Below are 72,089 nucleotides of genomic sequence, written 5' to 3'. Positions count from 1 at the left end.
TGAATTTATTTCAAATCTGAAAAGAGGATCGATTTGATAGTATTATTTTTCTCTCCAATTATTTCCAATAACAAAAACAAATGAGAGAAGATAATATGACTTCTTCAACAGAAGAGAAATATTGGAGAAGAAATTTTAAAATCAAATTACTTGTATTTATTAGCTATTTTATTTGAATTAGAGAACGTGCGTTTTTGAAAATTGCATTTTAGTCGAGAAAAATGTTCATCTTGTCCTAAATATTAAGTTTGGACAATGAAAATTCTTTCTGGAATTTCTAGAATTTTTTTATATTTATTTAGGATTTTTCTCTATGGCAAAAATTATTTTAAAAAAAAGTTTCCCGGACCAAACTGGGCCGAAGCCCAGTCGGCCCGTCCCAGAGCCGCCGCCTTCCCGCTCGAGGAGTCCGACCCCGAGCCGCCTCGCGCCGCCTCCAGAGACCCCTTGGACTCCGGGTCGCCTTGCCCCTCCTCCAAGGCTGCCGCACCCCCTAACCTTAAATACCACCCTGCCACCGCCCTCTCATTCTCACCCAAGCCGCCGCCGCTGCCCGCAGCACCCACGGCCGCCGCACCGCCGCCCTGCGCTGCTGCCGCTGCCGCCGCCGCCCCCGACTACGCTGCCTAGCGCCGCCGCCTGCCGCACGCGCCGCTGGCGCCTCACCTCGCCGCCGGATCCCGCCGCTCGCCGTTAACCGGTAAGAACCGGTCGGTTCTTACTGTTTTTTCGAATTTGTCGTTTAGTTTTTAGATCGTTTTTTCGGTTTAGGTTAGATATGTTTATTTTTATTAGGTTATTTATTTAACGAACGTTCGTTCGTTTAGATCTGTTTGTGAATGTTTTCGTTCGTTAGTTTCTATTAACGAACATTCGCGCGGTAGATTTTTCTTTTTTGTTTTATTTTCGGCAAGGGGCCTATCCGCGAATAGTTTTATCACGATTTTACCCCTGATCTTAAAACGAGCGTAACTTTTTGCTCGTTAGTCCAAATTAGATGAAACCAGCGCCTAAATCTTCGTAACAATCTCTTCCTTCCAGTTAACAAACTTGAACATGTTTTTGACACTTTAAAATTTGACTTTAGTTCAGATTAGTAAACGATCTTGTTTCGTTCGTACCTCGAGTTTCGTTTCTCCATTTGAGTTGCTTCTTTTTGCAAATCGTAGCTAATCACCTATGCCTACTGCTAAGATCTAATCCACATGATAACAATGCTGTTAGGTTTTGTTTTCTTTTTAGTTTAGTCATTTGCTTGTTTCGTGTTTGATTTGGATCTTTTCTCGATTTTTCTCGTTGTTTCGTTTGAGTGATTGCTTATGTATGCTATTGTTTGTCTACGCTAGATTATCCGGAGTGTGAAGCTTGTTACTACGAATCTCTAGAGTTTTCCGCTCTTCAGCAAGGCAAGTTACACTTTGATCATACTCTTCTATACCCAGTTTTTACTATGCATTAGTTATGCCCTCAAATATTTGCATGAGTAGGATTGGGAACATGTGGTTTGGTTGTAGTACTTGAGGTTGGAATCTAATACCTTTTGATCACCCCGGGAATATATGTTATGCTTTATTATTTCTTAGCCATGCTCGTAGACGGGGATTGGATCGTGATTCACATGGAAGTTATGAGAGTTGTTAATCTTGGATAACATTAAGGTGGCAACTTTAATACACATCTCGGTGGATTGGTTTGGGCACCTGGGATCCCAGTGTTGTCCATTAAGGGAAATCCCAGGGTATCCGTGTGATTTTCCTTGGTTTGCCACCCAGGCTCAAAGGGATCATATGATATTTCATGCCTAGAAACTTCCGTGTGCAGCCACAAGCCATTATGGACTCTGCCATAGTTGAGTAAGTTGTATGAGCTCTCGAAGAGGTGGACTAGTAGATGTAGATGGAAAGTACGTGTACTGGTCTGCCCGGAGTAGAGAGTTAATGCTTCAGAAGAACTATGTCTCGATCATTCGATCATGGATGCGGTCGAGTCTTGTGGGGAAAAGTGCGCAACCTCTGTAGAGTGTATAAACTAATCATGGTTAGCCGTGTCCCCGGTTATGGACATCCTGAGTATCTAGAATTGGATATTATTGTTGATCTCATCACTCTTAAATTAAATTGAATTGGGTTAATGATGATACTTGTTTAATTGGGATTTTGAGTTGGGGGAACCTTCTCAAATATTGGAACAACCTGGGAGTAGTTTAAATTAATTTATTCCTTTGTTGTAGGGAATAACTAGCTTTATGCAAAATCATAAACTTAGAGCCTCCACCAGCCAAGTATTGCATGTAGATATAGTTCTTGCATTGATTGCTTTACAGTGTAATTCTGCCGGCATATTCAATGTGCTGACCTACACGGCTGCTACGTCTCATGTTGCAAACTACTTAGACAATGAATAAGGTGTGATAGGTCGTTATCTTGCACTCAGCTATGCCGTTGGAGTTGATGGACTCATTTACCTTCAAAGCTTCCGCAGTTATTTATATTAGATGGCCTTCAGCCATATATTTTTGTGTAATCATACTCTTTATGAGGACTCAATGTAATAAGTGTGCGATTGAACTCTGTCATAATTCCTCAAGTACTAAGTGTGTCAGCATTACCGATCCAGGGATGACACTTCAGCACAGAGACTTCGGTCCATTTGGATTGTGGTCCCTACGCGATGGTATCAGAGCACACGCTGACTGTAGGACTCGATGTAATAAGTGTGTGATTGAACTCTGTTATAATTCCTCAAGTACTGTGTGTGTAAGCATTACCGATCCAGGGATGACACTTAAGCACAGAGACTTCGGTCCATTTGGATCATGGTTGCTACAAGATGGTATCACAGCACACGCTGACTATAGGACGTGACCACTAGAATAAGCCACATGAATTCTATGCTTTGCTCATTTCTAATTCTCCTCTATTTCTACTCTATAGATGGCGGACCCCAGGAACAAGTTCACTCAGCCGGATGACGACACCCCTTTCGGACGACACTTGAAGGAAGTCACTATGTACCTGAACATCGGACTACCAAGCTTCGCGGGGACTTTCTCTGCAACTGTACCAGAAGAGGAGCGCTGGAAGATCAAAGTCTGTGTAACCGGGTTGACGTTCGCGCTAACAACGGAGCCTATTGATTTCTACCTGGATGCACCAAGCTGGAGTATAGGAAAGAGCATGGCATCCCATATCACCTTTGGACACATATGTGAGGCGTATCACAAGGAGCTAGAAAACACTATTTACCATATATGTTGCCGCCAAGATGAAGAATGGGAGATCATTCATACCAGGAAGGATGGATCAATTGCTGCTTACATTCAGGAGATGGGTGATCACATTCGCCGACAAGAGAATCAAGTGTGCTTCAACATGAAGAAGATCAAGAAGCTGATGAAGAAGAACAATGAGCTAGAAGAGGAACTCAAGTTTACACGTGATGGATATGAGGAAGAAATTGTCGTACTACTGGAGAAGCATGGAGATCTGAAGTGGAAGCTAGGGCTACCAGTGGAGAGTCATAAGCGAGAACCAGCGAAGGAGATTCGTTTGGAGGACTACGTCATCTTGGAAGACACCACACGGACAGTGATGCAAATGATGACAGTGATGATGACTATGTTGACGAAGCTCGAGCAAATATCATGGAGTCTTCCTCTGATCAAAATTTCTAAACGACCACCATGTTACTAGTAGTATTCTTCCAAGTAGTTAGCACCGATTGAGTTGTAATTGTAGTTTAGATTGTTGTGTGAACCTTGTGTGTTATTGAATGAAGTGAATTGATTGTGTTTGTCTCATGAGCATATGGGTAGTGAATCTCTCTTAGACCTTATTCTATTCTGTTTTTTCACCCCTTCTAACCCATCAGATGCCTCCGAGACGTGATAATTGATTTGTGTTCCCACTGGAGCTCACTTAGTTGATCCAGTAGCAGAATGCCTTGATGAAGATGCTATTTCAGAACCAAAACCAAGGCAACAACAACAACTACAACAACCCACCGCCACAACCCCCTGTTGACAACCTAGCCCGTTTTCTGAGGTTGAATCCGCCGATGTTCTCTAGCAGCACCAATTCGATTGTTGTAGATAATTGGCTCCACAAGATTGGAAGAGAGCTGGCCACTGTACTATGCACCGATGCGGAGAGGGTGCGCTTTGCCGCACATCAACTTGATGGACCCGCAACATCTTTGTGGGAGAATTTCACCGCTACTTACCCCATTGATACAGTTACATGGGATCAGTTTCATCAGGCTTTCCGCATTGCCCATGTTTCAGCAGGAGCTATGAGCATGAAGAAGCGCGAGTTTCACAACTTGCACCAATGAGGTCGTATAGTGGGACAATATGTGGATGAGTTTAGCAAGTTAGCTTGCTATGCCCCGGATGATGTGGCCACAGATGCCGCCAAGCAGGAGAAGTTTCTTGAGGGACTCAATGATGAGTTGAGTATGTAGTTGATTGTGGCAACATTCAACAACTACCAGGGGTTGATAGACAGGGCCCTCGTGATAGAAGGCAAGCAACATCAGATTGACAATCGCAAGAGGAAGTATGGACAGGGGGGGCATACTTCTAGAGCTCAACAGAAACCCCGCTATTCCTCGTACTCAAGAGGACATACTCACAACCATGAAGGCCATAATCATGGAGGTCATGCGCACAATGGAGGAAGTTCGCACAACCACAATGGCCCCCAGAATGGCAATGGGAATGGAGGAAGCAGCAGTCAGAATCGTTCCAACACCTTAACACCAGTCAAGAGGGATCTGTGCCACATTACTTGTTTCATGTGCCAGAAGACCGGACAATATGCCAATGATTGTCCTAAAGCCAATAATGGAAATGGCAATGGGGGTTCTGCCAAGAAGCCCAACTCCTTCAACAAAGGTCATGTGAACCATGTCAGTGTGGAGGAGATTGAGGATCAACCCGACGCAGTTGACGGTAAGTTTTTGATTAATGCATTAACCGCACTTGTTCTTTTCGATACTGGTGCATCGCATTCATTCATATCAAGGGGATTTGTGTATAAGTAAAAATTGCCAATAGTAGCCGTTAAGTCACCTATGTTAGTAAGTTCCCTAGGAGCAGAGTATATGGCTAGTAGGGGATGCTATCAGTTGCTAGTAACCATCAGTAGACATGTTTTCCCCACCGACCTGATTGTTGTGGAGTCATAGGGATTGGATGTGATACTAGGCATGGATTGGCTATCCAAATTTGAGGGAAACAATGATTGCACCAGTAAATCAATTCTTCTCAGCACACCTGAAGGAAAGAGGATCAAGTATGTATCCAGGCATGCACCAAGGAGGACTCAAGTGAATTCCTTATTAGAAGTTATACAGGAGGAAGTACCAGTGGTGAAGGAATATCCCGACGTATTTCCAGAAGAGTTGCCAGGCATGCCACCAGCTCGAGACATTGAGTTTTTGATTGATCTATTGCCAGGCACCGGACCTATATCCAAGAGACCGTATCGGATGCCCGCAAAGGATCTTGAGGAAATTAATAAGCAGATAAAGGAGTTACTGGGGAAAGGTTACATTCAACCAAGTTCATCACCTTGGGGAGCCCCAGTGCTTCTAGTGGAGAAGAAGGATGGATCTTTGAGGATGGTTGTTGATTATCGTGCGCTGAATGAGGTGATGATCAAAAACAAATACCCTCTACCGATGATCAATGATTTGTTTGACCAGTTGCAAGGAGCTAAAGTTTTCTCCAAGATTGATCTTTGACCAGGTTATCACTAGTTGAAGATCCGAGAGCAGGATATACCTAAGACAGCTTTTACCACGAGGTATGGGCTAAATGAGTATACAGTTATGTCATTTGGTTTGACTAATGCCCTGCCTATTTCATAAGTATGATGAACAAGGTGTTCATGGAGTTTTTGGATAAATTTGTCGTGGTGTTCATTGATTACATATTGGTCTACTCGAAGAATGAAGAGGAACATACGGAGCATTTGTGTTTGGTTCTTGAGAAGCTCAGAGAACATCAGTTGTATGCCAAGTTCAGCAAATGTGAGTTTTGGTTAAAGGAAGTTGGATTTCCTGGACATGTTATATCCGGAGAAGGAATAGCAGTAGACCCTACAGAGGTTGTTTCTATCACTAAATTGTTGGCACCCACCTCAGTGCGAGAGGTCAGAAGTTTTTTTGGACTCGCAGGTTATTACCGGAGGTTTATTGAGAATTTCTCCAAGATTGCAAAGCCCATGACAGAGTTATTGAAGAAGCACACCAAGTTTAAATGGACTGAGGATTGTGAGGCCAGTTTTCAAGAGTTGAAGAAATGTTTCGTTACATCCCGAGTGCTGGTTCTCCTAGACCAACGCAAGGATTTCCAAGTGTATTGCGACGTTTCACGTCGAGGACTTGGAGGCGCGCTTATGTGGGAAGGAAGAGTTGTTTCATATGCCGCAGGACATCTTCGACCTCATGAGTTGAATTATGCTACGCATGATTTGGAGTTAGCAGCCGTAGTGCATGCGCTCAAGACAAGGAGGCACTTTCTCGTCGGAAACCATTGTGATGTATACACGGATCATAAGAGTTTGAAATACATCTTCACGCAGAAGGAGTTAAACCTCAGGCAAAGGAGATGGTTGGATCTCATAAAGGATTATGATATGAGATTGCATTATCATCCAGGAAAGGCCAATGTCATAGCAGATGCGTTGAGCCGCAAGAGTTATGTTAACACGCTCATAACCAGAGGATTACCGAAGGAGCTAGCAGACGACCTTCGTGATCTATGCTTGGACATAGTCCCGAGAGGTTATGTTGCAGCATTGGCAATTCGGTCCACTTTGTTGAGTAAAATAAGGGAAGCCTAGAAGATGGACAAGGAGATTGCTGAGGTAAAGGAAAGGATGAGTAAAGGAAAGGCTAAAGTATTTCGTGAGGATGAGCACGACACTTTATGGTTTGAGGATCGTATATATGTGCCTAATGACCCTGAGATCAGGAAGTTGATCCTTTAGGATGCTCATGATTCGCATTACTCGATTCACCCAGGCAACAGCAAGATGCACCTGGATTTGAAGGAAAGTTTCTGGTGGATAGGAATGAAGAAGGATATTGCTGAGTATGTAGTAGTATGCGATATATGTCATAGAGTTAAGGCAGAGCATCAGAAGCCAGCAGTATTGCTACAGCCATTGCCGATACCCGAATGGAAGTGGGATAAACTTGGCATGGATTTTATCACTGGATTACCCAGGACTCGTTCTGGCTATGACTCTATCTGGGTTGTAGTTGATCGCCTGACGAAAGTATCCCATTTCATCCTGGTGAAGACAAGTTATACAAGTGCTAAGTTGGCAAAGATATACATGACCAGGATCGTATGTCTGCATTGAGTTCCGAGGACCATCGTATCAGATAGAGGAACACAGTTTACTTCAAAATTTTGGAATCAGTTGCATGAAACTTTGGGTGCCAGGCTAGAGTTCAATATGGCCTTTCATCCACAGACAGATGGACAGACCAAGAGAGTCAATCAGATTCTAGAGGACATGTTGAGAGGTTGTGTGCTAGAATATGGATCTAGTTGGGATGACAATTTTGCCCTATGCAGAGTTCTCTTATAAAAACAGTTATCAAGCCAGTTTGAAGATGGCCCCTTTCGAAGCTTTGTACGAAAGAAGGTGCAGGACACCGTTATCCTGGGATGAAGTTGGAGATCGACAGTTGTTCGGACCAGACTTAATCAGAGATTCCGAGGACAAGGTTAAGTTGATTCGAGACAGACTCGAGGTAGCCCAGTAAAGGTAGAAGAGTTATGCAGGTACTAAACGCAAGTAGATAGTCTACAAAGTTGGAGACATAACATATCTTTGTGTGTCCCCACTTCGAGGAGTTAAACATTTTGGAGTCAATGGAAAGCTAGCACCATGTTTTGTGGGACCATACAGAGTTTTGGAACGCATGGGAGAAGTTGCGTACAAGTTGCAATTGCCCGAAGGATTGTCAGGAGTTCTTGATGTGTTTCATATTTCCCAGCTGAAGAAGTGCCTCGCCGAGATGGCCGATATTCCTCTGAGAGATACAGTGCCACTGGAAGCAATTCAGTTGGATAGTGATCTGACCTATGAAGAGAAGCCAGTCAAGATTCTCGAGTTTTCTAGCCAAGTTACTCGCAGAAAGGTTATCAAGTTTTGCAAAGTTCAGCGGAGCCACCATGCCGAGGAGGAAGCCACCTGGGAGCGAGAAGAAGATCTTCGCAAGGACCACCCGAACCTTTTTGCTGACCAACCTGAATCTCGAGGGCGAGATTCGTCTTAAGGGGGGTAGGTTTGTAACATCCCAGTTTTCAATTTGGATTTTATACATAGGTCATCAAATGCATATCATATTTCATTTTGCATTTTGGTTGTGATCCTAGAAACCTTAAGCAACTCAAGGAACAAAGGAGAGAGTTGGAGGTTTCACAACATTCATATTTGAATTTATTTCAAATTTGAAAAGAGGATAAATTTGATTTTATTATTTTTCTCTCCAATTATTTCCAATAATAAAAATAAACGAGCGAACATAGTATGACTTCTTCAACAGAAGAGAAATATTGGAGAAGAAACTTTAAAATCAAATTATTTGTATTTTATTTGTTATTTTATTTGAATTAGAAAAACGTGCATTTTTTAAAATTGCATTTTAGTCCAGAAAAATGTTCTTCTTGTCCCAAATATTAGGTTTGGACGACAAAAATTGTTTCTGGAATTTTTAGAAGTTTTTTAATATTTATTTTGGATTTTTCTCAGTGGCAAAAATTTTTAAAAAAAAGTTTCCCGGACCGAACTGGGCCGAAGCCTAGCTGGCCCGTCCGAGCGCCGCCGCCTTCCCGCTCGTGGTCCGACCCCGAGCCGCCTCGCGCCGCCGCCGGAGTCTCCTTGGACTCCGGGTCGCCTTGCCCCTCCTCCAAGGCCGCCGCACCCCCTAACCTTAAATACCGCCCCGCTGCCTTCTCCTCCCCACCCAAGCCGCCGCCGCCACCCACAGCACCCATCGCTGCCACGCTGCCACCGCCTGCTAGCGTCGCCGCTCTGCGCTGCTGCCGCCACCGCCGCCACCCCCGACCGTGCCGCCTAGCACCGCCGCCTGCCGTACGCGCCACCGCTGCCTCACCTCGCCGCCGTAGCCGAGTCGCCGCCGCCAGATCTCGCCGCTCGCCGTTAACCGGTAAGAACCGGCCGGTTCTTACGGTTTTTTTCCGGTTTTGACTTTAGTTTTTAGATCGGTTTTTTTCGGTGTAGCTTGGATCGTTTTTTATTAGGTTAGTTTATTTAACAAGTGTTCGCTCGTTTAGATCTGTTAGTGAACGTTTTTGTTCGTTAGTTTCTGTTAACGAACGTTCACGCGGTAGATTTTTCTTTTTTGTTTCGGCCAGGGACCTATCCGTGAATAGTTTTATCACGATTTAGCCCCTGATCTTAAAACTATCGTAACTTTTTGCTCGTCAGTGCAAATTAGGTGAAACCAGCGCCTAAATATTCGTAACGATCTCTTATTTCCAGTTAACCATCTTGAACATGCTTTTGACACTTTGAAATTTGACTTTAGTTTAGATCAGTAAACGATCTTATTTCGTTCGTATCTGGAGTTTCGTTTCTCCGTTTGAGTTGTTTCTTTTTGCAAATCGTAGCAAATCACCTATGCCTACTGCTAAGATATAATCCACATGATAATAATGCTATTAGGTTTTTTTATGTTTAGTTTAGTCGTTTGCTTGTTTCATGTTTGATTTGGGTCTTTTCTCGATTTTTCTCGTTGTTTCGTTTGAGTTATTGCTTGTGTATGCTACTGTTTGTCTATGCAAGATTACCCAGAGTGCGAAGCTTGTTACTACGAATCTCTAGAGTTTTCCGCTCGTCAGCAAGGCAAGTTACACTTTGATCATACTCTTCTATTACCCAGTTTTTACTATGCATTAGTTATGCGCTCAAATATTTGCATGAGTAGGATTGGGAACATGTGGTGTGGATGTAGTACTTGAGGTAGGAACCTAATACCTTTTGATCACCCCAAGAATATATGTTATGCTTTATTATTGCTTAGCCATGCTCGTAGACGGGGATTGGATCGTGATTCACATGGAAGTTATGAGAGTTGTTAGTCTTGGATAACATTATGGTGGCAACTTTAATACACATCTAGGTGGATTGGTTGGGGCACCTGGGGAACCCAGTGTTGTCCATTAAGGGAAATCTCGGGGTATCCGTGTGATTTTTCCTTGGTTTGCCACCCAGGCTCAAAGGGATCATATGATATTTCAAGCCTAGAAACTTCCGTGTGCAGCCACAAGCCATTATGGGCTCTGGCATAGTTGAGTAAGTTGTATGAGCTCTCGAAGAGGTGGACTAGCAGATGTAGAGGGAAAGTAGGTGTAATGGACTACCCAGAGTAGAGAGTTAATGCTTCAGAAAGATTATGTCTTGATCATCCGATCATGGATGCGGTTGAATCTTGTGGGGAAAAGTGTGCAACCTCTGTAGAGTGTATAAACTAATCATGGTTAGCCGTGTCCCCGGTTATGGACATCTTGAGTATCTGGAATTGGATATTATTGTTGATCTCATCACTCTTTAATTAAATTGAATTGGGTTGATGATGATACTTGTTTAATTGGGATTTTGAGTTGGGGGAACCTTCTCAAATATTTGAACAACCTCGGAGTAGTTTAAATAAATTTATTTGTAGGGAAAAACTAGCTTTATGCAAAATCATAAACTTAGAGCCTCCACCAGCCAAATATTGCATGTAGATATAGTTCTTGCATTGATTGCTTTACAGTGTAACTCTGCCAGCATATTCAATGTGCTGACCTACACGGCTGCAATATCTCATGTTGCAGACTACTCAAACGACGAATAAGGTGCGATAGATCATTGTCTTGCACTCAGCTATGCCGTTGGAGTTGATGGACTCATTTACCTTTGAAGCTTCCGCATTTATTTAGTTTAAATGGCCTTCAGCCATTTATTTTTGTGTAATCATACTCTTTATGAGTTCTCGATGTAATAAGCGTGTGGTTGAACTAATCATGGTTAGCAGTGTCGCCGGTTATGGACATCTTGAGTATCCGGAATTGGATATTATTGTTGATCTAATCACTCTTTAATTCAATTGAATTGGGTTAATGATGATACTTGTTTAATTGGGATTTTGAGTTGAGGGAACCTTCTCAAATATTGGAACAACCTGGGAGTAGTTTAAAAAATCTATTCCTTTGTTTTAGGGAAAAACTAGCTTTATGCAAAATCATAAACTTAGAGCCTCCACCAGCCAAATATTGCATGTAGATATAGTTCTTGCATTTATTGCTTTATAGTGTAACTCGGCCAGCAAATTCAATGTGCTGACCTACACGGCTGCAACGTCTCATGTTGCAGACTACTCAGACGACGAATAAGGTGCGATAGGTCGTTGTCTTGAACTCAGCTATGTCATTGGAGTTGACGGACTCATTTACCTTCGAAGCTACAGTTATTTAGTTTAGATGGCCTTCAGCCATATATTTTTGTGTAATCATACTCTTTATGAGGACTCGATGTAATAAGCGTGTGGTTGAACTCTGTTATAATTCCTCAAGTACTATGTGTGTCAGCATTACCGCTCCAGGGATGACACTTAAGCAAAGAGACTTCGGTCCATTCGGATCATGGTCGCTACATGTTTTCAATCATTCGGATCTGAACATTCATGCCACAATAAAGAAAATTACATGGATAAATATGTTAGGTAGCATTCCACATCAAAAATTCTATTTTTATCATTTACGTACTCGAGGACGAGCAGGAACTAAGCTTGGGGATGCTTGATGCGTCTGCAACATATCTATATTTTTTTATTGTTCCATGCTATTATATTATCTGTTTTGGATGTTTAATAGGCATTTATATGCTATTTTATATTATTTTTGGGACTAACCTATTAACCGAGAGCCAAGTGTCAGTTTCTGTTTTTTTGCCTATTTTAGAGTTCCACTGAAAAGGAATACCAAATGGAGTCCAAATGGAATGAAACTTTCGCGATGATCTTTCTTGGACCAGAAGGAAACCAGAAGACTTGGAGATGAAGTCGGAGATGCAATGAGGCGGCCACGAGGCGGGAGGGCGCGCCGAGGGGGGTAGGGTGCGCTCCCTACCTCGTGGGCCCCTCATGGGTCTCCTGACCTAGCTCCTTCACCTATATATACTCTTATACCCTGAAAACATCCAGGGGAGCCACAAAACCACTTTCCCGCCGCCGCAACCTTCTGTACCCGTGAGATCCCATCTAGGGTCCTTTTTCGGCATCCTGCCGGAGGGGGATTCGATCATGGAGGGCTTCTACATCAACACGATTTCCTCTCCGATAAAGCGTGAGTAGTTTACCACAGACCTGCGGGTCCATAGCTAGTAGCTAGATGATTTCTTATCTCTCTTTGATTCTCAATACCATGTTCTTTTTGACCGTAAACAGTAGGGGAACCCCCTACTGTGAAAGAATTAAATTAATGATGGTGTAAAGTTACATGGATAATTTACATCTCCGTTTTTCCTTTGGGAAAAGGCTAAGAGGCTACTCTAGTGAAGTGATGACAAGAGAAGAGGGATGAGGTTTTTGTGCTTCTCCTTGACCCTATAGGTTAGGAGAGGAAAATTAGACTTGAATCTATTAATCCAAGCTAAACGGGATGGAGCAATTCCCCTAAAGTGTTTATTGTTGCGTTCTTTCCATATACTCCACGCCGCCAAGAGGAAAACTTCCATGAAAAGTGGCCTCCCCCAAGCTTCTTTAGCCATTGAAACCTTGGTTAAGCGTGTCCCCCTTATTGCCATCCAATTCCAAGTGTGGCCCAACACTGTGTGCTGATAGTACATTCAAAGAACAAATGTTCCAAAGTTTCTTCTATGGGTTGTCCATAGAGAATGCAATCATGATTATTCCCGATGTTATAGTGGCGCCGTTTGAGCATATTCCTTGTGTTTAAGCGGTCCGATAGTAGTAGCCAACCAAAGACTTTAATCTTCATGGTTGATTTGGATTTCCAAATCCAATGAAAATCTCGATGCCCTTGGATATCTCGAAAGCAGAAAGCATAGTATTTATGAGTGGTATATTCTTTGTCTCCTCGGGTATATGTCCAGATATCATTGTATGGTGCAGCATTCGTCAATACAACTTCCCTGGTGTCCATTTGAATTTGCCTTACTTCATCATATGCTTGTGGAGATAGAGGAAGATCAAACGCTTCATGCACTAACGTGATGGCCAGGAAATCTCTAACCGAGACATCTTCCTCAGTGGCATACAAAAAAGCACGTGGGTATGAATCTGCTAGAATGTCACCACACTAGTCATCTTTCCAAAAGAGGACCGTGCTACCAGTCACTACTTGGACCTTAGTGATCCCATGAAAGATAGGCATGAGTTTGGTTACGTCCCTCCACCAGAACGAGCCGCAAGAGTTTGATGCATGTGGGATCTGGCCTTCATAATATGTGTCCTTAATAAGCTGAACCCAGGGTACGTCCCAATTGTTGTAAAACTTATGAAGAAATTTGAGAAGAAGTGCATCCCCTTGAATTTGAAGATCAATGACTCCCAAACCTCCACTTGCTTTGGGCTTGCGCATCATATGCCAAGATGCCAAGGAATTACATTTGTCGCCCTGATCCGTTTTTTTGGTCCATAGGAACTTTCGACGGATCTTGTCGAGCAATTCAATGATTTTGGTTGGTAAATGCAGAGTGCATAGGGCAAAGATGACCAGGGAGGTAATCACTGAGTTGAGAAGAGAGAGCTTTCCACCGTAGGAGATCATATTAAGGGTAGCAGATGGCCTTCTTTCAACCATGCAAACTAGGGGCATAAGATGTTGAACGGTGGGTCGTGTTGTTCCCAGTGGAAGCCCCAGGTATGTAAACGGCATTTTTCCAATGACACATCCAAAAATGCGCGCCAACTGATCAGAACATTCCGTAGCACAGTTGATAGGAATGATGGTTGACTTATGGAAGTTGATTTTCAGTCCAATGGAGGTGGCGAAATCAGTTAAGATGTTTTTCAGAATCAAAGCTTGATGCAGGCAGGCTGGGAGCACAAGTATGATGTCGTGCGTATTGTATGACTGGATAATCTTTTTGGTTGCGTGCGGGAAAAGGAAGTTGAATCTCATTGCACGCAAAAGCATCATTAATGGCCGCTTGGAGGAGGTCTGCTGCGAGGACAAAAATAAGAGGGGATAGCGGATCACCTTGTATTACCCTGCATTTACAATGAAATTGTCATCCCGGGGTGCCATTAAGGAGGACAGAAGATTTTCCCGAGGAGAAAATGCATCTTATCCAGTTCAACCATTTGTCATTGAAGCCCATACTTGCCATAATTTCAATCATTGCTTCATGTTCGATGGTATCAAACGCCTTGGCAAAGTCTAACTTTAGAAGAATGATTTCCTTTTTTGAAGATTGACATGGATAAATATATTCGTACACCCAAGCGAGGCAATCTTGAATGGATCTCCCCTTGAGAAAACCGTACTGGTTGCGATGTATTATCTTTAAGATAACCTTTTGCAGGCGGTTTGCCAAGATTTTTGTGACAACTTTCAGATAGCAGTTAAGCAAAGTGATCAGTCAAAAGTCATTAACTGAGGCTGGAGAATTAATCTTAGGGATTAGAGTAATGAATCCATCATTAATACTCTCTTGGTTAAGACCTCCCTCATGGAATTGATTGCAAAGTCGATAAAAGTCCCCTTTGATGATGGGCCAACAACGTTTCAAGAAAACTCCGGTGAAACCATCCGGACCAGGTGCTCGATCCGCTGGCATTTCCATAATGACCCGATCAATCTCATCATGTGTGAATGGTAGGGTAAGTTGATCATGCCCCTAAAATTTCTTAATGATACGGGACAGGTCAAATTTCATATTATGCAGTTTGGTTGTGCCCATTCTTTCTTTGAAGGTTTCAAAAATAACTGATTCTTTCCCTGTATGGTCATCAACAGTGTCCCCATTAGCTGTGGTGAGAGACGTAATATTATTCCTTCTGTATCTCTCAGAGGCTAGGTCTTGAATTTTTTTTGAATTCTCGTCCCCAAATTTGACCCATCTCAGTGTGCAACGTTTCTTCCAGTAGAGCTGCTGGTATTTAAGGAGTCTCAATATGTGAGTTTTTAGTGTTTTTCTAAAGTTGCCTTCTGTAATTGATAAAATTCTTTTGTTTTCCAGTTCATCAAGTTCATTAAGGGCTTTGTTAGAGTTTGCAATGGCCACTGAAAGTTTGGATATCCCTTTACTCCAATGCTTGAGATCACGTCGTAGGTTTTTGAGCTTGCGACAGAAGACAGTAGCATAGTTTGTTGATTTGACCTACTTAGCCCACAATTTTGCTACAGTCTCCATGAACCCAGGATGATGAATCCAGTATGTTTCAAATCTGAAAAGCTTATATCTAGGGACAGTCATTTCAATAGTGACAACACAAGGAGTATGGTCCGAAACAGGTTTCCCCAAGGGTTTTACCATGGTTTTGGGATATGTGGTAGTCCAGTTATTGCTGGTGAAGAACCAATCTAGCTGTTTGAGTAGTGGATCTACCTGCATATTGCTCCAGGTGAAAGAACGTCCGTTAATTGGCAATTCAATGAGACTCTGTGTTGTTATGAAATCATTAAATGTTACCATATCATTAACATTACCCCCAGGTTTCTTACGATTATCAGGTGCATGGATGAAGTTAATATTCTTTTGTGGTGTGTTTGCGGAGATCCGATGAATTGTGGATTTATGATCAAATTACCTATGAATATCATTTGGTTCTTCTTTGAATTCTTATATGCATGATTTGATATCTTTGCAAGTCTCTTTGAATTATCGGTTTAGTTTGGCCTACTAGATTGATCTTTCTTGCAATGGGAGAAGTGCTTAGCTTTGGGTTCAATCTTGCGATGTCCTTTCCTAGTGATAGTAGGGGCAGCAAGGCACGTATTGTATTGTTGCTATCAAGGATAAAAGATGGGGGTTTCATCATATTACTTAAGTTAATTCCTCTACATCATGTCATCTTACTTAATGTGTTACTCTGTTCTTTATGAACTTAATACTCTAGATGCAGGCAGGAGTCGGTCGATCTGTGGAGTAATAGTAGTAGATGCAGAATCGTTTCGGTCTACTTGACACGGACGTGATAACTATGTTCATGATCATTGCCTTAGATATCGTCATAACTTTGCGCTTTTCTATCAATTCCTCGACAGTAAATTGTTCACCCACCATAATATTTGCTATCTTGAGAGAAGCCACTAGTGAAACCTATGGCCCCCGGGTCTCTTTTCCATCATATAAGTTCTCTTTTACATCATTCTAGCTTCTGATCTACTATTTTGCAACCTTTTACTTTCCGATCTATAAACCAAAAATACCAAAAATATTTATTTTACCGTTTATCTATCTCTAGCAGATCTCACTTTTGCAAGTAACCATGAAGGGATTGACAACCCCTTTATCGCGTGGGTGCAAGTTGTTGGTTTTTTGTGCAGGTATTCGGTGACTTGTGCGTTGTCTCCTACTAGATTGATACCTTGGTTCTCAAACCGAGGGAAATACTTACGCTACTTTGCTGCATCACCCTTTCCTATTCAAGGTAAAACCCAACGCAAGATCAAGAGTAGCAGTATGCAATCATGTAAAGATAGAATATAAGAACATGTGAATGCATAAGCATGTCAGAGCAAGCAATGAGTTACATGTATCTTGGCTATATCCATCAGAGCTAATGATGTAGATACGATAAATGTACCTTCATGTTCATGAATCCTTCTTGCAAAATAATATGTACATTAGCAAGGGATCATCATTTACATGTGTGTGATGCATATATTTACCTTGTGGTCTTGAGCTGGCTTTGGAAGAGATGATCTTGGGAAAACATGGTTAGATAACACAAGAGCATTCTAACTAAAGCAATTTCAGGAAACCACAAGAGTACCAAGACTGGGATGACATGTAATGGGTGAGTACTTAGTACTTCATTTGGATATAGTCATGTCCCCAAAGATTAAAGATAAGCAGTGAGTTCCAAAGATTTTCTTCCCTAGATATGGACTCTATCTCCCCCTGAATCTGATATTGGATAATGGGAGAAGGTAGGGTAAGAGAAAATTAGAGCAAGAAAAAATAGAGCATGAAACAAACAACCATATATTAATATGTCTTTCAGCTCTTGAAGACATGTGACTTCTCTCCTCTTTTGTTAACAAGCATTTGGAGAAGCTAAGATGTGCTCTCTCTCTCTCCCATGTGATAAGCTTTGATGTGCTCTCTCTCCCCCTTTGACATCAATTTCCAAGAAGGGAACTTCTAGAGCATGAGTCAAACAGGTTTGGTCCTTGAGACACACTACAAAGCAGCATGTAGTTTAAGATGCAGATAGAGGATAAGAATCATTGAGTGGAGCTAGAGAAGCAATGAAAATATGCAATGGCAAAATGTTTTCTAAGTAGTGAAAGCGGTAACGCCAATTTGTTTTCATCTGTGACACCGAGTGGGCAGTGTCATAGATGATGCATATTGGTCAGACCAGGTTAGTCCGCGTCGGTTGTACCGATGAAGAGTCTTCAAGATATTTTTGATGTTTGGTCTAGCCGATAGGCATGAATCGGTGAGGCGGAGTTCAATGGAGAGGAAATTTTTTGTCAACTCAGCTGACTTAATAAATTTAATCTCACAAGGATTTGCAATGAATTAAATGCTGAAAATACAAATAAAATACACAATGGAAAATAATCTAGATGAAGTTTTTTTGAATGGGGAAATAAGATAGAAAGAAACATATGCAAAAACACAAATTAAGTGAACAAAGAAACACTAGAGAACTTCATCTAGAAGGGGTCGGCGACAAGGTCACCTATGTTAGAGTATATTGACTGAGGAGTCAAGTGATAACACTTGATCGTAGGTCATACTCACCGTTTAAGCTCAAAATGGGATTACTATTTTTCGTTTAAGCATTTTGATGTATCCACATCTCATTGAGTTGCTTTGACTCATGTCTTGGGTCAAAGCTTCTGTAAGATGGAATAACATACCTTGGGTTGTGTTGATCTTGATCATGTAGTCGAACTTGTTATTGGATGCTCAAGGTTGATGTAGTCCATCAAGTATTTGGAGCTCCACTTGTAGTTTGATTTCATCTTCCTACATGGGTTAGTCTTGTAAGGAAGAGCACTTGTGTATCCAAAATTCCAATCATGAAACTTGATACCAAATGAAATTTGACATATAGAAATTGTAAAAAGGATATGTTGAGTGGATTCATGCTTCCTTGTATTCAACAACCATATAGTAGGAACTTGGTGATGTAGAGATTGCTAAAAATGTGAGTGGCTTGCAGTCTCATGGATTTGAATTCATCCAAGTACCTACAAGGGTTAGATAACATGCAAGGGTACACATATAGATCCAAGACATATGATCATCATCATAAGAGAACTATTAAGGATTAGTCATAGAAAGCTCATTCCTTGCATGTATCCAAATGGAGTTTCTACTCCAAGTTTGAGGCATCAATGATGTTCAATTCACCTCTGAAATGGCAAAATACTTTCTCATCAAGCGGTTTGGTGAATATATCCGCCAATTGCTTATCGGTACAAACATGCTTAAGATTGATGTCTCCTTTAGCAACATGATCTCGAATGAAATCATGACGAACTTCAATATGCTTAGTTCGAGAATGTTCCATGGGATTGTGAGCAATATTAATAGCACTTTCATTATCACAAAGCAATGGAACATGTTTCACATATATCCCATAATCCTTAAGGGTTTGGGTCATCCAAAGTAATTGAGCACAACATGATCGGGCGGCAATGTATTCCGCTTCGGCGGTGGATAAGGATACCGAGTTTTGTTTCTTGGAGGACCAAGACACAAGAGATCTACCAAGAAATTGACAAGTACCCGAAGTGGAGTTGCTATCAACTTTGTCACCGGCATAGTCCGAATCTGAGTAGCAAACAAGATCAAAAGAAGACCTCTTAGGATAGCAAATGCCAAAATTTGGTATATGAATTAAGTATCTCACTATCCTTTTCACAGCCTAAAGATGACATTCTTTAGGGTCCGCTTGATATCGTGCACAAATGCACACACTTAGCATAATATCAGGACAGGAGGCACATAGATCTAACAATGAACCAATCATAGAGCGGTAAACCTTTTGGTCAACCGGTTTGGCATCCTTAGTCAAGTCAAGATGTCTACTAGTAGGCATGGGTGCTTTCATACCTTTGCGTTCTTGCATGTTGAACTTCTTGAATAAGTCCTTGGTATAGTTTGTTTGGGAAATAAAGGTACCCTCCTTAGTTTGCTTGATTTGTAAACCAAGAAAGAATTTGAGTTCACTCATCATAGACATCTCAAACTTCTCCGACATTAGCCTTCCAAATTTTTCACTAAAATGAGGGTTATCGAACCAAATATGATATCATCCACATAAATTTGGCACACAAATAATTCACCATTAACCATTTTAGTAAAAAGTGTAGAATCAATCTTCCCAATTTCAAAGCCTTTTTCAATAATAAACTTGGTCAAGCATTTATACCATGCTCTAGGAGCTTGTTTAATACCATAAAGAGCTTTCTGAAGTTTGTAAACATGATCACATATTTCTTAGGATTAACAAATCTGGGAGGTTGTTTAACATAGACTTCCTCCTCAATTTCACCATTTAGAAAAGCACTTTTTATGTCCATTTGGAGCACTTTTTATGTCCATTTGGTACAAAGTGATATCATGATGATTGGCATAAGCAAGTAAGATGCTTATGGACTCAAGTCTAGCAACGGGGACATATGTCTCACCATAGTCCATACGTTCGACTTGAGTGTAGCCTTGGGCGATGAGACGGACCTTGTTGCATACAACTTGTCCATCCTCATCTTTCCTATTCCGAAATACCCATTTGGTTCCAATGAAATTGTGGTTATCGTCCGGATTTTCAACCAATGTCCACACTTGATTCCTCTTAAAGTTGTGTAGCTCTTCATGCATAGCGTTCACCCAATCCGGATCATCAAGAGCTTCTTCAACCTTCATAGGTTCAATACTAGAAATGAATGAGTAATGTTCACAAAAGTTAACCAAACGAGTTTTATAGCGAGTAATTCTCCTAGTTTGAATATCATAAAAGATTTGTTCGACGGGATGATCTCTTGAGACTCTTGCTCGAACTCGTGAGAGCTTTTGTTTGGGTCGGGGTGGAATATCCTCTTAATTGTCTTTTTCTTCTTCTTGTTCTTCTTCTTGTCCTTCTTCATTGTTGTTTGCTTTGTTTTTCTCTTGTGGAGGTGGAGAAGGAGATTGATGGGGTTCATCTTGTTGTACTTCCTCGTTTCCTTCATCTTGACGTGTTCCACTTGTGGATGCCTCCAAGTCAACTTGTGGTTCACCTTGGTGTGAAGTTGAGGCTTCCACTTGAACGGGCGAGTACTCTTGTTCACCTCCACTGGGTGAATCTTGCCAATAGACAAGCCTTGAATTGCTTCCGAGGGATCTTTATCTCCTACATCAATTGGCAATTTCTCTACTTGCGAGCTGTTAGATTCATCAAACTTGACATCTACCGCCTCTTCAACCTTTCGGGTGAAATTGTTGTAGACATGGTAAGTGTGAGAGTTTGAGCCATAACTGAGTAGGAAACCTTCATGATATTTAGGGGCAAATTTCGAACGATGATGCCTATCAACAATGTAACACTTTGAGCCAAATACTCGAAAGTATCCAACTTGGGGTTTGTTACCGGTGAGAAGCTCATATGTCGTCCTGCCAAGAAGCTTGTGAAGATATACTCGATTTGTTGCATGACAAGCTGTCTCAACCGCTTCCGCCCAAAAGTGTCTTGGCATCTTGTATTCGTCAAGCATTGTTCTCACCATCTCAAAAAGTGTACGGTTCTTCCTCTCAACAAATCCATTTTGTTGAGGTGTGTACGTAGACAAGAACTCATGTGAAATCCCTTGTTTGTCAAGAAAGGTATCCACATTGGCGTTCTTGAACTCCATTCCATTGTCGCTCTGAACCTTCTTAATCTTCACTTCAAATTGATATTGGGCCTTCCTCGCGAAGTTCTTGAAGATCTTTTGGACCTGCGATTTACGATCGAGAAAGAACACCCACGTAAATCTTGAAAAATCATCAACGATGACCAAACCGAACGAGTTACCCCCGAGAATCTTGTAAGAATTGGGGCCAAAAAGATCCATGTGAAGTAGCTCGAGTGGTCATCTCATGGTCATGATGTTCTTCACGAGATGACTTCCACCAACTTGTTTTCCTGCTTGACAAGCACTGCAAAGTCTATCCTTGTCAAATATGACATCTAACACCAAGGATACACTAAAAAAATACACTTCCATGATGATACGTGTTTGTCACAGTAGGTCACATTTTCTATCATGCATGTACATCCATAACGATTTTATGACAGAATCAAGATAGTCATACATGTGCTATCATAGAAGTGTTCCATGACATTACCAAAATTATCATCACGGAAGTGTCCACTTCCATGATGATAAATTGCGTGCCACGGAAGTGCTTTCGTCAAGGGTGACCGACACATGGCATCCACCGTAATGGAACACTGTTAAGCTATCGGGTCCGGTTTTGGATCCGATAACCCGTTAACAGCCCCGACCAATGGGGATTTTCCACGTGTAAAATCATCATTGGCTGGAGGAAACACGTGTTGGCTCACCGTTGGGGCAGATGTCATCCACTCATTGGACACAAGGCGCCTATGATACGTCGACCGTGGCACGGCCCAACAGAGGCCCATTCCTATGAAAAGGCCGACCCATTTGACTTGGTCAAAAGGTGGCGGGCCGGCCCATGAAAAGCCTTTTAACGGCCTGTTCGCATATAGCCCATTTACATCCCACTAAGCCAGGACCTGTTACGGCCTATCCGAATTAGGCCCATTAGCGTCATCTGGGCCGTCCAATATGATTCCAGCCCGTTTTAACTTCCGGTCCATGTATGGCCCATGATGTCTTTCGGTCCATATGAGGCCCTTTGTAACTCTTGGCCCATTAACGGCCCATGGTGAAACTGGCCCGTAATGAACAATGTATCACTTTATACCCATTAACGGCCCATTAATCCATTGGGCCGTTTCCAGCCCATGTTATCTTTCGGCCTTCTCAAGGCCCATTTATTCTTGGACTCATTTCCAGCATTTGGTTACTTACGGCCCGTTAGTATCATTTTCTGCTTGTGGGCCAAATTCAGCCTGTGGTTACAATCGGCCCGTTTGTGACCCATTAATATGTTGGGCCATTTTCATGTAAAAAACCCGTTGGGCTGTTTTCATAGAGTTATCAAATACGGCCTATTAACGGCCCGTTATGGTCCATGAATAGTATGACGCATGATTGGCGAAATGATTATACACCCTGTAGAAGGCCCATGGATCGTACTGCCGTAAAAGACCAATGGATCCTATGGCCCATAGAAGGCCCATGGATCCTACGGCCTATAGAAGGCACATTGATCCTACGGCCCGTATAGAAGACCAATGGATCCTACGGCCCGTAGAAGGCCCATGGATCATACGGCCCGCAGGAGGCCCATGGTTACAATAGTCCGTGTGTTGCCATGATTATTGTGGCCTAGTTACCAAAAATCGGTTATTGTGGCCACTAGAAAAACATGGAAAAAGAACTGCAGTGACTATAAGCAAACAACTAAACAAGACAATAAGGAAATAAATAAGCAAGCAACTAACATAGCCTATTACCGCTATTACACATATTATATCCACTGGGCATCAAAGTTCGCCACCAGTGCAAATAAATGTGGCAGCAAAACCAGAGCATAACTGAAACAACTTCAGAATAGCTCAAAAAATGTTATCCTAGGTATCCACCATGCTGGCAATAAGCTTAGCAAGCTTATTAGCTTTGTCCTGTTTGGCGCTAAAATCCTCCAACGCTTGTTGTTGCACCAGAAAGTATGCATTTGAATGCTCCAAGGACTTCTGCAGTCCTTCCACTTCTTATCGCAGCACAGCTGATCGATGTCTTTCAGCTTGTAGTTGAGACTCAAGAAACCAAACTGATTCAGACAGTGAGTTTGAATAGCTTGTGCAAGCGGTAGTGGCCCGTAACTCAAACACTAAACCAAAACAGGACTTTGGGGTTGTCTCACTGTCTTCAAGATAGTCTTCCTTAGCTGTTTTGTCAGCTTTGTTGGAGACCACAAGGATGTCTCACTATCCTGAACCTTATCTGCATTACTTCCTTTACCATTGCTTAATAAGGCACTCTTCCCCAATATTCTGTCAACACTCTAAAAGAAGAAACAAGCAGACACATAACAGGTTTAGCATGTACTAGTATATGAAACTCATTTTGGTGAACCAGTTCATCAGTAAGGTGGACATGATTAAACTACCAAGTGTTCTATTGCCAAGTACTAGTACATAATAAAAGCATCAAACAAACATACATCTATGTCCTATGGTTACTGCATTGTCTTGCCAAATCAAAATAGAGACACGATTCAAATCATATTAGTTCAAGACAAAGCAGCAGTGAAAGAGTACAAAGCGTGGGAAACTACACGGCACAACAAGATTTCAGATGGGTAGCAAGGGTCTACATGTACAACAACACTATTGGCTCTGTTGTGATGCTAGTAATGTGCAGGATATGAGAAGTCAACTGTATACACAGTTGAAATTGAAATCAACAAAGCTATTGATAAGAGCAAACCTGTTAAAGAAACATGCGTGAACATACCTACTATGCCATTGGAGTTTCGATGGGATCCTTCAATTTAAAAATAAGTTTGTATGAGTAAATACAGTGCTACAAGAGCAAAGTAGTATGCACGATAGAAATCATAGTTAAAAAAAGGCGCGCCTAAGCGAGCGCTTAAGCGCGCCTAGGCTCTAGGCATTGGCAAAACACATTGCGCATAACTACGCTTAATCTGTGCATAACTACGCATAAGCATGCGCTTTGGTCAGTAAAGCGCAAGGCGGTGGCAAAACGCACAATTAACGCGTAGCGCTTTTTTGAACTATGATAGCCATGGAATCTTAAATTAGAACAATTGTTCTTCATGTTTAGGCACTTGTTCTATATGAGCAGAGTACAGTAAGATGCAAGAATATAGTACTTAAAATAGAAAATGAGCTCATAGACCTTACCACATTCTTGGTTCGGGACCAGTACAGAACAAGGTGTTCCCACTCATCGTCCAGTAAATGTGTCTCAGGAGAATGTAAGGGAATTTGATGAGTTTCTTTGCCGGTGAAGTATGTTTTCTTCAGGTAATTCTGATACCGCCACCAAGCATTCTTGAAGATAACAGAGGTATTAGCACATGTTACCTCATCCTGAGTTTCCAAATCGGTCCTTCTCTATAGAGAAAAATGGGAAAATTTGATGTATTATAACCATCCTGGAGGTAGGATGTATGGGACAAAGCAAAGTAATTGCCATGAATAACATTAATTACACATAACTCCTGGAGAAACACCTGCAACTGGGATTTTCCTTCATCTTTAGTATAATATTTCCAAGATGGGAAGATACGCACATAGGATTTAATAACATCAAATGCGATAGATGCTAAGCTACGACTAGCTGGTTGTGCTTCCTCCATAGGAATAGGCATACTAACTGGTGGAGTTGGGGTTCGCCGTGGTAGTACCGCCCAAAGTAGCGTCGGTCCTGCCGCATGCTCCTGCCTCCCATGGTCGGCTGTGCTGCCGCGGTGGCCTCACCACCCCCTACTATTCCCACCGCTGGCCAGACCCTGCGGCGAGCACAGCCTCACGCCGCAGTGAACCAGTGAACCCTCATACTCCTCTCCGCACGGGCTTCCACTGCCGCGTATTCCCCCAGCTCCGCATCGTCCCCTTCCTAGGCCTTGCCGTCGTCCACCGCCCTGGTGCTCTCGGCGCAGCGTGGTCAACATGGTCAAGGAATGACTCCCATCGGAAGAGTACTGTACATAGAGAGGCTAGCAGTTGGGTCCACGGCGACCGCAAGGAAGTGCCTCCTTATTACGCGCAAAATAATTATTCCTCCACCTGACTGCAGGGACCCACCGGACGGGCCACTGTATTTCATGAAAAAACATTTTCCCCCTGACTGCTGGGACCCACCAGCTACATCTTCGCACTCATGGAAGTGTGTCCATATTACGGGCAAAAAATATGATTCGCCCCCCTGACCGCTGGGACCCACTAGCTACATCTTCGCACGCAAGGAAGTGCCTGACAGTCGGAACCCACCTAGTCGAAGTGTACATAGCATTGTCATTCTTGTCGCGAACGTGTACGTACATACTGGTCGATGTAGAGGTGCACAAGTGTCGTAGTATAGGCGCGCACATAGCATGTACACATACATACAGTGGCCAGGGTGCAAGAAGGTAAATACGGCCACATACGTACATATGGGCGGGGTCTCAAATGCCTACTCACGCATACGTACGGCCAGGGCTCGTGTACATCGATGGGTCGGAACGGAGAAACTATGTCGTCGTCCTGTTCATGGGGAGGCAACGGAATGCATCATGTTCATCGGGAGGCAACGAAATGAGTGGGAGCCAACCGGCTTGGACAGAATAGCCGATGGAAACGAGGCCTCGCGTACCGCAGAATGGAGGAAACGACCTTGTGTTTGACCGGCCACAGTCGAAACGGGATCCTGTTCATCGGGAGGGGTCTGGCGTACCGCAAAACAGAGGAAACGGACTTCTGTTGGACTTCCTACGGTCGAAACGGGGTCTTGTTGATCGGGAGGGGTGTGGCGTACCGCAAAGCAGAGGAAACAGACTTGTGTTGGAGCGCTACGGTCGAAACGGGGGTCCTGTTCATCGGAAGGGGTGTGGCGTACCGCAAAATGGGACTCCACGGGATACTGTTCATCTCCACCGTTGACCTCCTCCAGCCTCCACGGGCTACTGTTCATCCACCGTTGACCTCCTCCAGCCTCCACCTGCGACTGTTCATCCACGGGCTCCTGTTCATCCAGCCTCCACTGCGCGCTACTCCACCGGCTACTGTTCAACCAGCCCTCTCCACGGGCTACTATTCAACCGCCCCTCCACAAGCTACTGTTCATCCAGCCCTTCATTGGCTACTATTCAACCATCCCTCCTCGGGGTCATCCTGTTCATCCAGCCCTCCACGGGGTCATGTTCATCCGGCCCCAACCAGCTCGATCGGGGTCATGTTTATCCAGAGGGAACACGACGAGGTCCTGTTCAACCACCCCCACTGGGAACTGTTCATCCAACCCCCCCCCCCAACAGTGCTCACTGGTTATCAAGGGAAGGAGGCAGCAGGGTTCGATCGGCTTCCGTTAGCAGTAGTAGCGAAGGAAGCGCTCGATCGCTCGGATTCAGTAATGCGTAGTCTGCAGTGCAATCGCTTGGGTTCAGTTAGGCGACGCCTCGCTCGGGTCTAGTTAGAGCCCACACCTCGCACCCATGCGCGTACAATACGAGAGAAACACGCATCGCTCGGCCAACCGACCACCCACCATAATCGGGAACTCCCCAATATTTTCCTCGCCCTCGCTTCTGCCACAGTTTTTTCCGTCATGGACGGCCCAAAGAATGTCATGCAGCTGCGTCTCCGACCCGCCCAGGACGAAAAGTCCATTTTCTGTCATGATTTTTTGTCATAGAAATAGGATCCCACCACATCTATGATGATACCAGGTTTTGTCACAATTATTGACATAGAAGTGTCATAAGTATGACAAAAAAATCATTCGGCCCAAAATGTCACAGATGTGTCTTTTTTTTTGAAGTGATATGATCACCTTTAATAAGCTTATCAAGATTTCACATGCCCATGTGACCTAACCTTCTATGCCATAACCAACCTTTAGAGGACTTAGCAATTAAGCAACTTCTAGGTTGAGCTCTTTGAGTGAAATCAACAATGTATAGATCACCTCTACGTATACCGGTAAAGACCATATTATGATTGTCTCTTCGAAACACTTGGCAATCTACTTCAGTGAATAAAACATTGAAACCGAAATAGGCTAGTCTAGATATGAAAAGTAAATTGTAGCCAAGAGATTCAACGAGCGTAACATTTTGGATGGAGCTATCATGTGAGATGGCCACCTTACCGAGGCCAACCACCTTACCCTTTGAGTTATCACCAAAAGTGACATACTTTCGGGAACCGTCGTTCTCAGCAAGCTCACGAAACATATCCTTGTCTTTAGTCATGTGATCAGTACATCCACTATGAAGAATCCATTCATTTCCTCCATCCATGTAACCACGAAGGTTAGCCATAAGACCAAAGTGTCTCATCGACTCATCTAGGTCAAAGTCACTAGCATCATCCTCATCATAATAACCATGTGCAGCATCGTCTTGTGATTGATCATCACCTAGAGAGAGTGATTCATTAGATTTATGAACATGACAATGTGCATCTTTATGAATTCTAATGACTTGTGAGATGATGCTACTAATGACTCCAACATCTTCTTTAGCACGCATGAGGTCACGAAGCTCAAATAGGCAATCACCAAATTTAGGATCACTAGGATTCATTTTATGAAAAGCAATGGACTTTTGAAGAATCTCATCTAGATTTTTCAAAGAGTAGTTTGGAAAGCGTTCCTCAAGATATCTCCATATAGTATAAGCACATTCAAATGTGGGCAAGCCTACAACCAAATTTCTAGGCAATCCTCTCGTGATAAGATCAGTAGTGCTAAGATTGTGGGTCATATCAAGATGCTCATTAGGGGTAGGATGCAAGGGATCAATATGAGGCACACAAAGGCTAGTAATATACTTGTTTAAATTATATTCATTGAAAATCTCAAGCATCTCATTTTCCAAGCACTAGAGAACTCTCGGTCAAGCATATGCACTCTACGTATAATACTCCCAATTGTAGACTCATCCATCTTCCTCCAATGGTGATTAAACCAAAGCAATGGAGACCAAAGTTGTGATACCTATTGTAGGATCGAGAAGAGGTGTCTAGAGGGTGGGGGTGATTAGACACTCAACAAGCAAAAGAAGCAATTTTTAAGTTCTTCAAGTTGAGGTGGAGTTTTTGCACAAATTTAAGCATTCACAATACATTTCAAGCAAGCATGGCACGAGTATAAGCAGTGGAAAGAGTAAAGCATGCTAATTGCAAGAAAGTAAAGGGATGGGATTGGAGTGTGCAAACACAGTGACGACATGGAGGTTTTTGGTGTGGTTCCGATAGGTGGTGCTATCGTACATCCACGTTGATGCAGACTTCAACCCATGAAGGTTAACGGTTGCGCGAGTCCACGGAGGGCTCCACCCATGAAGGGTCCATGAAGAAGGAACCTTGTCTATCCCACCATGGACATCGCCCACGAAGAACTTGCCTCACTCGGGTAGATCTTCACGAAGTAGGCGACCTCCTTGCCCTTACAAACTCCTTGGTTCAACTCCACAATCTTGTCGGAGGCTCCCAAGTGACACCTAACCAATCCAGGAGACACCACTCTCCAAAAGGTAATAGATGGTGTGTTGATAATGAACTCATTGCTCTTGTGCTTCAAATGACAGTCTCCCCAACACTCAACTCTCTCTCACAGATTTGGCTATGGTGGAAAGATGATTTGAGTGGAAAGCAACTTGGGGAAGGCTAGAGATCATGATTCTTGTGGTTGGATTGGAATGTCTTGGTCTCAACACATGGGTAGGTGCTTCTCTCTCAGAAAATGAGTAGTGGAAGTGTAGGCACGTTCTGATGGCTCTCTCTTGAATGGTGATGGGGGTCGAGGGGTATATATAGCCACCACACAAAATCCAACCATTACACACAATTGACCCAACTCGGTCAGACCGAATAGACGAACTCGGTGAGACCGATTTAGTTCAAAATGTGAACGTTAGGAATCTCGGTGGGACCGACATGAGCAACTCGATGGGAGTGATGTGCTAGGGCTAGGGCAAAACCTCATCTCGGTGAGACCGATTGCATGAACTCGGTGAGAACGATTTCAACAAGGATCAAACAGGGAGTTGGTCAAGCAAACTCAGTGGGACCGATTGCACATCCGGTGAGACCAAAATAATTGCAATAGGCAACAGAGAGTTTGCAAGGCCATTTCGGTGAGACCGAGATCCGTATCGGTGAGACCGAATTGTCTAGGATTTCTGGCAGTGGCTATGTCAACTGAACTCGATGGCGCCGAATAGATCAAGTCGTTCACGCCGAGTTTGACTTTGGGTTTGGGACATATGTGGAAATGAGAAAGTGGCTGAGGGTTTTGGAGCAATATCACTAAGCACTTTGAGCAAGTAGACCATTAAGCAACATCTCATCCACTTTTAATAGTATTGGTTTTCCTATGGACTCAATGTGATCTTGGATCACTAAAATGAAAATGAAGAGTCTTGAGCTTTTGCCAATCTTGGTCCTTAGCATTTTGAAGGGGTTCCACATCCTCTTTGCCTTGCCATGCCATTGTTGAACTGATCTGAAATCTACAAATAAAGGTATTAGTCCAACAAGAGATATGTTGACAATAATTACCGAAATCACCCAGGGAGCACTTGTGCTTTCACTTTATTATGGTGACTGTAGCTTTTATTTCTTCCATATCACAAGTTTGTATAAAGCTTATTTTCCTCACACTAAAAGATCATACATATTTAGAGAGCAGTTTTTATTGCTTGCACTGATGAGAACTTACTTGAAGGATCTTACTCAATCTATAGGTGGATATAGAGGACTCTGATGGCAAAACTGGTTTAAGGGATGTTTGGATGCGCAAGTAGTATCTCTACTTGGTGCAAAAAATTTGGCTAGCATAAGAGGGAAAGCAAGCTCAACATGTTGGAGGATCGATGACAACATAAGTTCTATTCGGATATAAGAAAACATAACACATTGTGTTGTCTTCCTTGTCCAACATCAACTTTTTAGCATGTCATATTTTAATGAGTGCTGACAATCACAAAAGATGTCCAAGATAGTATATTTATATGTAAAACCTCTCTTTCTTTATTACTTTCTATTAATTGAAACAATGACCAAAATTATGTTTGTCAACTCCCAACAAATTGTATTCATCATATCCTTATATGTGAAGTCATCACTCTCTATAAGATCATTATATAATCTTTTTACTTATTTTATTCTCTTTCTTTTTCTCAAGATCATAGCAAGAAAGCAAAGCCCTCAATTCAAAACTACTCTTTATTATATCACTCAAGGACTCAATTACATAGATAGGTCACAAAGCAAAAATCAAAGCTAGATCATACTAAACTTTATTCTACTAAACCAAGATATAACCAAAAGGATCGAACTAAGAAAAACAATAAAGGTAAAGATATGATGGTGACACGATACTGGGGCACCTCCCCCAAGCTTCGTAGTTTCCAAGGGGAGTGCCCATACCCATGTACTCAATTTCCCTTCTTCGGAGGCGATGATGATGGAGTTGATGATGTTGTAGGCTTGTCCTTTCTCCTCAGCTTACGCTTGAGCATGGAATTTTCCTCCTTCAGGTCATCGATCTCCTGCTCTAGTATTAGTATGTTTTTGCATAATTATTTCTTATTCTCCTGCAAAAGACAAAAAGAGATAAATTGGATCTTAGGTTTCTTTGCTTAATTAGGGAGACTTGGCTTCTTGAATTCCACGTGCATGTCCCTAGGTTGGGATAATGGAACTTCATCTTCATCCGAACTTGTCTCTTCTTTCCTCTTCGGATCATAGTCCTCTTCTTCATCCGTGGTCTGACCATAATGCTCCACATCCCCTTAGGCCTTTGAGTTTGTGATATAATTAGCTATATAGCCCTCTCTCTCTGAATCTTGTGACGACATATTTTTAGATCTGCCAGACAAAACAACACGAAACAAGAACAGAGGATTTTGCCATGGTACGGTGGTCAAAACCTCCGGGAGATTATATAATGAATATTTACTGACCATAAGAAGTATTCTGCAAGAAAACATAGTCCGGAGGGCACACGAGGTGGACACAAGCCTAGGAGGCGCGTCGGGGGGTAGTGCACGCCCCCAAGGCTTGTCGCCTCCTCATGCACTTTTCGGATTACTTTTTATTTTCCAATTTTTTTAAGTACTCCAAAATGGAGTAAAATTGCCATTGAAAGAGTTTTGGAGTCGGTTTATACCACATACCTATTCCTTTTCAGAGTCTGGAACATTCTAGTAGGTTTCCCTTATGTACTCCTCTGGTGTTATGGTATTAATAATATTGGTTTCAACATTTATGGGAGTACCTGAGGTATAATGTTTGACTCTTTGCCCGTTTACCACCTTCGGGTTATTGCCTTCGGTGTTGTTAATCTTGATGGCGCCGGAACGGTAAACCTCATCGATAATGTAAGGCCCTTCCCATTTAGAGACAAGCTTTCTTGCAAAAAATCGTAAACAAGAATTGTATAGCAAGACATGGTCACCTACATTGAATTCACGCTTTTGTATCCTTTTGTCATGCCATCTTTTAACTTTTTCTTTAAACAATTTGGCATTTTCATAGGCCTGGGTTCTCCATTCATCAAGTGAGCTAATGTCAAATAACCTCTTTTCACCGGCAAGTTTGAAATCATAGTTGAGCTCTTGAACTACCCAATAAGCCTTATGTTCTAGTTCAAGAGGTAAGTGACATGCTTTTCCATAGACCATTTTATATGGAGACATACCCATAGGGTCCTTATAAGTAGTTCCATAAGCCCATAATGCATCATCAAGTTTCTTAGGACAATTCTTTCTAGATCTATTAACAGTCTTTTGCAGGATCAATTTAATTTCTTTATTGCTTAATTCTACCTGACCACTAGACTAAGGATGATAAGGAGATGCAATTCTATTGTTGACATCATATTTAGCAAGCAATTTACCGAAAGCACCATGAATAAAGTGTGAACTACCATCAGTCATTAAATATCTAGGGACTCCAAACCTTGGGAAAATAACTTCTTTAAGCATTTTAATAGAAGTGTTATGATCAACATTACTAGTTGGAATAACTTCTACACACTTAGTAATGTAATCAACAACAACTAAAATATGAGTATACCCATTAGAGGAAGGAAAATGTCCCATATAATCAAAGCTCCAAACATCAAGTGGTTCAATAACAAGTGAATAATTCATAGGCTATTCCTGACGTCTACTAATATTACCAATTCTTCGACATCCATCAGAAGACAAGACAAACTTACGAGCATCTTTGAGGAGAGTAGGCCAATATAAACCAGATTGTAATACCTTGTGTGCAGTTCTATCTCCGTCATGGTGTCCTCCATAAGCTTCAGAGTGACACTTGCATAGGATTTGTTCCTATTCATGCTCGAGTACACAACGTCTAATAACAGCATCTACTCCTTCTTTATAAAGGTGTGGGTCATACCAAAGTTAATGTCTTAAATCAAAGAAAACCTTTTGTTTTGCTGGTATGTGCAACTAGGTGGTATAAATTTAGCAACAATGTAATTGTCATAATCAACATACCATGGAGTACTACGAGAAGCATTTATGATAGCTAATTGTTCATCAAGAAAGCTATCATTAATAGGTAGTGTGTCATCAAGAACATTTTCTAACCTAGACAAATTGTCTGCAACGGGGTGTCATGGGGAACCACAGCCACCTATGGGGCCTTGAGCACCTTTTTGGTTCGACAGGGGGAGATGAGCATGTTGCACAAAGAGCGATGAACATCGGCAACACGACACAGATCACATGGGAAATTTTACCCAGGTTTCGGTCCACCGCAAGGCGTAAAACCCTACTCCTGCTTTGGAGGATTGATGGTGGATTGTGGTGGAAAACGCAGTGCTCTTGCCGACATGGTTGCCTCGGGGCAAGAGTAGCTACGCGCTTATGAGTGTACGGTGCTTCGAATCCTCTCTATGGTTGCCATGGGCCTCCGTTTATAGATCAAGGGGTCACCACAGTGGCAAATCAGTCATTATGCACTGATTAGATAGCGAACAGTGCTAACATACCTAACTTTGCAGACAGGACAGAGTGCATCAAATGCGCCACTTAGTGTCACATTATGGAATGACCGGCAACTCTTGTCGGGCTGCTCTGCCACCTTCTTGCATGTCTGCTTGACACGTCGCTGGACAGGTGTCATTTGGAGGCGTTTTCCGTAGTAAGTGGCTGCCATGTGGCAAGAAACAACCACTTCGTCACTTGGGGGCTTGACCGCACCAATCGATGACTTGAGTCATCGTGAGGTGGAGCGGTGGAGCCTTGGCTGGGTAGTTTGCCATTGTTGTACCCGGCAGGCCTGTCGGGATGGTCTTGATGCTTACTCTTGGGGCCACCTCAACCTCGCCAGGCTTGTGTGTCCGCAAGGGAGGTTTTTCCTTAGTGGTGTCTTATTGCTTTGGCTTGACTTGGTCCTCTTGATCTGTCCTCTGATTTCTCAAAGAGTTGATCCCTTTAGCTTGACCTTGGCTTAAATGTTGCAACTTTGCTCCTTTAGGCATGTGCATAGTCTGGGCAACAGACCCACGGTTTTTTGCTCCGACAGGAGCCCCGGGCCTGACCCGAACGCGCTGCCGGCTGTCGTCGGGGTAGGCCCTAACCAGTGTACAAGCAAGATGGTAGTAGCTGCTTGTACTTTGACATCTTCTTTGCTTCTCCATTAACCTGTGCTCAGGTCAGTTTCCAGTTCTCCCGTGTGTCACGTAATGTCAATTGTAGTGGGGCCATCCTTGTAATGGTCCGTGAATGACTTTGACACACGGGTGAGTAACTGTCAATTCAGTCTTCCCACCATGCCCTTATACCTGGCAACATATGCTGCATGCATTGAGTGGGGTAGGTAACAGAGGTGCGTGGTGCGGGAGAGCGTCAAGGCAGGGGCTCAGTCTTCTCGGATTGGCGGAGAAGTGCGGAGGTTACCCGCCGGGGGATCAGCCCCCAGCCTTGGACCGCCTATAGAAGAGGGGCGGGAGGGAGTGGAAATATTCCCACGGATCTCTCCCCCTCTACTCCCGGCTCCTTTCTGGTTATGCTGAAAGGGAGAACCCTAGGCCAAGCCCCAGGCCTATGCTTGGGGTTGATAACGCTGAATGCTCGCGTCGATGTTCAAGGAGCAAGTCTAGTCCAGGCCCCAAGGGGATGCGGTGAGCATAAACGTGGGTGTCGCATCGCCCATGGTGCGGGAGGAGTTGTGCATCCCCATGGTGGAGAAAAGCTCGTCTTCTCCATGTAGGCCGGTCATCAGGTAGGGGGTGCGGGGCTCAGGATCGTTGGTAGTCCCAGCACCGGTCCTTCCTGTGGAATAGGGGTCGACATCGAAGAAGGGGGTGCCTTCCTGCCCGATAAGGTGGGAAGCGGCGCTCCCTACATGCCCCGACCGTATGGGTCGCCGGCCACTCCTCCGGGGAAGGCGACGGGCCAGGAGCCCGGCGTCCCCCTAGAATAGTGGTGATGGAAAGAAACTGAGGGAAGACGGAGAAAGCGGGTGGCAGGGTGTCAGCTCGAAGTACGATGGCACCGACGCCTTTGTATCCTATTGGCGACCTCCTACCTCGTCTTTCCACTCTTTCCCTCCCTCCTCGATACCATCATCACCGGCCTCTTGGCTGCCGGGGAGGGCATTGCTCTCTTGGTGCCTTCACCTCTTCCAGCTGAGCCCCCACGGTTCCTTCCGCCGTCGCCCGTGCCGGGGCTCTTCACTGGTCCTGGAGATGGTGACCAGGGCACCGCCGAGCTGCTCCTCCCCCCTCTCCTTTGCAGCCTTGCCACTCCCAATCTTGTCAGGCTATGCCTGACAAGCCTCTGATGAGACCAGGTGGGACATCTGTCGGTGTCCAAACCGGCAGATCTCGGGTAGGGCGTCCCGAACTATGCGTCTAAGGAACAAAGGTAACAGGAGGCGGGGGACACGATGTTTACCCAGGTTCGGGCCCTCTTAATGGAGGTAATACCCTACTTCCTGCTGATGACCCACAAGTATAGGGGATCTATCGTAGTCCTTTCGATAAGTAAGAGTGTCGAACCCAACGAGGAGCAGAAGGAAATGACAAGCAGTTTTCAGTAAGGTATTCTCTGCAAGCACTGAAATAGTAGGTAACAGATAGTTTTGTGATATGATAATTTGTAATGGGTAACAAGCAATGAAAGTAAATAAAGTGTAGCAAGGTGTCCCAATCCTTTTTGTAGCAAAGGACAAGCCTGGACAAATTCTTATAACGAGAAAAGCACTCCCGAGGACACATGGGAATTACCGTCAAGCTAGTTTTCATCACGCTCATAGGATTCGCGTTCGTTACTTTGATAATTTGATATGTGGGTGGACCGGTGCTTGGGTGTTGTCCTTTCTTGGACAAGCATCCCACTTATGATTAACCCCTATTGCAAGCATCCGCAACTACAAAAGAAGTATTAAGGTAAACCTAACCATAGCATGAAACTAGTGGATCCAAATCAGCCCCTTACGAAGCAACGCATAAACTAGGGTTTAAGCTTCTGTCACTCTAGCAACTCATCATCTACTTATTACTTCCCAATGCCTTCCTCTAGGCCCAAATCATGATGAAGTGTCATGTAGTCGACGTTCACAAAAAACCACTAGAGGATAGACAACATACATATCATCGAAATATCAAATGAATACCAAATTCACATGACTACTAATAGCAAGACTTCACCCATGTCCTCGGGAACAAACGTAACTACTCACAAAGCATATTCATGTTCATAATCAGAGGAGTATTAATATGCATTAAGGATCTGAACATATGATGTTCCACCAAATAAGCCAACTAGCATCAACTACAAGGAGTAATCAACACTACTAGCAACCCACAGGTACCAATCTGAGGTTTGGATACAAAGATTGGATACAAGAGATGAACTAGGGTTTGAGAGGAGATGGTGTTGGTGAAGATGTTGATGGAGATTGACCCCCTCCAGATGGGAGGATCATTGGTGATGACAATGGTGATGATTTCCCCCTCCCGGAGGGAAGTTTCCCTGGCAGAACAACTCCACCGGAGCCCTAGATTGGTTCCGCCAAGGTTCCGCCTCGTGGCGGTGGAGTTTCCTCCCGTGAGCTTGCTTGTGATTTTTTCTAGGGTAAAAGACTTCATATAGCATAAGATGGGCACCAGAGGGCCACCAGGGGGCCCACGAGGCAGGGGGCACGCCTAGTAGGGGTGGGCGCGCCCCCCACCCTCATGGCCATGGTGGGGCCACCTCTGGTACTTCTTTCGCTCAATAATTCTTATTAATTCCAAAAATGACTTTCGTGAAGTTTCAGGACTTTTGGAGCTGTGCAGAATAGGTTTCCAATATTTGCTCCTTTTCTAGCCCAGAATCCCAGCTGCCGGCATTCTCCCTCTTCATGATGAACCTTGTAAAATAAGAGAGAATAGCCATAAGTATTGTGACATAACGTGTAATGGCAGCCCATAATGCAATAAATATCGTTATAAAAGCATGATGCAAAATGGACGTATCAACTCCCCCAAGCTTAGACCTCGCTTGTCCTCAAGCGGAAGCCGATATCGAAAAATGTATCCACATGTTTAGAGATAGAGGTGTAGAAAAAAATAAAATACGGACATGAGGGCATCATGATCATTCTTATAACAGCAACATATAATAGATTTTGTCATATGATTTCTTATGCTCAAGTAACAATCTATTCACAATGTCAAGTATGGTTCAGAAACTTCATTGAGAACTAACAAACTATAATCTCAGTCACTGAAGAAATTGCAATTTATTGTAACATCAGAAAGAGTCAAAAATAGAGCTTTTCAGCAAGTCCACATACTCAACTATCATATAGTCTTTCACAATTGCTAACACTCACGCAATACTTATGGTTCTGGAGCTTTAATCGGACAAAGAGAAAGATAGGGGCTTATAGTGTTGCCTCCCAACGTTTTACCTCAAGGGTAATGTCAACAATAATAGTTCATGCTAGCTTACATCCAATTGGATAGATATATATATATATATATATATATATATATATATATATATATATATATATCAGGATCTTTCCAACATGAGGTTCTTGCCAAAGGATAAAATGAAAAGGTAAAGGTGAGGATCACCTTGACTCTTACATAATGTAAAAGACATAAAGTAAAAGATAGGCCCTTCGCAGAGGGAAGCAGAGGTTGCCATGTGCTTTTAGGGTTGGATGCACGAAATCTTAATGCAAAATAACTTCACTTTATATTGCCACTTGTGATATGAACCTTTATTATGCAGTCCGTCGCTTTTATTAATTTCATATCACACGATCGTATAAAGCTTATTTTCTCTGCACTAATAAGTCATACATATTTAGAGAGCAATTTTTATTGCTTTCAACATGACAACTTACTTGAAGGATCTTACTCAATCCATAGGTAGGTATGGTGGACTCTCATCGCAAGACTGGGTTTAAGGATATTTGGAAGCACAAGTAGTATTTCTACTTGGTGCAAGGAATTTAGCTATCATGAGGGGGAAAGGCAAGCTCAACATGTTGGACGATCCATGACAATATAGTTTAACTGAGATGTGAGAAAACATAACCCATTACGTTGTCTTCCTTGTCCAACATCAACTCTTTAGCATTTTATACTTAATGAGTGCTCACAATCATAAAAGATGTCCAAGATAGTATATTTATATGTGAAAACTTCTCTTTCTTTATTACTTCCTATTAATTGCAAGGATGACCAAAACTATGTTTGCCAACTCTCAACAACTTTTATGCCTCATACTCTTTATGTGTGAAGTCATTACTATCCATAAGATCAATATGAGCTCTTTTATTTCCTTTTATTCTCTTTTATGCACTTAAGATCACAGCAATATAGCAAAGCCCTTGACTCAACACTAATCTTTATTATATATAGCTCACGGACTCGATTACATAGAGGGATCACAAAGCAAAACTCAAAACTAAATCATACCAAAACTTTATTCTACTATATCAAGATATTACTAAAAGGATCGAACTAAGAAAAACGGTAAAGATAGGAGTGTGATGGTGATACGATACCGGGGCACCTCCCCCAAGCTTGGCAGTTGCCAAGGGGAGTGCCCGTACCCAGTGATTATGTCCCCGGAGGTGGTAAAGAAGGTGGTGATGATGATGGATAGTCGCACATCGAGCGTAGAAGCTCCTCTAGTTTGCAGATAATGCCCTTGAGTGCGATGATATGCTCCTTCAACAAAATATTTTCCTGTGTGAGATACTCGTTTTGTATACGAGCTAACTCAATCATCTTGAAAGCTTCAATCTCAGTTGGGGTAAAGAGGTTAGGTAGAGGTTGAGGATGTTTTCTTCTTCCGCTGCTGGAGCTTGATCCTCCATGGCCTTCTTGATCCCTTCATCCTTGTTGATCTCCTCCGGTTCTTCTCTTTTCATCTCTATCTTCAATAGCCAAGCATCCTTGTCTTCATTGTTCGAGGAGGGTGACGTCGTGATGCTCTAGATCTGTCAGAAAAACAGCTTGAAACAAAGACATAGGTTTCTTGCGTGATACGGTGCTCAATACCTTCGGGAGATTATATAATGAATTTTTACCGACTAAAAGAAGTTTTGTGCAAGAAAACGGAGTCCGGAGAGCACACGAGGTACCCACGAGGCAGGGGGCATGCCCAGTACGGTAGGGCGCGCCCTCCACCCTCGTGGAGGCCTCGTGTCCTTCTCGGACTACTTCTTATTTTTCTATTTTCTCAAATATTCCAAAACGGAGAAAAATTCCTATTAGAATTGTTTTGGAGTCGGTTTAATTACCGTATCACATACCTATTCCTTTTCGGAGTCTGAAATGTTCTGGAAAGTGTCTCTTATGTATTCCTCCGGGGTTACGGTTTCAATTATATTAGTTTCAACATTTATAGGATTACCTGAGATATAATGTTTGATTCTTTGACCATTCACCACCCTTGGACTTGTACCTCTGAAGTTGTTGATTTTTATGGCACCGGAACGATAGACCTCCTCGATAACGTAAGGACCTTCCCATTTAGAGAGAAGTTTTCCTGCAAAAAATCTTAAATGAGAGTTGAATAGCAACACATAATCACCTACATTAAACTCATGCTTTTGTATCCTTTTGTCATGCCATCTTTTAACTTTTTGTTTAAACAGCTTGGCATTTTCATAGGCTTGGGTTCTCCATTCATCAAGTGAGCTAATGTCAAATAACCTCTTCTCACCGGCAAGTTTGAAATCATAATTGAGCTCTTTAATGGCCCAATATGCCTTATGTTCTATTTCGAGAGGTAAGTGACATGCTTTTCCATAAACCATCTTATACGGAGACATACCCATAGGATTCTTATATGCAGTTCTATAGGCCCATAATACATCATCAAGTTTCTTGGACCAATTCTTTCTAGATCTATTAATAGTCTTTTGCAAAATTAATTTGAGCTCTCTATTACTCAACTCTACTTGACCACTAGACTGTGGGTGATATGGAGATGTGATTCTATGATTAACGTCATACTTAGCAAGCATTTTACGAAATGCACCATGAATAAAATGTGAACCACCATTAGTCATTAAGTATCTAGGGACTCCACACCTCAGAAAAATAACTTCTTTAAGCATCTTAATAGAGGTGTTATGATCAGCACTACTAGTTGGAATGGCTTCTACCCACTTAGTAACATAATCAACGACAACTAAAATATGGGTATATACCCATTAGAGGCAGGAAACGGTCCCATATAATCAAAGCCCCAAACATCAAATGGTTCGATAACATGAGAATAGTTCATAGGCATTTCTTAACGTCTACAAATATTACCAACTCTTTGGCATTCATCACAAGACAAGACAAACTTACGGGCATCTTTGAAGAGAGTAGGCCAATAAAAACCGGATTTTAATACCTTATGTGCAGTTCTATCTCTAGCGTGGTGTCCTCCATATGCTTCGGAGTGACACTTGCGTAGGATCTGTTCCTATTCATGCTCAGGTACACAACGTCTAATGACACCATCTACTCCTTCTTTATAAAGGTGTGGGTCATCCTAGAAGTAATGTCTTAAATCATAAAAGAACTTTTTCTTTTGATGGTATGTGAAACTAGGTGGTATAAATTTAGCAACAATGTAATTAGCATAATAAGCATACCATGGAGCAGTATGAGAGGCATTTATGACAGCTAATTGTTCATCAGGAAAGCTATCATCAATAGGTAGTGGGTCATCAAGAACATTCTCTAACCTAGACAAGTTGTCTACAACGGGGTTTTCAGCTCCCTTTCTATCAATAATATGCAAATCAAATTCTTGTAGCAGGAGAACCCATCTAATAAGTCTAGGTTTAGCATCTTTCTTTTCCATAAGATATTTAATAGCAGCATGATCAGTGTTAATAATTACTCCAGAATCAACAATATAAGGTCTGAACTTATCACAAGCAAATACAACTGCTAAGAATTCTTTTTCAGTAGTAGCATAATTTCTCTGGGCAGTGTCTGGAGTTTTACTAGCATATTGGATAAAATTTAATTTCTTATCAACTATTTGCCCTATAACAGCACCTACATCATAATCACTTGCATCGCACATAATTTCAAAGGGTAAATTCCAATCAGGTGGCTGAACAATAGGTGCAGTGATCAAAGCTTTCTTAAGTATTTCAAATGCTTCTACACAATCATCATCAAAGACAAAAGGAATATCTTTTTGCAATAAATTAGTCAAAGCCCTAGAGATTTTAGAAAAGTCCTTAATGAACCTCCAATAAAAACCGGCATGGCCAAGGAATCTTCTTATACCTTTAATGTCCTTGGGACACGGCATCTTTTCAATAGCATCAAGTTTAGCTTTATCAACTTCAACACCTCTTTTAGAAATCTTATGCCCCAACACAATGCCCTCATTAACCATAAAGTGGCACTTTTCCCAATTCAAGACGAGACTAGTGTCTTCGCATCTCTGCAAAACTCGTTCAAGATTGCTCAAGCAATCATCAAAAGAGGATCCATAAACGGAGAAATCATCCATGAATACGTCACAAATCTTTTCACAAAAGTCAGAGAATATAGCCATCATGCATCTTTGAAAGGTAGCAGGTGCATTACATAAACCAAAAGGCATACATCTATAAGCAAAAGTACCGAAAGGGCAAGTAAAAGTAGTCTTTGCTTGATCGTCCGCTAACACAGGTATTTGAGAGAAACTAGAATAACCATCTAGAAAGCAGAAATGTGTATGTTTGGATAGTCTTTCTAGCATTTGATCAATAAAAGGTAAAGGGTAATTATCTTTCTTAGTAGCTTTATTTAATTTACGGAAATCAATTACCATCCTATAACCTGTAATAATTCCTTGTGGGATCAATTCATCTTTATTATTAGGAACAACAGTAATACCTCCCTTCTTAGGGGTACAATGGATAGGACTTACCCACTGACTATCAGCAACGGGATAAATTATACCTTCCTCAAGGAGCTTGAGTATTTCTTTTCTTACCACTTCCTTCATCTTAGGATTTAACCGTCGTTGATGATCTCTAACTGGTTTGGCATCTTCTTCCAATTTTATTTTGTGTTGGCATAGAGTGGGACTAATGCCCATAAGATCATCAAGAGTATATCCAATAGCAGAATGGTGCTTCTTCAGAGTTTTCAATAATCTTTCCTCTTCCTACTCTGAAAGGTGAGCACTAATAATAACAGGATATATCTTATTTTCATCAAGATAAGCATATTTAAGAGTATCAGGTAATGGTTTAATCTCAAACACGGGATCACCCTTGGGTGGAGGGGGATCCCCTAGGATTTCAACAGGCAAGTTGTGTTTCAGAATAGGACCCTATTTAAGGAATACTTCATCTATCTCCCTTCTTTCATTCATAAACATATCATTTTCATGGTCTAGCAAATAATGTTCTAAAGGAACAGTAGGAGGCACGACAATAGAAGCAAGACCAATAATTTCATCCTTACTAGGCAATTCCTTATCATGGGGTTGTCTACAAAATTTGGCAAAATTAAACTTATGTGTCGTATTCCCCAGACCAGTAGTAACAACATCCTTTTCACAATCAATCCTAGCATTGACAGTATTCAAGAAGGGTCTACCAAATATAATGGGACAAAAGCTATCTTGTGGGGAACCAAGAACAACAAAATCAGCAGGGTATTTAAATTCCCCACACAAGACTTCGACATCTCTAACAACCCCAATTGGTGAAATATATCTCTATTTGCAAGCTTAATAGTAACATCAATATCTTCTATTTAAGCGGGTGCGATATCATGCATAATTTCTTTATATAAGGAAATAGGTATTGCACTAGGACTAGCACCCATATCACATAAGCCATGATAACAATGATCTCCTATTTTAACAGAAATAACAGGCATGCCTACAACAGGTCTATGTATCTTAGCATCGGGCCTAGCAATATTAGCAGCTTCCTCACAGAAGTAAATAACATGCCCATCAATATTATCAGCCAAGAGATCTTTAACCATAGAAATACTAGGTTCAACTTTAATTTGCTCAGGAGGTGTATATGTTCTAGTATTACTCTTATGAACAACAGTTGAAGCTTTAGCATGATCCTTTATCATAACAGGGAAAGAAGGTTTCTCAACATAAGTAGTAGGAACAATAGGATCATTATAAGTGATAATATTTTCTTCAACTGTAACAGGTGCAACTACTTTTACTTCAATAGGAGGATTATATTTAAACCACTTCTCCTTAGGGAGATCAACGTGAGTAGCAAAAGATTCACAGAAAGAAGCTACTATCTCAGAGTCAAGTCCATATTTAGTGCTAAATCAACGAAAAGCATCGGCATCCATAAAAGACTTAACACAATCAAACTTAGGTGTCATACCTAACTCCTTACCATAATCGGAACCCCAATCTTCAGAGTTGCGTTTAATTCTCTCCAATAAGTCCCACTTGAATTCAATAGTGTTCAGCATATAAGAACCAGCACAGGAAGTATCGAGCATGGTGCGATCATTGAGAGAAAGCCGAGCATATTTTTTTTTTGAATAATCATTTCTCTTGAGAGCTCATGATTGGGGCATGAATATAACATTGACTTAAGCCTCCCCCAAGCTTGAGAGATGCTTTCTCCTTCGTGAGGCCAAAAGTTATATATATAATTACGATCACGATGAACAAGATGCATAGGATAGAACTTCTGGTGAAATTCCAATTTAATCATTTATAGTCCCAAGATCCCGTATCATCACATAGCCTATACCATGTCAATGCATCTCCCTTCAAAGATAAAGGGAAGACCTTCCTCTTAACAACATCATCGGGTATACCTGCAAGCTTAAATAATCCACAAACTTCATCCACATAGATAAGTTGTAAATCGGGATGCAATGTTCCATCTCTTGCAAAGGGATTATCTAGCAGTTTCTCTATCATACTCGAAGGAATCTCAAAGTAAACATTTTCAGTAGGTTCAGTAGGTTGAGGAGCAACTCTTTTCTCTACTGGTTGGGGCGAAGATGCCCCAAACAAGCCCCTCAGAGGATTAGTTTCCATAGTAACAAGTGACAGTAAATTTCAGCACACTATATAAATGTTTCCTAACCAAGTTCCACTCACCAAAGGCGCTTCACTCCCCGGCAACGGCGCCAGAAAAGAGTCTTGATGACCCACAAGTATAGGGGATCTATCATAGTCCTTTCGATAAGTAAGAGTGTCAAAACCAACGAGGAGCAAAAGGAAATGACAAGCGGTTTTCAGTAAGGTATTCTCTGCAAGCATTGAAATTGTAGGTAACAGATAGTTTTGTGATAGGATAATTTGTAACGGGTAACAAGCAATGAAAGTAAATAAAGTGCAGCAAGGTGGCCCAATCCTTTTTGTAGGAAAGGACAAGCCTGGACAAATTCTTATAATGAGAAAAGTGCTCCCGAGGACACATGGGAACTATCGTCAAGCTAGTTTTCATCACGCTCATATGATTCGCATTCGTTACTTTGATAATTTGATATGTAGGTGGACCAGTGCTTGGGTGCTGTCCTTTCTTGGACAAGCATCCCACTTATGATTAACTCCTATTACAAGCATCCGCAACTACAAAAGAAGTATTAAGGTAAACCTAACAATAGCATGAAACTAGTGGATCCAAATCAGCCCCTTATGAAGCAACGCATAAACTAGGGTTTAAGCTTCTGTCACTCTAGCAACACATCATCTACTTATTACTTCCCAATGCCTTCCTCTAGGCCCAAATAATGGTGAAGTGTCATGTAGTTGACGTTCACAAAACACCACTAGAGGAGAGACAACATACATCTCATCAAAATATCGAACGAATACCAAATTCACATGACTACTAATAGCAAGACTTCATCCATGTCCTCAGGAACAAACGTAACTACTCACAAAGCATATTCATGTTCATAATCAAAGGAGTATTAATATGCATTAAGGATCTGAACATATGATGTTCCACTAAATAAACCAACTAGCATCAACTACAAGGAGTAATCAACACTACTAGCAACCCACAGGTACCAATCTGAGGTTTGGATACAAAGATTGGATACAAGAGATGAACTAGGGTTTGAGAGGAGATGGTGCTGGTGAAGATGTTGATGGAGATTGACCCCCTCCCGATGAGAGGATCGTTGGTGATGACGATGGTGATGATTTCCCCCTCCCGGAGGGAAGTTTCCCCGGCAGAACAGCTCCGCCGGAGCCCTAGATTGGTTCCGCCAAGGTTCCGCCTCGTGGCGGCGGAGTTTCGTCCCGTAAGCTTGCTTATGATTTTTTCCAGGGTAAAAGACTTCATATAGCAGAAGATGGGCACCGGAGGGCCACCAGGGGGCCCACGAGGCAGGGGGCGCGCCCAGTAGGGGTGGGCGCGCCCCCACCCTCGTGGCCAGGGTGTGGGCCCCCTCTGGTACTTCTTTGGCTCAATAATTCTTATTAATTCCAAAAATGACTTTCGTGAAGTTTCAAGACTTTTGCAGTTGTGCAGATTAGGTTTCCAATATTTGCTCCTTTTCCAGCCCAGAATCCCAGTTGCCGGTATTCTCCCTCTTCATGATAAACCTTGTAAAATAAGAGAGAATAGCCATAAGTATTGTGACATAACGCTTAATAGCAGCCCATAATGCAATAAATATCGATATAAAAGCATGATGCAAAATGGACGTATCACCTTCTTGATTGACTTTGATGAGTATAGGGGTTACAAGAGTTGATCTACCTCAAGATTGTAATGGATAAACCCTAGATGTCTAGCTTGTATAATTGTTCTTGCCCTACAGACTAAACACTTCGGTTTATGTAGACACCGGAGGGATCTAGGGTTGTACAGAGTCGGTTTACAGAGAAAGGAAGGTGCATGATCGAAATGCCAAGCTTGCTACCCACGCAAAGGAGAGTCCCATCCGGACATGGAGAATGGTCTTTAATCTCATATCCTCACGGCCCATTAGTCTGCCCATATCACATAACCCGGATGCCCGAGGACCCCTTACTACAGGACTCCCTCAGTAGCCCCTAGACTAGGCTGCAATGACAACGTGTCCAGCGGCGGATTGTCTTCGGCATTGCAAGGCAGGTTCTCTTTCCAAATTCTCCAAAGAAGCCTTCAGCACACGAGAGTTGTATCCAGCCTTTCTTAACACATACAACCATAAGCTGTAAAAAGCAACAATACTTAAAATAAGTCACGTCCACAGGAAACTTTTTTCAGCGAGACGTTATGTTCTGGCCTTATTATTATTCTGAACTGTTTTACAACCTCGTTTCGCATTTCGAGGCACGGCCAATGACATGTCTTGTCAAAGCAGAGATCGTCTCCCCTTATCACGGGATTCTCGTCAATAGGGGTTTTGGGTAATCCAACCGTGCCGTTCACACGTCCCCTCGGGAATAGGTGAGATTTAAGGCCTATAAGGGGGTGTTTGATATTCGCTGCCTCTATAAGAGGACAAAGACCCATATGTTCACCTCACGCCTGCTTCCTCCTCTGTCTTTCAATCCCCCGAGCTCCAGCGCCCAAATTCTAAACTTTCCCTTCGCCCCAACCTTTCCAGCCATGGCCGGATCAGGCTTTCAGGGAAAGTGGATGGCCTCCTCTGTAACAGAGAAGAACATCCAGGATCTGCGTGAGGCGAGGTACTTGACGGCGGAGATCAACCATAGGCTTCCAACCCCGGGGCAGGTCATCCCCACCCCGAAGCCCAGTGAGAGGGTGGTTTCTATCCCCCACTTCCTCCGAGGACTTGGGTTCGCCCTTCACCCCTTCATCCAAGGTCTCATGTATTACTAGGGGCTGGATTTCCATGATCTGGCTCCGAATTCCTTCCTCCACATCTCGGCATTTATCGTCGTGTGTGAAGCATTCCTTCGCGTGCCTCCACACTTTAGCTTATGGCTCAAGGTTTTTAATGTGAACCCGAAGGTGGTTGAAGGCCAACACGCCGAGTGCGGTGGCGCCGTGGTGAGCAAGCTCAACCATGTTACCTGTCCCAAAGGAAGATTTGTGGATACTGTCAAGGTGTCGCAGTAGGAGTGGTTCTATATTACCGACCCCGCGACACCAAGTGGGCTCCTGCTCCTGCTTTCAGATCCGGACCTCCGCTGCGGCTCACATCCTGGACCAACAAGGGTCTAGATTGGAGATCCCCTGACGAAGTGTCGACGCTGCAGAAGCGTATCAAGAGCATGATAAAAAAGGACATCACCCTCGTTGATCTGATTCTGGTGATGCTCATACGTCGAGCTCTTCCTTGCCAACGACGGCCTCTCAAAATGTGGGAGTTCAATCCGGAGGGGCCACGGACCCTGCAACGCTTCTTCGGAACAACGCATAAAGGGATCTGGAAGCTACTCTTTAAGAAGCAGAAGACATGGCCAAGGACGTCTGATGACACCGGCCTCGACTGCAACAATTTGGCATCCTTAGTAAGTATCGTACTTTCCGAACATTACCTAGCTTGTCAATCTTAGGGAGGGGTCCTGAAAATTCCATTTCCTGAATAGGACTGGATAAAGAAGGCAAAGCGGATTAAGTGTTCGGCCTCGCTCCCCGAAAACCCAACCGAGCCTCTGTTAATGAAGATGATGGTCCCGGCGCCCTATCACGCGCCGACAAAGAAGGACAATAAGAAGAAGACCAAGGAGGCCGAAAGTGGCCTCCAGCACGAAGAAACATCTGGCGCCGTGTCCGGACGAACCGAAGCTCCTTCCTCTCACGAGGAAGACGAAGACGAAGACAAGGACGAGGAGGAGGAGGAGGAGGAGGAGGAAGCAGAGAACCCTCCTCCCAAAGGGAAAAACAGGGCGTCCTCCGTTGATCCGGAGGAGGGGCCATCCAAGAGGGGAAGGATATCCCTCTCAGATGACCCGAATTCGGGCACCGAGGCCGTTCCTAAGCATCGCCCCTGAACCAAGCCCCTTGCTAAATCGTGATCTCCTTAAGATGTCTTATATACATCTAATCCCTTTATAGAGTTATAAGAATAATATCAAATTTCATACTCCAGTCCGGCCCGTGACATTCCACAAGAATCGTCGTCATCGGGGGATCTTTCGTCGGAGAAGATGGAGAGTGAGACGCCTCCACGAGCTTCCCCACCTCCTAGGGCGAATGATTCTGAGGTGTCCCAAAGGATTTCTCCGAGCTTCGGAGAAGTGCCGGAGGGGACCAAGGCGGCACCGGAGGCTGCCGAGAATATGGGGGGCGCAACCCCCATTGAGACCGGCAACGGGGGTCCTGGATCATTCGACACTCAGCCGGATACTTTTTCGGAGACCCGAACCTTTCCGGAATCGGATCAGCAACCCCCTCTACAGGAGGGGAGACGGCTATTCTGGCGGCGACCTCTACGGATGCAGAGGCGCCAAACATGCTGATGGATGCTCTGCAAAGTGCATCCGTCCTGGAGGAGCAGCATACCTTGATGGGTACGGTGGTTGAAAAGGTTCAGTCCGCAAAGAGCGGACTGAATGAAGCCTTCACGAGCCTACTAACAGGCTTTGACGTATGAGATGTAATGTCTTTTAGCCGCTTTCCATAAAAAATCTGCCTAATATATAGATAGTAGCCCCTGAGACTCTGTTTGACCAATGAAGGAGGGCGAACAGAGGGTCTATAGGTATCCGGAGGAAATAACATACTTATCGTTTTTGATAGAAAATCAGGCTTCACTGTTAGCGGCGACTGCTCAGGCAGCCAAAGTTTCCGAACTGAAGTGGAAATTGTAGCTGGTCGATGAGGACAATATCCGGATTAACATGCCGCTCGACGAGGCACAATGTATGTTTCAAGTGCTCCATATTCAATTGAATTAGTTTGCAAATGCTAAGTTGAAGCTTACACGCTGCTATATGCATAATTTCGGATGGCGCTGCTGAGGTTGAGACCCTCAGGAATGACCTTGCCGGCGCGAAGGAGCAGGCAAGGGAGAGCGATGCGGCTGCTGAGAAAGCAGCTGCTGATTTGAAGGCCGAACAGGCCACCCCGCGCTAGTTCGAGGATTGGGTATCCAAGATTGAGCAAGAGCTCAAGGACGCAACTTGCAAGTGCGAGTTCATCGAGGAGGAGAAGAAAGCTAAGGCGGCCGAACTGGCCAAGGCCCTTTAGGACGCCCAAGAGGCGAGGTCTGAAACCCGAGCGGCTCACGAGGAGCTTCGACAGGCCGAACAGATAGTGGCTGGTAAGCCCTTTCTTTTACAGTCTAAGTTTGGCGATCAGAGGTATGCCTTACTTAATCGACTATGGAGTTCTCTAGACGCCTTTGCGGATCTTCTGAAGAGCGTCGCTGATGCAGTGCAATTCTACCGGGCCTAGGAGGGGTATGCGACGGAGAAGCTATTCTCGTCGCAGTTCGCGATGTAGGAGCACTCGACGCTGCTGAACAACCAAATGGCGCAGTGGGCCGAGTTGCATAAGATGTTCGGAGCAGCCATGAAGCAGGTCATACTCCAGCTCTGGCTGGCTGAACATGTTCCGATCAGCTATTTTGGCCTAGTGCAGCGACTCATCGATGTTGTGCCCTGAATTGATGCCATCAAATGGTCGGTGTGCATAGAAGGTGCACAGAGGGCCTTCGCCCGCGCCAAGGTGCACTGGGCCAAGATGAAAGCCGCCGTTGTCGCGGTGGAGGGTCCTCCCGAAGGCAAGGACCACCGCATGCCATAGCATTATTTAGACGATGTCCTAGAGGGTTCTCGCTTGATAGAGGGTCAATGCTCAAAGGACATTATATTCGAATGAATGTATCCAAACGACCCGGTCGTGTGTATTATAGATATTAAGGCTTTGTAATATATTTGTGCCATTATCTGAAGTTGCTTTCCTCCTGCGTGGCCGTTTTTGTATGCCTGAGAGTTTTCCAGTCGTCGGCTTCGACCCCCACGTATATGCTACGGGGGTGTTTGGAATAGCACATGAGCACTCTTGACCCAACGTCTTGGTCCATGACGGAGGTGTCAGTGCGACAAACCAGGCAATCGGACTATACGGCTTACTACTCTCACTTAGCCATAGGAGTTTGACGATGGGGCTAAAAAAATAGCCCCTAGTACGTATGTGACTATCCGTATGCGGATGCGTTACATATATGACTGAAAAAACAGTCCTTTGTTTAATATGTAAAAATTGTTAAAGATTTAGTAAGTCACCGAACGGCTGACCAGCTCTCGCCGCATCATGACAGTCAGTTTTCGGCTTTCTCTACTGAGGTGCTTGACTGGACGAACCAGAAATACAATCGCAGTAGTTCTCCCTTTACTACCCTAGCCGAACAAACGGAACATAAGGTAGCAAACATAGGAGCCGGGCAACCCAATTATTGACCAAAGCCATGATTCGGAGCCGATGTATATAATGCCAAGGTCGAGACGCCGAAGTGTGCTACAAAGTTGTTCGGGCTTTTGTTTAGAGGCACATATGTGGCTGTATAGAGCCCCTAGCAATGGGTGTTGAGGTATGTGAGACAACTGGAGAGATGGAGTATAGTTTTATGAATAAAGTTGATACCGAAAAACAGTCCCTACTAGGATTTGATTGATACGTCAAGACGTGATCTTACAGAGGATACCATAAGCACCAAAATCATTTTACATGTCGAGGGTCTAATAATAAGGAGAGAAGCTCAGTGCAGGTCCTTTAAATAAGGTTTGGTCTGAAGAGTCCTTTGGATGTCCTGCCGCACGTCTGCGCCGCTTTCGCCTTGTAGAGAGGGGTTCCTTAAAGGGAACGGTCTTCCGTTACCCGCATGAAACCGGGCTCGAGGAGAGTCCCTATAAGTCCGTAGGATATATGGGCTCGAATGCACCTGTGGTAGAGAAGTAATCAAAGAAGAGTGGACGGTCATACAGGGTCGAGCCGTACTATAGACCTATTCATATTGTGCCCGCGCTGATGCCCAAGGTATTTTGAGTGCGTAGTGATGCATGCGTGGTACGAATTCTACGGTTGTGTGCGGCAATCGACGGAGGCAAAACTGCTAGTCTACCTCCGGAAATACCGAGCCATCAGCTTGCAGGACGGACCGGACTTTTTTAGCAAAGTCCAGTGGCTTAATGGATAATGAGGTGTGCGGCTTGAAGGGGCCGCTCTGTACTTCGGCTATGAGAGCCGCAGTGTGCTCCTCGGTGCGGAGGGAGCGTTCCATGTTTCCGTTGACCGTTATGATGCCGCGTGGACCAGACATCTTGAGCTTTAAATAAGCATAGTGCGGCACCGCATTGAATCGAGCAAAAGCGGTCCGCCCGAGCAGTGCGTGATAGCCACTTCGGAAGGTTACAATATTAAAGATCAAGTCTTCACTGCGGAAGTTGTTGGGCGAGCCCAAGACAACTTCCAATGTTATCGAGCCTGAGCAACGAGCCTCTACGCTAGGTATCACTCCTTTAAAGGTAGTTTTAGTGGGCTTGATTCTTGATGGATCAATACCCATTTTGCAGATGGTGTCTTGGTAGAGCAGGTTAAGGCTACTGCCATCGTCCATGAGGACTCGCGTGAGATGGAATCCGTTGATGATTGGGTCGAGGACCAAAGTTGCCGATCCTCCATGACGGATACTGGTCGGGTGGTCCTTTCGATCAAAGGTGATCGGACAAGCCGACCATGGGTTGAATTTTGGGGCGACCGGCTCTACGGCATAGACGTCCCTTAATACACGCTTGCGCTCCCGTTTGGGGATGTGGGTGACATAGATCATATTTACTGTTTTGACCTCGGGGGGAAATTGCTCCTGCCCCACTATGTTAGGTGGGTGAGGCTCTTCATCGTTGTCCTTGCTGGGCAGCCTTTTCCCCTTGTTTTCGGCGTTGAGCTTGCCAGCCTATTTAAAGACACAACAGTTTCTGTTGGTGTGATTGGCAGGTTTACCGGGGCTGCCATGAATCTGGCAAGGTCGATCAGGTATTCTGTCCAAACTGGATGGACCATCTTTATTTCCTTTGAATTACTTCATTTGCTAACTGGATTTGGAGCCACTGAATCCGGCGTTTACCGCTTGTCTTTGCTATTGTTTTGATGCTTGTGCTTATCGCGTCGTGGCTTGCCATTGCCGTCCCTGGCTTCAGAGGTGCCTGGGTCGCTGGTGCTATTGCTTCGACGAGCTAGCCAGCTATCTTCTCCTGCGCAAAAGCGGGTCATAAGTGCGGTGAGGGCTGTCATAGACTTCGGCTTCTCTTGGCCGAGGTGTCGAGCGAGCCACTCATCTCGGACGCTGTGTTTGAAGGTCGTGAGGGCTTCGGCATCCGGACAATCCACAATCTGGTTCTTTTTAATTAAGAACCTGGTCCAGAGCTTCCAGGCTGATTTGCTGGGTTGCTAGATTATGTGACTAAGCTCATCGGCGTCGGGGGGCCGAACATAGGTACTTTGGAAGTTGTCTCTGAAGGTGTCCTCTAAGTCTTCCCACCTTCCAATAGAGTTTTCTCGGAGGCTGTTCAGCCAATGTCGTGCTTGTCCCTTAAGTTTTAGGGGGAGGTACTTGATGGCATGTAGGTCATCACCGCGGGCCATGTGGATATGGAGAAGAAAGTCTTCAATCCATACTGCGGGATCTATTGTGCCATCGTATGATTCAGTGTTCACGGGTTTAAACCCTTCTGGGAACTGGTGCTTCATTACCTCATCGGTGAAGCATAGGGGGTGTGCGGCTCCTCTGTATCGGGTGACATCACAACGCAGTTCGGATGGAGTCTGTATGCGGTTTTCGGCCTAGGTGAGGTTGTGTTTATCGCACCAGGCCTGATGGCCATCTTCTTGCATTGGTGCACATCCCCTTGATCCATAAATTGATCTGGTATAACCGGCTCTATTGTCCAGGTCCTATCACAGGTCATGCGTGTACCCTGCAGCTGCTGTTTCTCTGCCTCTAGGGCAAGGAGGCGCGGGTTGGTGTTCGGCTTGGGTTGCTGCTCTGTCCCTGCCATGAGGTGGTCGGTCAGGCCCGTCAGCCACATTATGTGATGTCGATATAGGCTCTGGGACTTCATCATCGAATTGGAAGAGCAACCTGCGCTTTGGGTAACTCTTAGTTGGGCGCTCGAGGCTGTATTCCTCAGCTACCAGGACATTCGTTCATCTGTCATTGAGTAAATCCTGATCGGCTTGAAGTTGCTGCCGCTTTTTCAGGCTTCTTGCTGTGGCTATTAGCCGGCGTTTAAAGTGCTCTTGTTCGAGGGGGTCCTCTGGTACATGAAGTCTTCGTCGCCTAGGCTCTCATCCTCTTCAGAGGTCGGTAGGTAGTTACTATCCTCCAAGCCCTCGTTCTCGATAGGATCATCGGGTTGACTTGCCCCTCTTCCCAATCATCATGTTCGGATGTTGGCTGGACGGGGACGTTCTCCGGGGTGTTATAGTCTCCAGTGCCGTTATTGCTGTCTTTTTTGTGACGTGATTTTGATCTGCGCCGCTGACGTCGATGCTTCGGAGGTGCTTCAGCAGGCCCATCCTCTAGATTCTTCCCATCATCAGTGTCATTCTCTTTGGGTGTGTCCACCATGTATATGTCATATGAGGAAGTGGTCGTCCAGCGTCCGGTAAATGGCGGGTTCTAGCTTTGCTCCTCTTCAGCATCTTCGTCCATACCGTCGATGTCTTCGGAGGCGTAATCTAGCATGTCGATTAAGTCATCGACAGTGGCTATAAAGTGGGTGGTGGGTGGGATGCAAAATTCCCTGCCCTCAGCCCCTGGTGTGGGCTGGGCATACTTTGACAGCGATCCTTCTGTAATGGTGAGGGTCGCATTAAGTCCAGGGCCTCTTTTAAGAGTGAGGTTTGGACAGGGAAGTGAGAGCCCGTGGAGCAGGGCAGCATAGGAGTTCCTCGGCCGAGCTCACGTAACATGAACCTCGAGACTTCGGATCTGGTGTTCGAGGATGAGTCCGGCTTTGTGTTGATAAAGGGAGCCTGGTATGACTCTGGGTCTTCCGGTGAAATGATCCCCTCCGTATCTCCGGTGTTGAGCTCTATGGCTGTGGAGAGTCCAGCGGGCTCTAAACTCCCGTCTTCGGACTCGGTGAGGTTTTTCGGATCTAATGCCGGAGCTGCGGTTGAGGCCACAAACCCTTGGAAGATCAAGTCTCCTTGGATATCAGCGACGTAGTTTAGGTTTCCGAAACAGATCTGATGACCAGAGGCGTAGCTGTCGATCTGCTCCAGATGGCCAACCGAATTGGCATGTAGTGCAAAGCCACCGAATACGAACATTTGGCCGGGGAGAAAAGCCTCCCTCGGGGCGGTATTGATATTAATGGAGGTAACAGGAGGCGGGGGACACGATGTATACCCGGGTTCGGGCCCTCTTAATGGAGGTAATATCCTACTTCCTGCTTGATTGACTTTGATGAGTATAGGGGTTACAAGAGTTGATCTACCTCGAGATCGTAATGGCTAAACCCTAGATGGCTAGCTTGTATAATTGTTCTTACCCTACGGACTAAACCCTCTGGTTTACATAGACACCGAAGTGATCTAGGGTTGTACAGAGTCGGTTTACAGAGAAAGGATGGTGCATGATCCAAACGCCAAGCTCGCTACCCACGCAAAGGAAAGTCCCATCCGGACATGGAGAAAGGTCTTTAATCCCATATCCTCACGACCCATTAGTCCGGCCCATATCACATAGCTCGGACGCCCGAGGACCCCGTAGTCCAGGACTCCATCAGCGTCCGCTTCTCTTCCCGCTGCAATACCTGGGGGAGGAGGAACAAGAAGGGGGGATTATGGGGCACTTATCTTTTTTCAATCTAAAATTTCTAGGTGTTTGCCAAACTTTAGTTCAAATTATGTAATCTCTTTTATCCATGTTTGTGCTCTATAAGATCTATACTTGTTGATCAGCATATTAATGAAAAACATGAACCTTGCCAGGTACTTGTGCATGTAATATGTCCATGCAGAGGTGAAATGCCTATATACATTCAAGTAAACAAGTTCTGCCGGGAGGCTATCTTGGCGGTGTCCTCAGTTTGTTGTCGTGGAGCCAGTCCTGCCGGGCACACACCATAAAGAGGAACCAGCCCCCTTCCTTTTCGCCATAGGCCACTACGACCATCCTGACCTAAACAACGTTCGATTCAAAGGATGGGAGCACCAAAGTATCAAAGGTGGCGACGCTTTCTTATGCACAAGTACCTACTTATAGAACACATATGGATAAGAGAAAGAACTTACCTATTTTGTCTTGCCGGGGATCGCAACATAGGCTTGTCTTCTCTTCTCCTTTTCGGGACCAAGTCCACAGCAAGAGCCTGCAGTTTGATGCAGATGAAAATGATGCCTCTTGCGATCTTGTCTACATGAGCATGCAATTCTCATGATATGCTTATGCATGCATGCAATTTGTTGGGGGCCCCCAGCGCTTCATTATTTCTCTGTTGCTCATGGTCTACGCCTGGCTTTGTACAAGGGGTTACATGCAACTGAGGCAAGGTCTGTACAAAAGGGTGGCTGCCGGACAGGGCCTGACAGCCGCACCTTACGGGTAAAGCTTGTGGAGATGCTCAATGTTCCATGAGTTTTGCAATTTAATGCTATCTCCGGTCTCCAGATGGACTGCACCAGGTCTGGTGACTCGTACTACCCGGTAAGGGCCATCCCACTTCGGCGTCAACTTGTTTGTACCCTTGGCGGACTGAACGCGCCTAAGGACAAGGTCGCCTTCCTGAAAACATCAGGCATGAACCCTACAGTTGTGATAGCAACGCATGGCTTGCTAGTAGCGTGTAGCACATATAGCAGCCCGGAGACGGTTCTCCTTGAGTAGCACATCGTCGTGACGCCGGTGCTGTTCCTGCACTAGTTCATCGTAGGCAAGCGCTCGAGGTGACCCATAAATGAGTTCCGTGGGGATAACTGCTTTTGCCCCATAGACCAGGGAGAAGAGAGTCTGCTCGGAAGCTCGATTTGGTGTCGTTCTGTGGGACCAAAGAATCACCGGCAGCTCGTCGATCCACCGCCTGCCACACTTCTACAGCTTATCAAATGTTCTCGTCTTGACTCCTCACAACACTTCAGTGTTTGCCCTCTCAGCTTGCCCGTTGCTCCCTGGGTGAGTAACAAAGGCAAATGAGATCTTGCTTCCGAGGGCATGAACATATTGCATGATGTCGCAACTCGTGAATTGGGTGCCATGGTCGGTGATGATCCAAGCAGGGACTCCGAAGCGACAGACCGATCCTTTCAAGAACTTGATAGTTGACTGAGCAGTCAGCTTTCTCATGGGCTCAACTTCTAGCCACTTTGCAAACTTGTCAATTGCGACAAATAAGAATTCAAAGCCTGCGGCAGCATGGGGGAAAGGGCCCAAGATGTTGAGCCCCCAGACCGAAAACAGCCATGACAAAGGGATTTTCTGAAGAGCTTGGGTAGGCACGTGGATATTCTTGGAATGGAACTAGCAGGCTTCACATTTGTGACCAACTCAACTACATCTTGGAGGGCTGTTGGCCAGTAAAATCCTTGCCGGAAGGCTTTTCCAACCAGAGCCCTTGATACGATGTGTGAGTCGCACATACCCTTATGTATTTCCGCCAACAGTTCCTTTCCTTCTTCCCGGCAAATGCACTTCAATTTCACACTGTCTGGCCTTCTTCTATATATCGTGTCATCCACGAACTGATACATACTGACCCTCCGGGCTACTCTTTCAGCTTCTTCTTGCTCTTCGGTAAGTTCTCCAGTTTGGAGGAAATGGACTATGTGTCGTGCCCAAGTTGGAGCCTGGGGCTCTGCAACGAGGACTAGTGGCACCTCCTCCTTCGTGGGAGTGCACTCTTCGACCGCGGGGACCAGTGGTCTGGCCAGAGGAGGTAGCTCAGCAATCAAAGGGGAGTTGTTCCCGCCAAGCTCTATGCCGGGATCCTCGAGAAGTTCTACCGGTAGATCCTGCCGGAGTTCAGTTTCCTCCTCTTTTTGGCCATTGTTGCCGAGGATACATAGGGCTGAGTCGGATGGAGAACAAAAGTCCCTGGTTCCACAGGGAGTTTTTGTGCAGCGCACTTTGACAGATGATTAGCAATGTTGTTTTCTGCATGGGATATGTGCTCTATTTGCAATCCGTCAAAGCGCTCCTCCAACTTTCTCACTTCCTCAACGTATGCCTCCATCAATGGACTTTGGTAATCCTTGTTCACTTGTCTCACCACGAGCTATGAATCTTTGCGGATGATCAGCTTCTCGATTCCCAGTTCTGTGGCAATCCTGAGCCTGGCAAGGAGCCCTTCATACTCTGCAGTATTGTTGGTACCCTTCTTCCGGCGGAAATGCATCTGGAGGATGTACTTAAGGTCCTCCCTAGTGGGAGAAACCAGAATCACGGCAGCCCCTGCACCTTGTAGGGAGAAGGCACCATCAAAATACATAATCCATTCTTGGTGCACTTCCTTGCCGGGAATAACTGTCTCCGGCACTTCTTCACCAGGGGTTGGCGTCCACTCTGCAATGAACTCCGCCAATGCTCTGCTCTGGATAGTTTATGTGCTCTCAAACTTCAAACCATTGCTGGATAACTCCAAGGCCCATTCCACTATCCTTCTGGTGGCTTCAGGGTTTCTGAGCATCCATTGCATAGTGAAGCGGGTGAGAATCGTGATCTCATGGACATGCAAATAGTGGTGCAGTTTCCTTGTGGCCATGATGAGGTCAAAAATCACCTTTTGCATGCTAGAGTACCTCAATCTAGACCCCTGCAATAGGGAGCTGACGAAGTACACTGGGCGCTGCACCACTTTCTTCCTTGCCGCAACCTTGGGGCTGTCTCCACTACCTTGCTCTTCTCTGTCTTGATCTGCATCTGACCTTGCCAAGGTGTGCTCACTTCCCTCTCCGGAGGGGACAATAGTCGTGGCTGCCGCTTCTTCCACTTCCCGATGTGCCACTAGTGCTGCGCTAACCACTTGATTAGTTGCCAACATGTACAGCAGCAACAATTATTGTGGTTTGGGAGTGACCGAAGTGGGCACAGTGGCCAAGTAGGCGATCAAATCTTGCAGTGCAGCGTCTTCCTCTGGAGTCCACTCCATGGTCCTACCTTCTTCAAGAGTTTGAAGAATGGCAAGGCACACTCGACGGACTGGGAAGAGAACCGGCTGAGCGCGACAACGCATCCAGTCAAACTCCTCACATCCTTAACTGTCTTGGGTGCTTGAATCTGCTCAATAGCCTTGATCTTGTCAGGGTTGGCCTCTATCCTACGGTGAGACACAAAGAAGCCAAGTAGCTTGCCAGAGGTAATGCCAAACACACACATCTTCAGGTTCAGCATCAGGTTGATCTTGCGCATATTAGCAAAGGTCTCTTCCAAATCTTGGATAAGGGTTGATCTTGTCGGCGTTCTGGGAACGGGGGTCCCCAGACTTGCCTGCCTGTGGCCTGCGGCATGGCTCAAGCAGTGGCCCAGTACGGCCTGTTTTCATCAACCCAAGCTCAAGACCCTCGCGAGGGGCCAAGCATCGCAGGGCGGACGATGCAAGGCTTCCTCAGGGGCGGCCTCATCAGGCAGGCTCGCAATGAGGCAGAGAGATCAAGGTAAGGAGTACCTCGCGAGGTGCTCGTGACGCAAGCCATGACGATCGAGACCAGGCGGGCACCAGCCGGTGCAGTGTCCTCGTTTCCTCTTTGGTGCAAAGGGAGCAAGCGCAGGTGCGGAGTACCGAGGCATCAAGAAAAGGTTACCATATGAGTGCAACGAGATGAAGACCAGCAGGACGGCAGGACGGAGGTCACCGTGGAGCCCAAGACGACGTCATCGCTAGTGCCTTTGGTAGTCGAAGACCAACTTTAGTCAGGATAACTTGTACTAGCTGTCCCCCTTCAAAATGGCCGTTGTTGGCACCCTTCCCGCTCAATATTTGGGAAGAGGACCAGGGCCCCTATAAATAGAGATAGCCACCACCGTAGAGAGGCGATCGAGATCGGATCCAGAGCTGATCGAATCCTTCCCAAGTAGAACACCACACCAGCTCAAGAACACCCATCGCGAAGCTGTTCTTCCTCTGTACTGTTCATCATTAGCCCTAGAGGCAATCCACCACACCACACACTCGATTAGGGTATTACACCACAACGGTGGCCCGAACCAGTATAAACCTTGTGTCCCTTGTGTTGTTCATCGTGTAGCTTAGATTCACGGCGAGGTTTTGGGACGTGGATCGGTAGGGAGAAGATCTTCGTGCGCACCCCAGAGTTCGAACCTTAAGGGTTTTGCCGGAACCCGATATCCGACATTTGGCGCGCTAGGTAGGGGTGCGCTGACATCCTCTTTTCGCAGTACCGCTTTCCATCATTTCGTCGCATCCATGGAGGATGCTCGCCAAGCTCTCACCAAGCGTCGGTCTTCTCTCGCTGCCCGCATCGCCCAGACGGCTCCCGTCAGTGGGCCTCCTCGCCGTTCTCCATTGCATGCCACCAACGCCGCCACCGGCCCGGCGGGGAAAGAGCAGCAAGCGTCGTTGTTGCATCCCTTGGTGCGGTGGGAAGCCACACCCCCACTCCATCGCTAACTCCACCTGGTTCGTCATCCCACACTCGTCGCGCTCCCACGGATGCGCAGGCCGCATTGCTCCTGGCACGTGAGCTCCTGCACTACCGCCCCATCGACGACCTCTACGAGGAGTGGCTCGCTCGCATCACCGAGCTCGTCAGCGCCGCAGGGGGCTCTCCTGCGTCGTCCCTCTCGCTGCCTCGCCCTCCTTCCTACATGGGCGATGCAGCTCAGGAGGCGTCCCCGCCACCTCCTCCCCAAAAAGGTGCCCTGGCTCCAAGGCGCGCGGCCCCTGGACAAGACCCACTGTGTCCAGCGCCCGCGCGACAAGGAAGGAGCTGCCAAGAAATCCCTCGGCCCCAAGAAGGCGCTCGTGTGCTCCCTGCTCCAGCACGTCAAGACCGCATCCCTACGCCAGCACGTCAAGACCCCGCGCTGCCCCTGGCGGCGGCGCGCGGGAATCTCCAAGAGCAAGCCCCGCGTCTGCAAAGGTCTCCGGTGGCCACCGCAGGCTGCCACGCCTTCACCACCAAGCTACGCAGTGTCACCTGGCCGGGCAAGTTCAAGCCAGATCTGCCTCCTCACTACGACGGCACTGCCGACCCTGTGGTGTTCCTGCAGCTCTACGAGCTGGGCATCGAGGCGTCCAATGGAGACGAAAAGGTCATGGCGAACTGGTTTCCCATGGCACTCAAGGATGGTGCCCGCACCTGGCTCCTGAACCTGCCTCCCGGCTCGATCACCTATTGGGACGAGATGCGTAGCCGCTTCATCGCCAACTTCTAGGGCACTCGCGACCGCCCTCCAGTCATGGGTGAACTGCGCCGCATCAAGCAGCAGCTGGGAGAGACCTTGCAGAAGTACATCCAGTGCTTCAACAACGCTTGCCTCAAGATTCCCAAGGTGACCGAGGAGGCCATCATCTCAGCATTCTCTGACAGTGTCCGCAAAGTCAAGATGAAGGAGGAGCTCACCATCCACGAGGATCTGTGCACATCCCTAGAGCTGTTCAACCTGGCGACCAAGTGCGCAAGAGCTGAGGAGGGGCGCCTCTCCCTCCTCGAGCTTCCAGCTGCTGACCCAGAAGAGAAGAAAGCCAAGGCCAAGGACGTGAAGCGCAAAGGAGCAGCCGTGCTCGTAGCAGAACCAGACACGAAGCACGGTAGGGACCAGCCGGAGTCGTCCAAGGGCAACCGATTCTGCGCCTACCACAACATCTACACCCACAACACCAACGAATGCCAGGAGCTTAGAGTCATTCGAGAAAGACGCATCGGTTGACGCCCCGAGCGCAATCACCGGGGCTACGGCCGAGGAGGAGGAAGAGGTGGAGGACAATGGGACGACGGAGGCCCTCGCCAAGAGTGGCATGACCGACCTCGCGAGGATTGCTGGCACGACCAGCCTCGCAAGGGGGCTTGGAGGGATCAGCCTCGCGAGGATCGCCCACAGGGCAATGAAGGACTTCCTCCTCTGCCACCACTGCCAAGAAGGAATGACGACCACCACCAGGACGAGGGGCTGGGGGCTTACAAGAGCCACGTGCTATCGCTTGCATCTTGGGCGGCGCCAAGGCCTCAGCCTCTCAGCGCATCTTCAAGCAGTTTGCTTGTGAGGTGAACGCAGTCCTCCCCAAGCTCAAGGCCACGCGCCCTCTCAAGTGGTCCACGTGCGCCAACACGTTCAGCTCAGTGGATTAGCTCAAGTGTGCAGCTATAGCTGGCGTCCTCCCAATGCTTTGTTCCCCAGTCATCAGCAATGTGCAAGTTACCAAGACCCTCATCGATGGCGGCGCAGGGCTCAACATTCTGTCCGTCGAGACGTTCAACAACCTCCAAGTGCCTTATGATCAACTCCAGCCATCCAAGCCTTTCTCAGGAGTCACTGACGGCTCCACCACTCCGATAGGGCAGGTTCGCCTCCCTGTCACTTTCGGACTATGCAAGAACTACCGTACCGAGCTCATCGACTTCGACATTGTCCACATTCTCCTGCCATACAATGCCATCCTCGGGTATCCAGCCCTGGCCAATTTCATGGCGGTAACTCACCATGGTTACAATGTCCTCAAGATACCGGGAAGCGGCGGAATCATCACAGTCCCCTGCGAAGAGAAGGATGTGGTGTGCTCTCTCGAGCATGCCTTCCAAGCTGCATCAGTCGAGGACCGAGACAGCAAGGGTGGCAAACCTCCCGAGGCAGTTCCCAAGAAGAAGAAGACATCACCCGGCTCAAAGCCTCAGGAGGTTGACATCTCCGGAGGCGCCGCTTCAGGATCTGTGCCCGTGCAAGGGGCGCCTCCCACGGTCGCATAGGAAGGCGTGCCCGGCGCCCTCCTCGGGCAAGGCTCAGGGGCTCTCTCCTGGAGGGCCTCAGACTTTGCCAAGATCATGAGGGAGGCGCTCGGGCACCACTTGGAGGCATGCTTTGTGGCACGTTTCCCTCAGGAAGGCATGGGGCAAGGAGGGCCCAACCCTCAGGAGTTCATCACCAAGGCCACTCAGGAGCTTCAAGAATCAAGAGTCATACGCAGTGATCTCCGCCTACCTGGCATAGCTCCCCATCTAGACGAGGATGGCGGGCTGCGTGTCTGCATCGACTACCCAGGGCTCAGCCGAGTCGCGTCTCAGGAGCGCTTCTGGCCCTCGCGCATGGGACGCTGCGAGGGTCCGCTGCACAGCTACGTTCGCATGCCTTTCGGCCTGCCGAACGCCACTGCTGCTCACTAGGGTTTTCTACGGAGCATTCCGGCAGATCAGGAGGCCAGACACCACGCGGTCCTGGCGGAGATGGAGATGGTCCTCGAGGAGCCGCCCGGACCTCCAGAGCCTCCCGAGGCTCAGGTCTCCGGTGGCTCGTAAGGATCGGCCTCTTCACCGCGCACCGTCAGCTACTTCAACACCCGCTCTACAATGGTATCAGGTGACATCTTTCGAGTTCATTTCAGCTGGGAGCACCCTCAGGGCTGCATTATTCCCAGGTCGCGTGCGTCTGTCCCTACGGCATGTATCCCTTTTGCTTATTTCTTCAGTTTACATTGCTGGGGGAGCCCCTCGATCTGCATCATCCCCAAGCCGCTCGGGCCTGACCCAGTGGCATGTATGCTTCCTGCAGTTATCTAAGCCAATTTGCCTTTCATGCTTAACCTGCCTATGATTATCATCTCCAGCCTACCGCGGCCCCTTTTTCTCCCTCATGCAAATCGCTTGCACGTTAAAAGGGGGCGCCTGGCTCTCCAGCCCTCAACCCCTGGCCTTGTCCACAGCATCGCGACCTGGCATACCAGCGGCGGTTGAGCTCGATCGAAGGCCGGGACCTAAGGACATAGAGCATTCATATCTAACCACCCTACAGGAACACGCAGCCGCCCAAGGCTCAAGATCACGCGCAACCCGCCTTGAGGTAGGGCCTCGTGAGTCCCGCGCTGGCTCACGAGTGCCCAGATACACCTTGTCTAGCCCTACCGTGCCAGCCACGTGTCAGGGCGGGGCTGTACACGCCACGGGGCTCCTCCCTGAGGGCCCCCCCTCCCATGTACCAGTGGAAGCACCATGCTCCGCGCTGGCTGACGAGACTGCTGAGGAGCGGCTATGCCCATACACATACGAAAGCGCTATGCTCCGCGCTGGTGATAAACAACTGAGGGCAGCCCACGGCTGTATCAACCTCAGGGAGCCCAGAGCTCAGTGTCTGGCCTCATCGCAACACCTCCCCTCGGGAGCGCCACGCGAGGGGGGTGGACATGGGGGATGTGCCCGGGTCACGCCCGAGCGCACGCCACCCAGCTAGGTCCCTCGGACCTGGTCCCTCCCCAAGCAGAGCAAAGGTATGAAGACCATTTGAGCGTCAAGGGGGACTCCTGAGCATCGCGACTCGGCAGCCTAACAGGTCACGTAGCCCCTCACTCCTTAGTTCCGCAAGGCTAACAGCGGTTGAGGTATGCGCGGGGCCGGGCCCTGCCGACGCAGAACTACAGATCTACTCCTACACCCCTCCCTATTTGTTGTTTGCACATCAAGGGGGAATCCTGAGCATCAGGCCTCAGGAGCCTAACTTGTCACGTAGCCCCTCCCTCCTTGGTCCCATCCTGGTGATCCGGTCGGGCCCTGCCAACGTAGAACACAAAGCAAATAGGAAGGAAACCACAAAATCTCGCAAATTCAGAAGCAAATATTACAAACCATAAATTGTCCTCGCGATACCAAACACAAGTTTAAATGCCTCCACGAGGCACGGTGCATGTTGCGGGAGTTGAAACAGGAAAGAAGCCGCAAGGAGATCACCCTTGAGCAGCGCCGTCATTCGCCAGGAGCCCCGCCTCCGTGGCGGAGTTGCGCTTGTCAGCTTCACCTCCCGAGGCCGCGGAACCAGTAGTACCTGCCTTGGGCATAGTGGCGAAGGCACGGAACTTTGCCAGCAGGGCTTCCGCTCGGCCCTTTACGACTTCAGTAGCAGTGACGTAGCGCTCGGCGTCCACAGGCTCCAGCAGATCGTCAAAGTTAGCGCCGGGGTCGCGAAGGTAGACGTGGCTGAGGACCCGAGTCAGCGCCACAGAAGAAAGGACGCGAGCTTCAACCTCGGCCATGGGACCGATGCCGGTCACGACCTCCTCAAGCGCTTCGACCAAGAAGGGAAGCAGCTTGGCAGGGCCATCCTTGGCTCCGGCCAGCAGCTTCTCCAGACCATCATCGTAAAGCAACTTCAGCGCCTTGCGAGATCTCTTCTCAAGATCCACGAAGGCCACGCGATCCTCGGCCAAGACCTTCTCCTTGGCGTCCAACTCGGCCCTCTCTGCCTTCAGCTTCTGCTCCAGAGTCTTCAGTCGGCTGCGATCAGCGGTCAGCTCGGCATCGCGGTCACCGATGGCGGCCTCCCGAGCCTCATCTCTTCCTCCCTTGCCTTGCGGTTGCGAGCCTCCTTGGCGAGCTCATCGCGCAGGTCCCGCAGCTCGTCCTCCAGCGCCTTGCAGTGGTCCTGGGCGATCGAGGCATCCTTCAGCGCTGCGTCACGAGCAGTCGCGGCCTGGGTGGCCGCTTGCTTTTCCTCCTCGGAAGCTGATGCAGCCTGTCTCAGCGCCGCTCGGACGGAGGTCTCGGAATGAACCCAACCAGAGATCAGCCCCAGGCGCCCGGCCATCAGGCGGGGGTTGGCACCCTAGTGGTCTTCTCGCGGCCGGCCTAGCTCAGCAGCGGCACGGTCCAAGATGGCGGAGGAGGCAGAGGAGTCAGGAACCAGTGGAGCAGGAAGAGGAGACGGCAGCGTGATCACGTCTTGGGAGATTGGAAGCTCCTAAGTCTTGGCAACCTCGGCAACCGCACCAAGTGTCGGCGGCTCCAGAGCCAGCGGGGCCACGGGGGCTGGCACCCCGCTAGGGCGCTCCTCCTGGCCTCGCGAGGATGACCGGGCAGGGGAGGTGCGAGATCCACTTCCTCTCCTTCCCATAGACGAAGGCGCGGCCAGAACGGGTGAGCTTGCCCCAAGAGGAGCCACCATGTCCCCCTTCAGCCTCTTCGCCGCAGGCGGCAGCCTACCCAAGTGATGGAGGACATCAAGCCCTGACAGCAAAAACAAGCGCAAAGCGGAGTTTAAGTACTTACTGGTCAATCGCAGCGTGTTCCGGCGGTCTCCTGCCGAGCTTAAAGCCCGTGAGCCTCTTGCGGGGCGCAGCCTCGGGAGGTCCAGAGGCAAAGGAGGGTGCACCAGAGGGGCTGGATCTAGCTTTGAGCAGTGTCGGGGCCGGAGTAGCCCCTCGGGAGATCAGCCCCGACCTGTCCTTCCTCAGGATCACGGGCGGGTCCTCTCCCCATCGCCTGCTGTCGGTCTCGTCGTTGTCCGGCAGGGTGCGGAGGATGTCGGCCCTGTGCCGGGGGAAAGTCTCCCCCGTCCCCTCAGTGGTCGCCTCTGAGTCGCACTCCTCTTCTTCCTCGTCTTCCTCCTCTCCTCTATGGGAATCATCGAAAGACAATTCCACCGGCGCCGCCGCCTCCTGGCCCTCAGGAGGCACCTCCGGCACCAGGCCGCTCCCATTGAAGGTCGGCATGGCTTCCGCCACTTGCTGCCGCTCTTCGTAAAGAAACAAGCAGACAGGAGAGCCCTCCAGTCCTTCCACGTCCTCTCCAACCAGGAAGTGGAGAGCTGCGGTCAGATCCTCATCAGCCAGGGCCTCCGAGTTTAGGCGGAGATCGTCATCCGCATCTCCAAGCCTCCACAACGGGCGCGAGTGCGCCTGAAGTGGAGCCACCCACTGCGCTAGGAACTCCCTCAGGAGCGTGGCCCCTGTCAGCTTCGCCGCCTTCATGTTGCCCAGCCTCAGGTCGGCGTTCATCTTCTCCAGCACCAGCTTCGCCCATCGGTCATCAAGCTTTGCGCGAGACCACGCCTCATCAGCCTGGGGCTGCTCCGTGGGCAGCACCAACCGAGAGTGGGTGCATCTGGCGTCCATCATGATCCACTTACTCCAAAAGCCATCAAACCTCTTCCCGGCCTTCGAGATCACGTTGGCTTTGGAGTACGTGACAAAGCCAGTGCACGCCAAGGTATGGCTGCCAGTGACCCAGAGGGAGAAGAAGTGGCGCAGCAAGGCCACGGAAGGCATCAGCCCGACGTGCGCCTCGCAATAGTAGGTAAAAATCGACAGAAGAGGAACGGAGTTGGGATGGAGATGAAGGGCCTGTAACCTGTAATGGTGGAGGACGGCGTAGAAGAACTCGGAGAAGGGAGGCACCAGGCCGACGATGACGGTGCTCATGAAGAAGGGGTAAAAGGTGCTCCCTTTAGCCTCCAGCGTGGCGGAGCCGGATCGGAGCACAGTCTCCCCCATCTCGTTGCCTTGTGCCGCCGTCATCAGGCGCGTAGAGGCGAGATTCTTCTCCATCATGTTTGGGGGATCCAGGGCCGGGAGTACCAAGCCAGTGGAGCCTCGGCCGCAGCCTTGCGGGGCGCCATCGCTCGCTGGAGGAGGAAGAATGAGGCAGATCTGGAGATTTCGGAAGCAAGAGAGCAAGAGCAAGAAAAGGGGATCTGAAGCAAGGCGAATGAGAGCAATGAAGGTAAGCCTAACCCAGGCCAGCCTTTTGTCAGTCAGGCAGTTGTTGAGGCAGCATGGGGAAGCGAAGACGCCCACGTCCAATCAATCGCCACGCGGCGACCAAGGACGCAGGCTGTTGGGGCCCGCGGCGCTCCGCACTTGCCCTTTGGCTTTGCTGCTAAGCCAAGTCCGAGCGCACCTTGGGCCCGGGGGCTACTGTCGGTGTTCTGGGAACGGGGGTCCCCAGACTTGCCTGCCTGCGGCCTGCGGCGTGGCTCAAAGAAGTGGTCCAGTACGGCCTGTCTTCATCAACCCAAGCTCAAGACCCTCGTGAGGGTCCAAGCCTCGCGGGGTGGACGATGCAAGGCTTCCTCAAGGGCGGCCTCACCAGGCAGGCTCGCGAGGAGGCAGAGAGATCAAGGCAAGGAGTACCTCGTGAGGTGCTCGTGATGCAAGCCATGACGATCGAGACCAGGCAGGCGCCAGCCGGTGCAGTGTCCTCATTTCCTCTTTGGTGCAAAGGGAGCAAGAGCAGGCGCGGAGTGCCGAGGCATCAAGCAAAGGTTACCATATCGGTGCAAGGAGACCAAGACCAGCAGGGCGGCAGGACGGAGGTCACCGTGGAGCCCAAGACGGCGTCATCTCCAGTGCCTTTGGCAGTCGAAGACCAACTTTAGTCAGGATAACTTGTACTAGCTGTCCCCCTTCAAAATGGCCGTTGTTGGCTCCCTTCCCGCTCAATATTTGGGAAGAGGACCAGGGCCCTATAAATAGAGATATCCACCACCGTAGAGAGGGGATCGAGATCGGATCCAGAGCTGATCGAATCCTTCCCAAGTAGAACACCACACCAGCTCAAGAACACCCCTCGCAGGGCTGTTCTTCCTCTGTACTGTTCATCACCAGCCCCAGAGGCAATCCACCACACCACACACTGGATTAGGGTATTACACCACAACGGTGGCCCGAACCAGTATAAACCTTGTGTCCCTTGTGTTGTTCATCGTGTAGCTTAGATTCACAGTGAGGTTTTGGGACGTGGATCGGTACGGAGAAGATCTTCGTGCGCACCCCAGAGTTCGAACCTTAAGGGTTTGCCGGAACCCAATATCCGACAGATCTGTCCTTGGTCTTGACCACAATATCATCCATATAAGCTTCAACATTTCTGTGCAGCTGTGACTCAAAACCAATCTGGACTGCCCTTGCGAAGGTGGATCCGGCGCTCTTCAATGCGAAGGGCATACGTATGAAGCAGTAAGTGCCACATGGAGTTATGAATGATGTCTTCTCTTCGTCTTCCCTGGACATAAAGATCTGATGGTACCTAGAGTAGGCATCCAGAAAAGAAAGCAGGTCGCACCTGGAGGTGGAATCCACAATCGGATCGATGCGCGACAAGGGAAATGGGGGTCCTTCAGGCAGGCCTTGTTCAGATCAGTGAAATCTATGCACAACCTCCATTTCCCATTAGCCTTGCGCACTACCACTGCATTTGGTAACCACGTTGGATGCAGTACTCCTCTGACCAGACCAGCTGCCTGAAGTTTCTTAATTTCCTCGGCAATGAACTATTGACGTTCCAAAGCTTGCTTTTGGACCTTCTGCTTGATGTGTCTGGCATGTGGGAAGACAACAAGGTGGTGCTTGATTACCTCCCTAGGAACACCAGGGATGTTAGATGGTTTCCATGCAAACGCATCGACATTCGCCCACAGGAAGGCAACGAGCGCACTTTCCTATTTGTCATCAAGGGTGGCACTGATAGTAAAGGTACCATCAGCTCCAACCAGCCCTATCGGGACCCTCTTCACAGCAGGCGCATCAGCTTTGGATTTCTTGCTATTGGAATTCTCCGGAAAGTCATCAACAGGCGCAGCGCACTCTGAAGAGGCACGCTTCCCAGATTCCTCATAGGAGCCCTTGCTAGCTTTCTTCTTTTTCTTGCTTTCCTTGGTGATAATAGTGGCTTCCGCCGCCTCTGCCGCAATTGCGTCCTGGTACATCTTGTCCACGCAAATGATTGTGTCCTTCTTGTCTAATGGAATGGAAATGACGCCTACCGGCCCTGGCATCTTCAAAGTGTTGTAGGCATAGTGGGATGCCGCCATGAAATTTGCCAGGGTTGGGCGACCAAGGATTCCATTGTACAGCAGGGGGAGGTCGACCACATCAAACACAATCTTGTCAGTCTGGTAATTCAACTCTTCCCCGAATGTCACTGGCAACGTGATCTTCCATTTAGGACAACTCCTGCTAGGGTTGACTCCTTGAAACATGCCAGTAACCCCAAGATCTTCTTCTTCTATCTGAAGTTTGCTGATGACCTTCGGAGAAATCAAATTCAACCTGTCCCCGCCATCAACCAACATCTTTGTCACCTTGAGGTTGCGAATTGTTGGTGAGACCAACAACGGCACGCACCCTACCTTAGTAGTGCGGTCAGGGTGGTCCTCTTCGTCGAAGATGATGGGCGTGCGGGGCCACTTGAGCGGCCTCCAAGAATCTACCCATGGCTCCACGGCATTGACTTCAAGTGCCCACTGTTTAAGTTGGCGGTGAGAGGAGTGTAGAGATGCACCTACGTCAATGCATAGGGCGTTAGTGGCTTTCTGGAATTCCTGCTCGCTGGTTTCCTCTTCATATCCTCCATCACTCTCATTATTGCAGTCCTCCTTCTCATTACCCCTCACGGGTTTCCCTTGGTTTCAAGGAGCCTTGCCGGGGTGGCCTGCTTCGCCGCCCCGGCCCTTCCCGCCAACGCCATTCTGACCTCTTTCCTTATCATGCTTCTCATATTCAACCCTCTAGTTCTTGGCGAGCTGCTCAACCGGATGACACTCCTGGAGATCGTGGCCCTTGGTCTGGTGGATTTTGCAGTACGGGCCATCACCTTTCCCGACCTTTTTGGCAGCCGAGGCCTCCAGGCAATCAGTGCATGCACCAACTTCCTTGTCGAGTACCTTAGTCTTGGCCATCTTGCCGGTATTAGGTGTGCCCGATCCCTCGACGGTCATCACTACCTTTTATTGCGCTTCTTGTTATTCTTCTTCTGACTGGTGGCCTCGTCATCACCCTCTGAGTTGACATCGACGCCATCCTCTTCTTCGGCGAGCTGACTCCCCTCCTCCACCCGAGCACACTTATCCACTAGAGTGTAAAGCTCCTTCACTGTCTTGGAAAATCGAACGTTCATTTTGGGATGTATCCGTCAATCGCGCATGTTGGACTGGAACGTAGCTATCATATCTACCGGGTGGATATCTGGAATATTTCTGTGGACTCGGCTAAACCTCTGCATGTACTTGCACAGAGTCTCTCCTTCTTTCTGTGGGAAAAGCTGCAAGTCGCTGGGTCACCCTCGCTCTTGATGGCCACTCGTGAAGGCGCCAATGAACTCGTGGCATAGCTCAGCCCAGGTTGATATGGAGTTCTCCGGCAGGTGCATCAGCCAAGACCTCACATTTGGCTTGAGTGCCAAAGGGAAGTAATTGGCGAACACCTTCTCATATCTTCCCCCGACAAATTGAACAGCGATGGTGTAGATGCTCAGGAACTCTGCCGGGTTTAGCCTCCCATCGTACTTCTCTGGTATCTCTGGCTTGAACGTGCAGGAACACGACAAACGAACTTGCCATAGCTCTTGGGTGAAGGCAGGGCACCCAATCTCGAAAAGTAGGTAACCGCCCTGCCAAGCGCACGCTTGTCGAGGTTGGGGCCAATGCACCCATCGGACTGGCGGAGGGTGTCACGGCGTTGCTCGATGGTGACGCATGTGCCTTCCCTCTGCTTGTCCTCCGGGGCCCACCATTGGCCTTGACGCGCTCGAGGGTCGGACGAGGCCATCGAGATGTCGTCAGATTCTTTGTTGCGTGGCTCCCGTGCTGGATGCCACAGAGGGGACTGCACCATGGGGGTGGCTCCTTGTGTACGGCCAGTAGCGGGGCCATTGTCGTTGCCAGGGGAGGCTATGGCGGGCTAGCTCGCTGTGATCCTCCTGCCTCGACGAAACCAATCAGGCTTTGGATGGTGGCTCGCCACTCATCCATCTGATCGACTACCGGCGGAAATCTTAACAACAGTTAGGCTTGCGCCATGGCCTACAAGGCGGTGCTTAGCATGGGTGATGATGATGTAGATCGCAACGTCGCCAGGCTCCTGATGGTGTCGGTAGCGACCGCGCCATGCTCTCGTCGTTGGGAGTCAGCCACTTGGATGGCGTGGTGACGAGGTGGAGGCGCTTCAGGACCGGCGGCTCCATTGGGCACAATGGCTGGCTTAGCTCGCTCCGGGGGTGGCGCATGCCTTGTAGTCACACTCGCAGCGGGAGCGGTCGGAGAGCTGCGACTCGCCCTAGAACGAGCGCCGCTGCTGAGACTGTGCCCTTCGGCTGAGTGGATGGGTGCAGATGCAATAATCTCTCCACCCGTACCATGTGGAGCGTCGCTGCTGGCGTGCTGTTGACGCTGTCCTTCCTCGGTGTCTCCTGCTCCTGTTTCGGCCGCAGGGAAGTGATGACCCACAAGTATATGGGGTCAATTGTAGCCTTTTTGATAAGTAAGATTGTCGAACCCAACGAGGAGCAGAAGGAAATGACAAGTGATTTTCAGCAAGGTAATGTCTGCAAGTGCTAAAATTGTAAGTAGCAGATAGTTTGATAGCAAGATAATTTGTAACGAGCAAGTAACGATAGTAGTAGAAAAAGTGCGGCAAGGTAGCCCAATACTTTTGAGGCAAAGGACAAGCAAAAATGGTTTCTTATGATAAGAAAAGTGTTCTTGAGGGTACATGGGAATTTCGTCTAGTCACTTTCATCATGTTGGCTTAATTCGTGTTCGGTACTTTGATAAGTTGATATATGGGTGCGCTTAGGTGCTATTCTTAGTTGAAAAAACATTCTATTTATGATTAACCCGCTCGTAAGCATCCGCAACTACAAGAAAAGTATTAAGAATAAATTCTAATCATAGCATTAAACTTTTGGATCCAATTGGTCCCTTACGGAATAGCGCATAAACTGGGGTTTAAGCTTCTGTCACTCTCGTAACCCAGCATCTAATAAATACTCCACAATGCATTCCCTTAGGACCAAATATGGTGAAGTGTCATGTAGTCGACGTTCACATGACACCACTAAGAGAATGGCAACATACATATCATCAAAATATCAAACACATATCAAGTTCACATGATTACTTGCAACAAGATTTCTCCCGTGACCTCAAAGAACGAAAGTAACTACTCACAAATGATAAACATGTTCAAGATTAGAGGGGTATTAAATAGCATAATGGATCTGAACATATAATCTTCCACCAAATAAACCACATAGTAATCAACTACAAGATGTAATCAACACTACTAGTCACCCACAAGCACCAATCTATAGTTTTGATACAAAGATTGAACACAGAGATGTACAAGGGTTTGAGAGGAGTTGGTGATGTGAAGATGTTGATGAAGATAGCCCTCCCAAGATGGGAGAGTTGTTGGGGATGATGATAACGATAATTTCCCCCTCCAGGAGGGAAGTTCCCCTGGCAGAATCGCTCCGCCGGAGGACAAAAGTGCTCCTGCCCAAGTTTCGCCTCGAGGTGGCGACGCTTCATCCCGAATGTCCTCATCTGATTTTTTCTAGGTCAAAATTACTTATATACCAGAAGATGGGCACCGGAGGTGGGCCGAGGAGGGCAGCACCCACCAGGGCGCGCCTGGGCCTCCTCTGGTACTTATTTGCTCCAATATTTACTAAATATTCCATAAAAAATCCTCGGGAAGTTTTAGCTGATTTGGAGTTGTGCAGAATAGGTAGCTTGATGTAGCTTTTTTAGGTCCAGATTTCCAACTATCAGAATTGTCCCCATTGGTGCATACCTTGCATATTCTGAGGGAAAAGGCATTAGAATTACTCCAAAAAGCATTATTATACAATAAAACAACATAAATAACAGTAGAAAAACATGATGCAAAATGGATGTATCAACTCCCCCAAGCTTAGACCTTGCTTGTCTTCAAGTGAAAACCGAAATCGAAAAACATGTCCACATGCTTAGAGAGAGTGGTGTCGATAAAAACATAAATACGGACATA

At 46.6% G+C, this 72,089-nt stretch overlaps 1 pseudogene; it reads right to left on the bottom strand.

Annotated features, from left to right (window-relative positions):
- Positions 1–12,578: 12,578 nt before the first annotated feature.
- LOC123090075 (uncharacterized) lies at positions 12,579–64,108 on the bottom strand (annotated as a pseudogene).
- Positions 64,109–72,089: the final 7,981 nt, after the last annotated feature.

The sequence above is a fragment of the Triticum aestivum genome, chromosome 4B, assembly GCF_018294505.1.
Source record: "Triticum aestivum cultivar Chinese Spring chromosome 4B, IWGSC CS RefSeq v2.1, whole genome shotgun sequence".
Lineage (NCBI taxonomy): Eukaryota > Viridiplantae > Streptophyta > Magnoliopsida > Poales > Poaceae > Triticum > Triticum aestivum.
The sequence above is the reverse complement of the archived record's forward strand: the minus strand, read 5'-3'. Positions and strand labels throughout refer to the sequence as shown.